This window comes from Zingiber officinale, chromosome 1A, assembly GCF_018446385.1.
Source record: "Zingiber officinale cultivar Zhangliang chromosome 1A, Zo_v1.1, whole genome shotgun sequence".
NCBI lineage: Eukaryota > Viridiplantae > Streptophyta > Magnoliopsida > Zingiberales > Zingiberaceae > Zingiber > Zingiber officinale.
This window is the reverse complement of record NC_055987.1, coordinates 14323588-14395676: the sequence shown is the minus strand read 5'-3', so window position 1 is coordinate 14395676 and position 72089 is coordinate 14323588. Positions and strand designations below refer to the sequence as shown.

At 40.3% G+C, this 72089-nt stretch overlaps 1 protein-coding gene and 1 long non-coding RNA gene across 2 annotated transcripts in view; one reads left to right on the top strand and one right to left on the bottom strand.

The window, feature by feature from the left end:
• LOC122000280 overlaps positions 1-25 on the top strand; it is a 444-nt gene extending 419 nt beyond the window's left edge. Inside the window, exon 3 of the long non-coding RNA XR_006117058.1 lies at positions 1-25. This exon is cut by the window's left edge and continues 37 nt beyond it. This is a non-coding gene — a long non-coding RNA (uncharacterized LOC122000280).
• A 16164-nt stretch (positions 26-16189) lies between these two features.
• On the bottom strand, positions 16190-64507 carry LOC121996647 (uncharacterized mitochondrial protein AtMg00860-like). The gene is made up of 2 exons (XM_042550680.1): positions 63915-64507; positions 16190-16232 (listed from the first exon to the last, which is right to left on the bottom strand). The coding sequence occupies exons 1-2, from the start codon at positions 64505-64507 to the stop codon at positions 16190-16192; spliced, it is 636 nt and encodes a 211-aa protein (XP_042406614.1).
• Between the last annotated feature and the right edge of the window lie 7582 nt (positions 64508-72089).

Sequence of the window (72089 nt, the reverse complement as noted above, 5' to 3'; positions counted from 1 at the left end):
TGCAAACAATGACTTCACAGGCTATAGTTATTGGTGTTAGCTACCGACTGGTATGTAGTCTCCACATCTCTCACTTTTCTTTACATTCATATTCATGTCAATATACACTAGCCCATCCACATTTTTTAATCTCTTTTAAAAAAGACAAGTAAAAGGAAAAAATAAGGAACCATTAAAGTTAAGAAAGTGGAAGGAAACTAAACAATTATTTTTATGTATATTATTATTCTTATTATTCCACTTTTTGACTCCTTAATTTTTCTTCCAAACATTACTGGTTATACTTGATAAAGCCTCATGTCTTTCAGGATGCAGACTAACTTCTTGAAAAAAGAGTTCAGTGTAGGTTTTGTCACAATCTCAAGCCGACAATCCTTTTTGATCAGTATATCTAGTAGAAGTAAGCATGCAGATCGTTGTCTTCGAGGCCGGCTAGCTATTTTGTGCTTTTTTTGTTTTAAATTCGAATGTCACTATCTACTTTGAAACAGAACTATTTAGTCTTTGTGTATAGTTGAATTCTCCTGTAAATAATAATACTTTGAAATTTAATTCTATTGTTTTGGTACGAGTTTGAAATCATTAGCCGAGCTAATTAATGTTACTTTATATGTCCAATTCGAATCTAGACATGATAAAAGAAAATTAATAGTTTTGTAAATATAAAAAAATAATTTTGTAAATAGATTTTTTTTATTTTAAAAAGACAACGCTTTTAAAGCGTTGCACAAGTGTTGTCTTTGCCAAAAACAACAACGCTTTTAAAGTGTTGCAAAAGCGTTGTCTTTGCTACAAACGACAACGCTTTTAAAGCGTTGTCTTTGAGCAGACTTTTAACAACGATGCTTTTAACAACGCTTTTTCAGCCACATAGACAATGCTTTTAAAGCGTTGTCTATTAGCTTTTTTCTTGTAGTGCCGGTATCTGCTAAATATCATGGATAACAACGAGAGACTGTATAGATATAGAAATGAGTAGCTCAAAGATTGAGTGGAAGTATCAAACGTAGGAAAAATAAGAGTGGAGTCAAAGTAAAAACAGTTTCTATCTAAAGATAGCTCATTCACTAAGATCAACATATACTAAAGAGTTAAAGCAAGAAGTTCCCGCCTTAATCAGTAATTCATATCGAAACAAATCCCATGTCAAGATGCTCTACTCAAATCAGCATCCCCAGATTTAGCAACAAGGTAGCACTGGAAGTGGCTTACAGCCAACAACGATGATCTACATATATCCTCTACTTCTCCTGTAATCCCAAATTTGAAGCCCCATCCGGTGATCCACAGCCGGTGACAACTTGATGCCAGTAAACCTCAAGATATGGCAGTAAGCTACATCAGTGATCGGTAGAGAGATTGAGTGGTGATCGGCGGCGGTGATGATGCATCAGAACTGAGGGGAGCCTAGCGGCTCCACCCTCGCAGCGAAAACAGCCACAACATTGCTGACCTAGCCTCATATGAAAGAGGTGACACCAACAGGTGAGAAGAAGAGGATCGACCACGAACTAGACTCCTCCCCTGTCGCGATCACATCTGGCATGGGTGGCTGTGGCGGTCGGCGGTGACAGAGGAAAGGCGGCGTTGACTGGCTCTCTGAAATGAGCATGAGCACAACACAGAGAGGCAGCGATGAGAGTGGATCAGGTGATCGATCGATGGAAAGGGGGCTCGACTTGGTGGCAGTCGCGGCTGGATCAGGCGATGGAAGGCTCAGCTGTGGGGAGATCAGGAGAGGAGATGGCGGTGACCTGCCCCCCCCCCCCCCCCCCCCCGATTGACGGTTGATCCTGGCTGGGAAGCTGAACAAGACGGAGATCCACAAGAAAGAAACCCACCGCGCTGATGAAGAATAATGTCCGCAGAATACCAATCAGAGAAACCCAAAGCGGATCGGGAAAAAATAGAGTCACCGAAGGTTTTCCTCGCACGAAGACCCGATGACGAAGAAGAAATCAAAATCTGAAGAGAAGAAACCTAGATCCGAAGCTTCCAAGACTTCCTACGCACAAGAGACCAACCAACACTATCGTCAGTGACCTAAGACCGGGGTGGGAATCCCTGGCTAGGCCCTCCGACGCTCAAGTCAGTTATTTCTCTCGGTGTGGAAGAAGGAAGAAGAAGATGAACAGTAGTCGGAAAAATAGGGTTATGAATGTGCACAATGATGTGAACTTACCTTGCCAATGGAGAGGATTCCCCCTTTTATACCACTTCATATAACCTCCGTAGTCATGAAGTGGACCCCGGTTTATTTAGAGTTTGTTATGAGATGACGTCAGCTGCGTACTTGTAGTAAATGACTTTTAAGGAATCTTTCTTGTATCCCAGATGTACCTCCTTTGCCGTTTAGCACCTGTAAAATAATCTAAAAGCACGTTTCCCGCTGAAATATATAACACCTGTCATGTGATTACATATTGCAGATATCATCATTAATTATCCTATTTGAAATATTTATCTCTATTCTTCCTCATGAGGCTTTTGTCAGCGCCCTTCTATGTTATTTATCCTACCTAGCAATAGGCCATATTTTATCAGGTATTTTTCCAAGGTGTTGGTCGACCTGGCTGATATTAACCTTCCTTCTTCAGGGCATGTCGCGATCGATACTATTCTACATGCTTCAGAAGTATCTCCCGGCCGATATTAGCCTACTTCCTTTGAGGTATATAGATCTTCCTCTTGGGAAGCATATTTTGGTCGATATAAACTTATCTCTTATTGAGGTATGTCCCGACCGATATTAGCCTACCTCCTTTGAGGTTTACGCCAAGTGATATGGATCTTTCCCCCTTGAAGGCATATCCCGGCCGATATTAGCCTACCTCCTTTGAGGTATATAGATCTTCCTCATGGGAAGCATATTTTGGTCGATATAGACTTACCTCTTATTGAGGTATGTCCCGGCCGATATTAGCCTACCTCCTTTGAGGTATATAGATCTTCCTCCTGGAAAGCATATTTTGGTCGATATAGACTTACTTCTTATTGAGGTATGTCCCGGCCGATATTAGCCTACTTCCTTTGAGGTATATAGATCTTCCTTCTGGGAAGCATATTTTGGTCAATATAGACTTACTTCTTATTGAAGTATATCTCGGCCGATATTACCCTACCTCCTTTGAGGTATATAGATTTTCCTCCTGGGAAGCATATTTCAGTCGATATAAACTTACCTCCCTTGGAGGTATATCCCGGCCGATATTAGCCTATCTCCTTTAGGGCATATTCCGGCCGAGATTAGCATACCTCCTTCGAGGTATATCCCGGCCGATATCAGCCTATCTCCTTGGTTTTATTACCTCCTTTCCTTTCCTTATCGGGGACCCATAAAACCTAACCCATATCACTAGCCTTCCCTTCAAGTCTAGCCGAAGGAGGTGTAGACGACTGACTATACACAAGTCTGATTTTGTCTTTTCCTACCCGTGACTCTGCTCCAGATATTGAAATGACCTCACAGATTTTGCGTATAATTATCTGATGCAACCAATGTACAGTGATTCCTTAAGTCCCTTGATCCTTTAAATAGGGTTACAACCTTCTCTTTGTTCACCACCCACCTTAGTTCTTTTCCTTCCTTGTTAATTTTCATTTCTCTTTTTTCTGGCTAAGAGTATGGCTTCGGTTCCCCCTCTTCGGGGGCGACTTTTGTTGGACAAGGCGAGATCTATATGTGAGTTTATTCAAATCTTTGCTTCGGCTAACTCTAGGATTCAAGGGATTGTCTTAAGAGATGAAGCTTCGCAGTCCAAACTTTTCATCCAAAGGTGCCCAGTTTCTGAAGGCTCGAGGGACTTCAGATGGATTTTCACTACTTATGGAGAGCCGACTCAATGGCCCATGGATGCTGTGAGAAGGGCACAACACATGTTACCCCTGGGCTGAGCTTGGTTGCTCCACTTGCAGAGCTCTAGGTCTTGAGAGGGGAAGTGACTTTTGCATTTACTTTTCCATTATGGTCTGTATGGGCCTTTCTCCTTCCCCTTGCCCTTAAGTTTTTCTACTTTGTTGCTTTCTTTGTCCCAGGCAAAATATTGCCACTTATGCACCTTGACAAGCCTGGGCGAAGTAAAATGTTTCCATCTCTGCTCTATGGTAAGTTTGAATCCAGTGGGATTGAAATTTTCTAAGCGTTTCAAGAGCTTGTGTTTGTAAACTTTGTTATCTATCTGAGGCTTACTGTTCTGAGGGAAAATGTAATGTTATGTACTTGAGCAGATTCTAAGTGTAAAAACAAACTCTTGTATTGAATTAAGTGATTCTATTGAGTCCTTCTGTAATTTACAAGAATAAATATGATGTTGTATTCATTACCCCTCTGTATATCCTACGTGTTATTTATCATGGCTGAGGCTATCTTAACTGTTGGAATACTTCTATATTATAGCTAATATTATGCCAGCCAATATTGTTTCATTAATTGAAATCAATGTTATACTTACCTAGCATACCCAAAGTTATATCGGCTAATATAAAATTATTTTGATCAATATTAGTTTGCATTTCATAAGGACGTTAATTCAAAATCTGTTATTCTCCTAAATCTCCATCCTTAAATGTTTTTGTCCTTAGCTTGGACTTAGTCAAGAAAATCAGTCCTTTTCACTTTATCATGTCCAGTTAATTACGTCTTCTTTCGAAGCTTCCTAGCTGGTGATTGACTCTTCTTTGGGTGAGAGAATCTTAGAAGCGTACCCCGAGACGTTACCAACCCCAGCGTGATCCAATCCATCACATCCAATATAAATGTTTTTATGATGGTATGACACATACTTTTTCTGACTGCCACGTCACGTGGGCCTCTCGCCTTTCTCTTGTGATTCTCAGCGTCTGCTGAGATAAAAATATTTTGATCTAATGATGGTTGTGTGCTCTTCAAACCCTAAACCCTTCGTCTCCTTTTAAACTTTGTTCCTTCTTTTCTCTTCTCTAGAATTCTTTTCTTGTCGTAGTCTTCAACCAAACCCCGTGCTCACCGTTTCTCGGCGATCTCCTTTCTTGCCTTCAGTAAGTAATCTATTGTTTCACTAGCCTATACTTTTGTCTATGGCTGAGGAAGCAATTGCTCCTTGGTATGTCCATATGTCTTCTTCCTTTGATAAAAATGCGAGGCTAGCTATCCGTCGTCAGTATGAAATTCCTCGGGAATATGGCATCATAATCCCAAAATCAACTGATCATCCTCATCGTCCCCCTGACAATTGCGTAACCTTTTTTAAGGAACAGTTGATAGGAGGTTTAAGGTTTCCTATTCCTCCTTTCTTGATTGAAATAAGCCAGTATTTTGATATTCCTTTGCAACAGTTTACCCCCAACACATTTCGTTACCTATGCGGTACTTACATGCTGTTTCGTTTGCGAGATATTCCTCCTACTCCTCAAAATTTCTTCATGTTTTCTTATCCCAAATGTTCAGAACCGGGTGTTTTCTTGTTTCATTCACGGACTAAAATGGTTCTTTTTGAGGATATGCCCTCATCTCTCAAAGCCTGGAAATCCCATTTTTTCTTCTTAAAGTTTTCAGGACTCATTCCTTGGTCTCATGCTTGGAAATCTTTCTTGCCCCCCTTGCCCGACATCAAAGAGTTTCATCTTTATCCTTCCTTCCCTATTTATTGTGAGAAATTGTTAAGTCATCGACTTTCTATCCTTAAGTGGCTACGGGTTAATCTCCTATACCTGTTTGGCTTAAGCCCCGTCAAACCTGATACTCGAGTTCCTTTAGGTAACGCCTTATTTCTTTCTTCTTATTTTTAACTAACTAAACTATTTTTCTTTTCTATGTAGTGGATAGCTTCTATGATGCTTTGATTGACGAAGAACTACGTCTGGAAGAGGATGCCATTCATGCAAAAGAAGTCGAACTTCTGGCTGCTATTATTCCTCCTCCTTCAATCGAGGAGCCGGCTCCTTTAGCGGAGGCACCCAGTTCTTTAGGGGTTCTTGAAGCTCTTGAGGCTTCTGAAGGTCCTTCTACGGAGATCCTTGCCAGTTCTTTACCCGCTGTTACTTCACCAGCGGCTGCTGCTGTCTCCTCATCTGCCCCTCTTCCCCTCATTGAGCACACGTCTCCCGATAGTTCCGGTAAATCGATAACTGAACTTTCTAAGGGTAAACGCCCAGGGCGCAAACTTACCAGAGCTCCTCCGTCAAAAAGGAGGCTCATCCTCCATGCTGAAGAGCTAGTTTCAGAAGGTTTTGCTTCGGCTGACCTTCCTTCTGATGAGCCGACGTTGGCGGAACTCTATCCTTCCCTTAGTTTTCCTGCCTCACCCTTCTCTAATGCCAGTGCTTCTGGTGATGTATCTTTCACTTTTCCCCTATCTATTCCGACTTCTAGGTCTTTACCTTCCTCATCTTCTTCTTATTTAGTCTTTGCTCCTCCATCTATTCCTACTTCCTCCTTTTCTACTGGTTCTTCTACTATTCCTGTTCTCCCCATACTTCTAGGAGGTTCCTTTGCTGGCGCTTGGGATGAAGTTCATCCCCTTTTTGAAGAGCTCTCTATTCCTAAGGCAGTTGATCGCTTCTCTCATAAGGAGAATCAGGTGTGCTTACTAACGCCTGCTTTCTATTTCTCAACTATTATCTTATGGATTTTTATTATACTTCCAGCGATGGATAGAAAATATGGGTTTTTCTCGACTGCTGCACAACTTATACACTGAGAACAAGAGGTTGAGATCTGAAAATGATAAGCTAAGACAAGAGGTTGCTGAGTTATCTTCTGCTGCATTTTTTGCTGGTGCCAAGAAACAACTCAAAACACAAATTGAAAGTCTTCAAGCACAATTTAAATCGGTTACAAACCTCAACCAAGAATTAACTTCCAAACTTGACGAACTAAAGGATAATTATGAGGGAGAATTGGCTAAAAAACTCAAAGCCCTGCAACTGAAGGAAGATGAAATAACTTCCTTGAACACCTCCCTTAACTCAGTTAAGATCGAGGTTTCTGCCAAAGAAGCTGAATTGAAGACTTCCCAAATGGCTTTAGTGGTTTACAAGGATAACGAAGATACTCGTTACAGGGAGCGGCCCACTGCCATGATTGAATCTCCCGAATTCAACAGGTTGATCGTGAAGTCCATCTTGTCAGCCTTTACTGCGGGAGCGAAAGAGGCGATTCACCAATTACAAGAGGAGAGCTATTTATCTCGTGTCCCTCCTCCTAATTTCCTAAACCGTCGCAGACTTATTGAGAACAAACCTCCTAATCTATACCCTAAGCTAACGTTGACTTAAATTCACATTCTTGTAAAGAGGGGGACCGAAACTCTGTAATGATAATCCGATGAACTCATGTGACGCTGATTATTCCCTTTTTGTCTGTAAATTCCACTCTTTTTATGACAGTCATATGTTTTTGTTTAAATATGTCAAATGTTGTTTGGTAGGTCGTCATACAACCTCATCTAACAGATTATTATGTTTTAGATTGTTTCCTTATGACCGGGTGGTATATATCAAGGTTGATAAGTACCGCCCGATATTTTATAGATTAATTATGTCTCGTCCGATCTGGTGTAGTTTTACAATGATATTCTCAATATCGGTCGAGTTATTTTATTTGATTGATTTACACCTATATCTTCATATGTTATTTTATGCATTAATCAAGTCTCTTATGATTTTATCACAGTGTATATCATCTAACTTATTATGACGAGCTTTCAGTCGACATATTTGGGTGGTCTTTGTCTCGACCGATCTATCAGAACCTCCCGATTCATCTCTTGGGCCTCAAGTCCTATCTGCTAACTAATATCTTGCGCTCAACTTTTGCCTTATTTTATAACACCAATAACCTGAACTTATACTTGTTGGATTAATTTTTCTTTATATCCGTCAAGCTTCCTTAAAAATTGTTTCTAAGGAAACTTTGCACATTTTTCGAGGAAGATTACTTAACCTTACCTCTTTCTTTTGATTTTATCACTCATTTATGACGGTTGGAATTTCTAAACATCTTTTCTTTTCTTCTTCTCTCCTGTTGTTTCTATTTGGGGGTTTTAGCGCAGGGTCGAAGGAAAAACAAGGGTTTACGAAGTTTTCTTCCGCTTTCCTCCATCTCTTTTCTTCTCCCTTGATTCCTCTTTCTTTTATAGTCTCTCTATGGCAGCTTCTCCTCCTGCATGGTTTCTCTCGTGTGTTTCCAACCTTATAGATACAGAAGAAGTGGACTTACAGGCGACCTATGGTTTTCCTTCTTATATAATCCGTCCCGCTCCTCATGAGGGTCCGCATCTTCCTCCTTTAGAGTGTATATCTATCTTTCGAGACCAAGTCCTACAAGGTTTTCGCTTTCCTCTTCACCCTTTTTTCTGTAATGTCAGCCGTTATTTTAATATCCCACTCAACCAGTTTGTCCCTCAATCCTTTTCCATTCTTATGAGTTTTATTAGGGTATCTAAACTGTTAGATTTTCCCTTGTCTCCTCGTCTTTTTCATCACTTCTTCATTCCTCGTCGAGTAGATGTTGGTGTTTTTAAATTCCAATCTCGTCCCAAGGCTATTTTGTTCAACCGAATTCCTCCTCAGGGGGAATGACGTCACAAATTTTTCTATATGCGTCTCCCTTCTCCCCCTCCGTTTCCTATCCAATAGATACATGATTTACCTCCACTTCCTAGCACCCATGACCTTCTTAACGATCCCTCTATTGCTTCTGCCCTACCTAAACTGAGAGGAGGAAAATTTAGCTTGCCGCATCTAATTGTGGAGGGTTTAATGTTTCCTTTCAGAATAAGCAAGATTGACACCCCTTTAGATGGATCCTTTGATATGTATATGTTGGTGCGGGAAGCATCCGACGATCGAACTCGTGTTTTGATAACGGCAAAGAATTCAAAGTTAAGATGTTTTTTAGTCTAACAAGTCTACTTGAGGATTTCAGGAAAGTCCTAGCTGCAGTTAGGCAAAGGGAAAACCCTAGGGGGCGGTAACCCTAGGTCATAGGGGGTGGTAACCCTATGCGGAAAGTCTTGGCAGGTCGATGGCTTCAGGCAAAAGTCCTAGGGGGTGGTAACCCTAGGTGAAAAGTCCTGGTGTCGCGAACCAGGTGAAAGACTGGACTAGCCGGGGAAGCGGATGTCCAGCAGAAAGTCCGGAAGCATCGAGTGCTGAGCAAAAGTCCAGTCGATCTGGAGGATCGACTGGCAACAGGTAAATCTCCTGAGTGGAGTAGGTGAGGACGCGTTCCCCGCAGAGGGAACAGTAGGCGTCGGGTCGACCTAGGGCTTCCGGCGGGAAATCCAAAGTCAGACTCGGACAGTCCGAAGACTGTCAATTATTATTTACTATGTTTTATCAGATTCTAACACTGTCTTGCAGGGTATTTTGCTCGGACTAACCTTTGTTTGCAGGTGAGGAGCCTGCTGGAAAAAGGCTGTCCGGGCGCCCGGGACCAAACTTTATCCCTGCCGCGACTTCGCCACGTGGAGCATCCCGGTTGGTTGGCCACGTCACACTCCAGGCGCCCGGAAGGGATCCAGGCGCCCGGAACCGCATATAAAAGGAGGGTTGAGGTGCAACTTAAAAATACAACAATTATCTAAGCAATCTCCTTGCGACAAGCTGCTAACGACTCAATCCAGAAGTGCTGCAACGACACCCCGACAACCCGGAGCTTCGGATTTAATCTTTTTGTTGTCGGTATAATCTTTTTACAGCTTTGAATTGTAATTAGTTTGTAATACTCTTAACGAACTTATAGTTGTTGCCCACTGAAAGCGATCAAGGATCGCGGGCCTTCGAGTAGGAGTCGTCACAGACTCCAAACGAAGGAAATCCACTGTGTTCATTTGCTTGTATTTCTTTCATTTCCGCTGCGTTTTTACTCGAGTGTTTTACGATTTCGATAATCGAACGAAATAGCCACGAGCGCTATTCACCCCCCCCTCTAGCGCTTCTCGATCCAACAATTGGTATCAGAGCAGGGTAGTCTTGAATCAGTGCAACCACTATTCGAGACAAGTTTTTCGTGGTTTTGTTCGGAATCGATTAGAATTTAGCCTCATAGCTATATTCTAATCTCTTTTTACGAATCGATTTTCTGCTCAAAGCTGGTCAATACCACTTGAGCCTGTTATTTTTTCCTTCCTCCCGCACTACTAATCCAAGATTTAGTCTTGGAATAGATCTTGTTGTTTCTATTTTTTTTAGATCTAAATGGCCCAACAAGAAGGATTCAGCACCGTTCGTCCCCCATTATTTTCCGAAGAAGACTTCGGATATTGGAAGGGGCGAATCGAAATTTATCTAAAGATCCAGTTCGACACCTAGATGATCGTAAAAACAGGATTGCAACTACCAACTGGTACAGACGGTAAGCCTACATCCTGTGAAAACTGGGAGCCAGCATTTATCAAAAAGGTGGAAGCCGACGCCAAAGCCACCTGCACAATCCAGTGCGGCCTTACCAAAGAAGAGCTCAACAGAGTCGGTCCATTCTCCTCCGCAAAGGAACTATGGGAGAAACTGATCGAACTACACGAGGGCACCTCAGAAACCAAGGTGAGTAAACGTGATTTGTTACTAAATAAACTATATAATTTGAAAATGCAGGAAGGCGAGATGGCAAGTTCTTTGCACGCCCGAATTCAAGATATCCTGAATTCTCTACATGGAATCGGACAGAAGGTAGAAAACAGAGATATAATAAGGTATGCCCTTAACTCATTCCCTAGGAGTACACTATGGGCATCAATGGTAGATGCCTATAAAGTCTCTAAGGATTTGTCCTCCTTGAAATTAGACGAATTATTTAGTGAATTCGAACTCCATGAACAAACTAATGCACAGCCATCTGAGAAAGGGATTGCTTTGGTTGCAGGAACGAACCGAAAACGGGAATCAAGAGGACGGCGAAAAATTGAATGAGAATCAGAAGATGAACTTGACTCAGAAGATTCAGAAGATGAACTGACCAGCGAACTTGTGAATCTTGTAAAGAAGTTCTACAAGAAGAAGAAGGTGTCACGCCCCAAAAGGAATCCCTGTCAGACAAAAATCCGACAGCATCTCCCCTGTACCGGTGACAATATGAAGCATCACTACAAACAAATATACATCAGCCACAAACGGCTGGAATATTTACACAACCACGCAGTATATATCATCAGCCTACTCGGCTGGAATAAAAGAGACAACAACCACGCAGTTATATAAATATTTAACAGCCCACTCGGCCGTACAAAAAAACCAACACAGTGGAAAAAAAACAATACAGGAAAGCCCACACAAACCAAATAAATACAATGCATGCCGGCACGGCTTAAACACAAATACAACACCAAAACCTGAAGATAGCCACATGGCTAAACACAAATACAATGCCAGAAATAATAAAAATATATACAAAAGAAAACAAGTACGGTCTTCGGATGTGACGTAGAACCCGGCAGACAGGATACTCCGAGCGACACCAACCATCTACAGGCTACCTGAAAACATAAATGTATACATGCGGTGGTGAGTATAGGTAACTCAGCGGGTAATAGAAAAGATAATGCATAGTCCATAAACAACATGGAGATCACAAGTATACAGTCTCAGTAGGGGATAAAGAACATGATCATACTATCATAATCAATGCACCTAAACATATCTGACATAATAACCTGACATATAAACTGTACAAACCACAACGTACTAACATAATGACAGATACATACCCAATCTAAAATCGACACATGGTACAATGATCAGTAAACTCACCGGATCTGCAACAGATATACCCGTGATACCTGTGCAATATAAGTACGACTGCATATACATGTAAAATAAATGACATGTATGCAGCATGGCAACCAAATGCAACAATCATATCTCAATCAAGTGCAACAACGACAATCACATGCAACTAGTATCTACTAGGCATGTATGCAAATATAACCCCCAGATGCACTGCGTATCATATGCAAAAGTGCATGCATGCTCCATGGTCACCCCGCCACCTCTCCAGATACCACGACCCCTGTATGGCCGAAGGCTTGGGTCTGTGACGACTATACTACCCTCCAGCCCACTATATAGTGGTCGAGGCGGACAGTCCGCTAATAGCTATCTAGCTACATAGCATCAGGGTCCCTAACTGCTCACAACGCCGGATCTCACAAAAACCTCGTGACCGGGTGGCACGACAGGACTAGCAGCAACTGCTCCAGCTACCACTACCCATGAGTGGCCGAGTGTGCGGTGCTATTCCCAAACCAACTGATGACTCTCAACCACAAGGGAGATAATGGCCATCAGATGCAATTAATGATGAACATGATATATATATATATAATCACCATCCATGCAACAACCTCAAACCTCATAAATACCTCCAACAAGAGTATAATCGTCATGATACCTCCACGTATCCCACCAAACATATGTACACACTACACATGTATAATCAACCAAAAATCTCCAATAATCCCACCAGACACATGTACACAAAATATAAATACAATCAACATGTATCCACCAGTAAAAACACAACCGACATGTGTATATACCCCAAACATACAATCAACACAACTCCTCCAAAAGTACATGACAAATACGTATGTACACACCTCATGTAAAAGCACGGTCAACAAGATGACTCCTATAACACATACCCACCTATGTACAGTCCACATCATATACCCAATCATCATGGTAATACCAACAACCCGACAAACCCTACAAGACATACTCTACACGTGTAATCACAACAGAGTAGATATCAAAAGTGGAGACTGTATATGAATTAAATAGATCATAACAAGGGTCAAGCATAAGTATCATGCAGGAAAAACAGCAACCGATCATGATATAAGATAAAGCAGCCTAATTCATCCAATAATAACCATGCACTAAGTATAAGAAAATCTACATAGAGGTCAAGGAAGAAATACCCGCCTTTATCTGTCGACCGTATCAAATAACCCAATCCACGTTGAGACGCTCGCCTCGAATCAAAGTCCTGCGATCACATAATATTTTTAGCTAATTACATACGAAGTAAATAACTAAGCAACTTCCCCCACCTAATTAGAATAACCCTAATCAAACATGATTAAGGATTAATCCTCCAACTAACCTTAATCATAATACAACCTAATTAAATTAGGTTATACATGATACATCTCCAAAACTCCCCCAAAACAACACATTTAATCCAATAATAAATCTATTCTCTTAATTACCAACCCACCACATAATGATATCAACCATAAAACCTATCATAAGCTCAAATCTTCATCATAAATCCACATCAACCAAACAACCAAATCATCAACCTACCTCATCTGATAATCCAATCAACAACCAATCCAATGAACCTAAAAATGATTGCATAATAATCTATATCAACCAAAACAATACTTACCACTAGTGGCAAAACCCTAATCCTTAATCCACAATAATTCATCCAATTCGCATCACACCACTCATAAATCTAAGCAATACAAAACCCCACACAATCCATAGAAAACCTAATTATGTAACACACTACTAATACCAATATTGAAACACCATACTGGAAGAACATCTCTTACCTTAATATATGGCAGCCAATCCAAACTCACAGCTCCGCAAGAGCCCCTGCCAACAGCCACCAAGAGCCTCCCCTACACCAATTCTTTCCAATATTAACCCAGAACCTAAATGTAGAGTATCTATTTTGCTGCAACTCCAACAAATATAGACCTTACTCACCTCCATTGATCCCTAATCCTCCCACCGAGACCTCAACATCTACCAGAAGTGAAGGGGCAGTGATATGCTCACGAAGAATGCACCAAGAAGCTGATCTAATGCCTCCTACAAGTCCAGCATCATGAAGAACATCACAAACAAACCCAATTACATAAGAATCCTTGAATTCACAGCACTTCCCGACACTTCCTTACCTTAACCAATCGCCTCTAGTTGGCGTCGTGTGATCCACTTCCACTGATGATGATCCAGTTCACCCCCAGCAAGTAGATCGAAGAGCAGAGGCAAAAGAAGCTCGATCGGCTGGAAAAGACACGAATAAACCTCTCCCCGCCATGCCCTAGCTCCGCCGAGTCATTGCCTCGTGTGCCAGCACAGCCAAAGAGGAGATCGCTGCGTCGGAGATGGTCAGAGCCATCAAGATCGGGTGACGCTTTCCCCCTGGTGACGCGACGATGTCGAGATCGCTGGGGAACCCGTCGGCGTCGAGTCGTCCGCGGGCGAGAGAGGAAGAGGAGAAACACTCCACGCATCGAGAGGGAGAAGGAGGAAGAAAGGAGACTCGGCCGGCGTTGGGCTGAGATGCGTCACGCGATCGGAATGCCCACTGTGCGGTGGCTCGACGTCGCCGGGAGAGGAATCGCCGGAGAGGGCAGTGCGTGAGGGAGAAGGGAGAAGAATCGGGAATAGGGGAGAGGAAATCGGGAATTTAGGGGTTAGGTTTTTAATTAAATACTTAGGTTAGATTTAATTAAGCCCTAAGTTAGTTTCTCAATCAACTCCCTACTTTATTGGGTACCCAAAATAGGCTTCATCTGTACTCCGAATCCATCCCCTCAAAACGGGTCATACGGATTCCGTTTAAATCCCGAAAAATTTCTAAAAAATTCGGAAAAATCCAATAAGATTTTTCTTCCAATAATATTTACTTTTTAATTTTTTGCGATATCTTACATTCTCCCCTACTAATAAAAATTTGGTCCCCAAATTTACTGGTCAACTCAGGGATCCTCATGTAAGGGTAACATCCAAACAATATCCTCATCCACTACCTCGTCATAACATCATAAACATATCTCCAAGCATGACAATCCACCTCCAAGTGAATAGTGATGACTCTGTGAGCTATGAGCTCACTCTGCTCCTGTTACTCCCACTCTGCAATCTAGCCAACTGTGAATAAATCAACTACCAAACCAAAATCCACTACCAACAAATCATCCATCATCTATATAGGACACTCAAACTATCCATCAGCCTGAGGATGAAAATCTATACTAAAGTCAGACTCCTAACCCAAAATCTGTAATCTCGGTCAGAACCAAAATGTGAAATCACGGATCTCCATCCGATACAATACTCAGAGATATACTATAAGGTCTGGTAATCTCTCTACAATATAATCCTGCTACTCCAACCAATGAGTACATCCTGCAAATCAATAGCTAGGAAGTTAAGTCATCATCCAACAATGATTACCCAAACTATTATATCCTCTCTATGTCCTCGATAATCCCACAACAAAATCCATCATAATATGCTCCCAACTCTACTCTAGTATCCAAATCAATGGAGACAATCCCATAACATAATAATCCTGAAAATAATCCTGATGGTCTCCGATGTTCAGCCTCGCTGATACACTAGACATCAAGCTACAAATCCGTGATGTCTTTCTTCATATCATCCCATCCATAAGAATACTCCAAGTCTCTATACATCGGGTGTCGCCCGAATGTATCGCAAATCTAGATCAATGTGTTTCCTGCAGTAACTCCTCCCGGATAAGAAGTGGCTCGGGAACACACATAATCTCCCACGAAAATCAATGAATCTCATTCTCATTACACGAGAATTCTACTACTGGCACGAGACTACTCTGCTCATGCTATATCGAAACTACGCTAAACCCCAGATATGATACCTCTGTGTAGAGTGCAAATCCGTCTACACTAGAAAGTACTACTAAGATAGGTGCAGCTAACACTTCTCATTTCAACTCTTGAAACTGATCTCGTAAGCGTCTATCCAGGAAAATTCCATACTCATTCTGAACAGTCCCGTCAACGGCATAAATACTGGAGAAAACCCTCAACTAATCTCCGATAACATCCAGCCAGACCACGAAAGGAACAACGAACCTCTAGTATAGACTGCGCCTACTCCCAACTGATAACAGTCTCTATCTCCTGTGGATCCACCGATATCCTCTACTAAACACAACGTGTCCCAAAAACTCGTAAAAGACAATCACCATAGGTACTACTAACTTCACATATAGATGTTCCCATCGAAACATCTCTAGAACTATGTAAAGATAGTGTACGTAATCCACCTCGGATCGAAAATAGATCACAACATCGTCAATGAAGACAATGAAAACTGATCCAAACCCTAAGAATACCAAGTACACTGAGTCCATGAAAACATCTAGGCACGGTATGCCTTAATGGTAACACCAAGGACTCATAATGTACGTACCACAGACTTACTCAACCATAAGATCATCAAAATCCAACATATCACCACACCTGATCACACAATATCCATCAATCAAAATCATCCTCAACATCAATCAATCATACCAGAGTCTACTAAATATAGATAGAGTAAAAGGAAATCATCCAACCTTCAACACTCACTACCAACAAACTAAATGTATCCAAAAAGTCTGCTAAATCTCCTCATCTCATCCTTTCCGATAATCAAATATCCACAGTAAAAGAATGTCAACCCAAAGTCACAGGGTCATACAACCTTCTGACTAAGAGTCTATCCATCTAGAAAGTATCTCCGCAACTCTTATAATCATCCTATATATGTCCCTCGACAAATACCGATATAAGGTCAAACCCTCTAATACGAGGTATAGACTACAAGATCTGGTAACATGATCACGTGGTCAAGGTCTTAAGCCACCTGATAGAGACAATATTAGCTGAGTCGTCTAACCATTGTCTTGTACCCCATCATACTGTGATTGCTCCACCCTGAGGTTCAGCAACCTCCAGTATTGTAACGACCCGACCCTCTTGACCCATTTGGCGGCCCTTATGTCGTCGGCCCATTTGACGACCTCTAATGTCGTCGACCGACGACCCTTGGCCGTGCCGTTACTCACTAGGACTTTCCACCCCTGGTCAGTGGATTTTTGCCTCCCCCAGGATTCGAACTCTAAACCTCCAGGCTTAAGTATTAGAGTTTATGAATCCTGGTAATGTGAAGTCGCTGGTTTGCGAGGAGATCAACGATGGAACGCCAGGGTTCTGGGAGGCAAAATCCACGAGCTGTGCCTTCCAGTCGTCTCCATAGAACTTGTGGAGCACACAATCGTAGGGGCCCTGGTCGGCGACGCCACAAGGGCCGCCCAAGAGGCCAAAGGGCCGGGTCGTTACAATAAAAAGGCGCCTTTTATTGTAACGACCCAGCCCTTTGGCCTCTTGGGCGGCCCTTGTGGCGGCCCAACTGGCGGCCCTTATGTCGTCGACCGACGACCCTTTGGCCGTGCCGTTACTCACTAGGACTTTCCACCCCTGGCAGTGGATTTTTTGCCTCCCCCGGGATTTGAACTCTAGACCTCCAGGCTTAAATACTAGAGTTTATGAATCCTGGTAACCAAGTGAGCTCGCAACCCCAACCTATTAGGGAACGCGCATGAGTTGGTACTAGGCCTGGGCCCAAGAAAAGAAAACCCAAGAAAAGAAAAGTTAAGTAAGAAGGAAGAAAGAAAAGAAAAGTTAAGTAAGAAGGAAGAAAGAAAAGAAAAGTTAAGTAAAAGATAGAAATTAAAAGATTAATTTCTAACACAAGGATACAAGAAATGAAATAAGTTCCAAGCTTAGAATAAATAAGAATGGTTAGTTTCTTTGATTCTAAGTTTACATTGTTAGTTTCTTGTTATCCTGCACAAGACAGTAGGACTGTAACAACCACCCTCCTTACTACTACTCTCTAAGGGCGACCGTTACCTAACTCCTACTCTACTTACTAGTGTCACTTATGCTATTATTAGCGACACTTAGATTCATCACGGTTCAGAGAAATTCCTACCGAAAAATTTCGGCAGAGTCTCCCCTGTACCGGTGACCAAAACTATAATACACAAGATATATACACAGCCACATGCGGCTGGATCATAATTTATTCACTACCACGCAGTAATAAATCATATCATAATCAAAAACTAATCTAGCAACATGAACTAAACTCAAGCTCCCAGAATGAAGCATAATAAGCTACAATGCACATCAAACTCAATCATAAACTCATAATTTCATAACAGAAATAAGGAAAATGAACTAGACATAAACTCTAAATAAATAAGTCTTGCTAGTCCCCTCTGGACCTCTCCATAGTTCAGTCACCACACACATCCATCATCACCACCACCCTGTCGCCTCCCTTCATATCTTAGCTTTTCCTTTATCTACAGTAGGAGGAAAGAAAACAAGATCTATAAGCGAAAACGCTTAGTAAGTACTAATCTATCTCACAAAACTCGAAATGCATAAATGAAATGCATAAGTGCTGAAACTGAAATAATAAAGCTATCTGCATGTGCTCATGGTATACAGAAAATGAACGGAATACAAATCATACTCAATATCAAGCAGGATAACAAGAAACTAACAATGTAAACTTAGAATCAAAGAAACTAACCATTCTTATTTATTCTAAGCTTGGAACTTATTTCATTTCTTGTATCCTTGTGTTAGAAATTAATCTTTTAATTTCTATCTTTTACTTAACTTTTCTTTTCTTTCTTCCTTCTTACTTAACTTTTCTTTTCTTTCTTCCTTCTTACTTAACTTTTCTTTTCTTAGGTTTTCTTTTCTTGGGCCCAGGCCTAGTACCAACTCATGCGCGTTCCCTAATAGGTTGGGGTTGCGAGCCACCAATCCTAAAAGAGCAGACCTCGGTCTACCAGGGCCAAAACCTCGGAAATGGTCACCTGGATTTGTTTAACGACAAGCTCTTGGATGTCGGGTACTAGCCTCTTGCTTGACTTACTTGTTATCTTTCTTATTCTTTTATCTTCCTTATTATCTTTTATTAAAGATTGTGGGAGTCCTTTAAATATACTTAACAAGTATGGGTGTATAATCAACTAACCATGCTATATAACAGAATAAAACAAGGAACTTAAAGCTTACTGATCATACTATAAGCTAAACTAAAGAAAGCAATTTAAAGCCTTTGAATCATACGGTGAAAACATGGCAAAGGATGCTATTTTAGTGCTTCTAAACATGCTGTAAAATCAAGTATGGAATGATTCTAATCATGCTATAAATAAAGCAAAAGAATACAACTTCAGGCTTCTTTAACGTGCTATAAAATAAGCAAAAAGATAACTAACTCGGACTTACTAAACATGCTATAAAATAGGGCAAAAGAAAACTAACTACCAGCCCCATTAATCCGAGATAATGCAAACCGCATAAGTTAAACCAAGTCTGCAATACTTCTTCTACTTATATAGGCTACTCCTGCCACTATTCAGCACCCTGGTAACAAGCAAAAGAGACCAAAAATGCTACCCATGACTATCCATCCCAGTGACCACAACCTGTCCCTTCTTCTCCTTCCTTCAAAGCCCACGACAACAAGCACAGAAGCACAAAACATCAATGTTTCAAGCATTAAACACTAATGGTCATGGCTAAATAATGGAGGAGGCATAACTCACAGCTATCTAAAAACCAAACAACCGAATTTTGAAACTGCACTTCCAAATCACTAACTGTACAACAACTCAAAACCGAGCTATTCGTGCCAATTTAACAGCACAATCCGACACTACATGCTAAAAAGGAAATCTATACCATCTCATGTATATTGCCTACTAGCAAGAATAACCATACTTCATGCTACGCAAGCTATTTAAATCAAAGTGCTACACGAAATTCCCAACTGAAACCTGTCCACACCCAATCTGATAAATTCAGATTATGGCAGCAACCTTCACAAACCTACCAAACTCACAACAAAAATTTGGAAACAAGGAATCTCATGGCATAATTTGGAACAAGGAATCTCAACAAAGCAAGGAAGAAAAACCCTAGCTTATAAATCCACTCGGCACAGCAAAATCCGCAACAAAAGGAAACGGAAACCCTAAATTCGGAGCAAGGAAGAAAATCGAAGCTCGGAGCAACTCCTACCGCAGGTGAGTAGTACTTACCGAGGGTTCTTGGACTTACAACCGAAGGGGAGAGGCGGCTAGGGTTCCGGGTGGAGCTTGAAACTCGGCGGCTCCTTGGTGCTTCCGAGATCCCCTCGTCGGGATGACCACCCACGGTCAAAGGCCGGCCAGAAAAAGGGCTTCGCCGGCGCCGGAGACCAAAACCTAGCTCGCTGCGTTTCCGCCCGAGCCCAAAAGCGCCTACGCACGCATGAGGAGAAGAGGAAGAGAGGTTAGGGTTCGGGTTAAATTTCCTCTCCTTAACTTATCCTTTAATACCTAGGCTTATCTCTGTCCCTTACTATATCTTAATTACATTTCGGTTCCCATCTTTTCACGAAATAACCGCAGCCCAGTTGGTTGGCTTGGTCCGGCTGAGGTTCGGCTCGGGTCGAGGTCATGGGTTCAAACCTTGGCTTGCACATTTTTTTGAGCTAAACTTCTTTCGTTTAATAAAAATATCAAACGACTTCCAAAAATTGCGCAAAAATACTCTAAAAATTTCTAAAAATCTCTAGAATATTTTAAAAGCATTTCCAAATATTTTTATGGACATTTGGAACTCGAAATAAGGAAAATTGGGTTGTTACAATCCCCCATACCTTATAAAAAGTTTGTCCTCGAACTTAGAATAGCTCTGGATACTTCTGTCTCATACTGTCCTCACGCTCCCAAGTGACTTCCTCGTGCTTCTGGTTCTACCAGATGACCTTCACTAGTGGTACTTCTTTGTTTCTCAATCTCTTGACTGCTCTGTCCACTATCTGTGTAGGTCTGCTCTCATAACTAAGATCCTCTTGGATCTGCATTGACTGAGGCTGAATCACTTGGCTCGGGTCATGGAGACACTTCCTTAGCATGGAGACATGAAATACATTGTGTATTGCTGACATGTCTTGTGGTAAGTCCAGCCTGTAAGCTACCTTCCCAATCCTCTCTATGATTAGGTAAGGTCCTACATAGCGAGGACTTAATTTGCCCTTCTTGCCAAATCTCATCACTCCCTTCATGGGAGCGACCTTGAGGAAAACTGAATCTCCTACTTGGAATTCCAGTGGCCTACGGCGTGTGTCAGCATAACTCTTCTGTCTGCTCTGGGCAGTCTCGATTCTCTGTCTGATTTTCTGGATCGCCTGAGCTCTGTCTGAATACCCAGCTCTACTTTCATTTCTTTTCTCTCTCCTGCTTCTTGCCAGCATACGGGTGATCTGCATTTCCTGCCATATAGTGCTTCATAAGGTGCCATCTTAATGGTGGCTTGATAGCTATTGTTGTAAGCGAATTCAGCTAAGCACAAATACTTGCACCAACTTCCTTTGAAATCTAGCGCACAAGCTCTGAGCATATCTTCTAAAATCTGATTCACTCGCTCTGTCTGTCCATCAGTCTGTGGATGGAAAGCTGTGCTGAACTTGAGTTTGGTGCCTAGTGCATTCTGAACGCACTCCCAAAAGTGTGAGGTGAAACGCCCATCTCTATCAGAAATGATGGATTTAGGAACCCCATGAAGTCTGACTACCTCTTTAACATATAGCTGGGCCAACTGCTCTATGGAGTGGGACACCTTGATGGCTAGGAAATGAGCAGACTTGGTCAATCGGTCTACTATTACCCATATCGCATCATATCCATTGGTGGTTCTTGGAAGACCTGTTATGAAGTCCATGGATATATCTTCACATTTCCATTCTGGTATTGGAAGAGGCTGAAGAACTCCTCCTGGTCTCTGGTGTTCTGCTTTGACTCTCTGGCATGTCAGGCAGGTACTGACATATTTAGCTACATCTCTTTGAGTCCAGACCACCAGAATCTCTGTTTCACGTCTTGATGCATCTTGGTAGAACCAGGATGCATGGAATAAGGTGTACTATGAACTTCTTCTAAAATTTTCTTCCTCAGCTCTTCGTCATTGGGGACACACAGGCGGCTCCCCTGATAAAGAATTCCACTGTCTGATACTCGAAACTCTGAGTTGTCTTCTTTCTGTATCCCCTGCTTGATCTTCTAGACGTCCGAATCTTCACTTTGCTTTCTCTGCATCTCCACAAGCAATGTAGACTCTAAGGTCAATGCAGAGAGTTGCCCTTCAATAATTTCAGGTCCAAAATCCGACAACTCCTTCTGCAGTGGCAGAGTTAATGATGACAAAGACATCAGGGATGCACTGGATTTTCTGCTGAGTGCATCTGCCACTTTGTTAGCTTTGCTTGGGTGGTAGAGGATTTCACAGTCGTAATCTTTGACCAACTCCAGCCACCTGCGCTGTCTCATGTTTAAGTCCTTCTGAGTGAAGAAGTACTTAAGACTCTGATAATATGTGAAGATTCTACACTGAACTCCATACAAATAATGTCGCCAGAGTTTAAGTGCAAAAACCACAGCTGCCAGCTCAAGATCATAAGTAGGGTAGTTCTTCTCATAATCTTTGAGTTGTCTGGAAGCATAAGCTATGACTTTTCCTTCTTGCATGAGTACAGCTCCTAAGCCCATCTTGGAAGCATCACTGTAGATGTCGAAACTCTTGTCGCTCTGTGGAACGGTCAGAATGGGAGCGCTGATTAATCTCTTCTTTAGCTCTTGGAAACTCTGCTCACATTTATCTGACCATTCGAACCTCTTGTTCTTTCTGGTGAGGGCTGTTAGTAGAGAAGTTATCCTGGAAAAGTCCTCCACGAACTTCCTATAGTACCTAGCTAAACCAAGGAAGCTTCTGATCTCTCTGACGTTCTTGGGTCTACTCCAGTTGTTGACCGCTTCCACTTTGGCTGGATACACTTGGATACCTTCTTTAGAAATTATGTGACCTAAAAACGCCACCTTTAACCAGAACTCGCACTTTGAGAATTTAGCATAAAGCTGCTTTTGCTGCAGAGTCTGCAGTACCATCTTCAAGTGCGTGTCATGCTCCTCTGGGGTCCTTGAATAGACCAGAATGTCGTCGATGAATACGATGACAAATTTGTCAAGGTATTCTCTGAACACTCTATTCATTAAGTCCCTGAGGACTGCAGGTGCATTAGTCACTCCAAAAGGCATGACTACAAATTTGTAGTGTCCGTATGTGATCCTGAACGTCGTTTTGGGTATATCTCTTTCTTTCACCTTCAGCTGATGGTACCCAGAGCGTAGGTCTATCTTTGAGAGCACTGTTGCTCCTCTTTACTGATCAAATAAATCATCGATCCTAGAAAGGGGGTACTTGTCCTTAACAACTACTTTGCTCAGCGTTCTGAAATCTATGCACATTAGCACAGATCCGTCTTTCTTCTTAACGAACAACTCTGGAGCTCCCCGGGGTGAATGACTAGGGCAAATGAAGCCTTTGTCAAGTAACTCCTGTAGTTGTTCTTGTGACTCCTTCAGCTCTGCTGGGAATACTTCGGGATATTCACAGACCACCCGAACCCCCTCTTTCTTATCTTCTTTCTGTTCTTCTGCACTTACTTGACTGGGGCTCCAAGCTCCCTACTGTCTTGTCTTCTACCTTGGCTGGCTTGAACTCTATAAACCCCTCATAGTGCTTGTTGGTGATAGAACTCTTCATAGAACTCTAACTGAAAATCTGCTCAGCTCATCTGATCGGCTGCTCTCTTGGTCTTTATCCTCTCCCATTACATACGAGCATCTCCAGACAGGCAGAGAGAGGCGCACTTGACCTTCTCGACTTCTGGCCAGTCAAGAAGCTCTATAGTGCTCTCCAGTGTTTTAAACCAAGCCTGGGCATCCCAGGGCTCAGTCGTGCCTGAAAAGCTTTCTGGTTTCAGCTTCAGCCACTGGATGAGGTATGCTTCTTGTCTTCTAGGTGTTGTGGCGACTTCCAGGGCAACTGATAGGACTTCAGTCACTACTGGGGTCTCCACATTAATGGTTGGGGAAGTGGGAGGAGCTGGTTTCTGATTGGCCATTAGATTGGCAATCACTTGCTGCAGTGCTCGCTACTTGTCTCTGAAGTTGAGTAACAATGTCAGAGAGAATAGGCCCAGGGGTTCTGGGCTCTTCGTTCTCCTGATCTTGATTCTCAGTACGAACGGTACGAGAACATCCTTTTTCTTAACATCCAATTATGCAAGGTAAAGGCTTGATATCTTACTTTAACCCTTCTAATCATACATAAATACGAATAGAGACAAGGGAAACTAAATCTTCTATCTTACTTTAGTACTCAAAAAAAAAAAAAAGTACTCTATATTGCAGTTAATAATAAGAAAAGCAGAATAAAGAAATGATTTAAATACTTTCTTACTTGGAGACGGCGAGGATGATGCTGATGTGTGTGTGATGCTGGAGAATGGAACACTGCTCTGATACCAACTGTAACAACCACCCTCCTTACTACTACTCTCTAAGGGCGACCGTTACCTAACTCCTACTCTACTTACTAGTGTCACTTATGCATTTCATTTATGCATTTCGAGTTTTGTGAGATAGATTAGTACTTACTAAGCGTTTTCGCTTATAGATCTTGTTTTCTTTCCTCCTACTGCAGATAAAGGAAAAGCTAAGATATGAAGGGAGGCGACAGGGTGGTGGTGATGATGGATGTGTGTGGTGACTGAACTATGGAGAGGTCCAGAGGGGACTAGCAAGACTTATTTATTTAGAGTTTATGTCTAGTTCATTTTCCTTATTTCTGTTATGAAATTATGAGTTTATGATTGAGTTTGATGTGCATTGTAGCTTATTATGCTTCATTCTGGGAGCTTGAGTTTAGTTCATGTTGCTAGATTAGTTTTTGATTATGATATGATTTATTACTGCGTGGTAGTGAATAAATTGTGATCCAGCCGCATGTGGCTGTGTATATATCTTGTGTATTATAGTTTTGGTCACCGGTACAGGGGAGACTCTGCCGAAATTTTTCGGTAGGAATTTCTCTGAACCGTGATGAATCTAAGTGTCGCTAACAATAGCATAAGTGACACTAGTAAGTAGAGTAGGAGTTAGGTAACGGTCGCCCTTAGAGAGTAGTAGTAAGGAGGGTGGTTGTTACAAGTATCGAGCAATGAACACAAAGATAGAGGAATGCCACAACTAAATAGCTGATCAAACTATCTGTCAATCGACGTTCTACCCTTCAAAGATCATCATATGAAATTGTACCTAGTTATGATCAGAACTCCTAGGTATTACTCAACTAATACCCCTACCTCCGTATCATCCCAGGTCGTAAATCACTAGGTACATCAAGGATATCTAACTACATCCAACAGCTCTATGAGTCAGGATCTCCAATGGAGCAACGCTAGACGAGTCTACTAGTCATCCCTTAAAATCCATCGTGCTGACGAAAGAAGTAGAGAACTACTCTCTCTCCAAACACCTCAAGGAAATCACTAAGTGATGACCTAATCTCCAAAAAGCATTCCCTGCTTCTTCCTTCACGTGGTACCGGGTCACGTAAAGGTTAAGTAGCTAACTTCAACTCTCTCATGTCAGTACAAATCATATATCCAAATGTCTTCTCCAACTCATACACCCTAGTAATGGATCCATCTCATAAGTATTAAGCATGTAGCCTTACACCTTTCCCACTTCAACAGAGGTATCCTATCCGCATGTACCTTCTAAGTCAACCTATCAGGTACAAACAGTCCATGGTCAAAGTCCCCATGGAATAGGATACATCAATCCTCTATAGACTGACTAAGCCTATAATAGTATATAGCCAACTCAGTCCTCCCTATGACGGTACAAGTCACGTACTTAAGTGAGTCTACCAAATATCTAACCCAACACAAGTAACCCCAAAGATCAAAATCTCTAAAAATACAGTATGACGATACACTAATGATCGAATTGCTAAATAAATCGGTCGTCAACTAACAGATCTAATAAGGATAAATCAATCCTCGTCCAAAGCAACTAAGGTAAAACAATCGATCCACCACTACCCAAGTCAACGAGGGTAATCTACAAACCTAACCAACAGGAGTAAATCAATACTCTACTAATCAAAATAACAAGAGTACGAAACCAACTAAGATAAATCAATCCACAACTGCACAAGTCGATCAGATAAATCAATCCTAAACTGATCTAACCAACCGGAGTAATACAAACTGAGTCAACATATGCATACAGATACCATCCACTATCCAGCTAATAATAATAGAGACTGGTATGTGACTCTAACCCTCAATCAACTAATAATAACAGACACCAAAACTACTAGTAGTATGATATGAAGAATCCCATGAGACTGTAATCTTTGATCTCCAGTAGGTCAACCGTGATCAGTGATTGACCCAACACATGCAATGCATGCTACAAACAAATAGGCAGATACTAACAAGAGTACTAACACATGTCATAACTATCATGGATAACTATGCATGTACTAACAGAAAGGTAAGAACAATATGCAAGCATACCTCCTAAAGCTTGGAGATGTCCTGCTGCTGCCTGGTCCCAAAACACGAAAAGTCACATCAAGAAAATCGAATCACGAAATCCAAAATACGAATAACAGGTATCGTACCTGCTCTGATACCAAAAATTGTCACGCCCCAAAAGGAATCCTTGTCAGACAAAAATCCGACAGCATCTCCCCTGTACCGGTGACAATATGAAGCATCACTACAAACAAATATACATCAGCCACAAACGGCTAGAATATTTACACAACCACGCAGTATATATCATCAGCCTACTCGGATGGAATAAAAGAGACAACAACCACGCAGTTATATAAATATTTAACAGCCCACTCGGCCGTACAAAAAAACCAACACAGCGGAAAAAAAACAATACAGGAAAGCCCACACAAACCAAATAAATACAATGCATTCCGGCACGGCTTAAACACAAATACAACACCAAAACCTGAAGATAGCCACATGGCTAAACACAAATACAATGCCAGAAATAATAAAAATATATACAAAAGAAAACAAGTACGGTCTTCGGATGTGACGTAGAACCCGGCAGACAGGATACTCCGAGCGACACCAACCATCTACAGGCTACCTGAAAACATAAATGTATACATGCGGTGGTGAGTATAGGTAACTCAGCGGGTAATAGAAAAGATAGTGCATAGTCCATAAACAATATGGAGATCACAAGTATACAGTCTCAGTAGGGGATAAAGAACATGATCATACTATCATAATCAATGCACCTAAACATATCTGACATAATAACCTGACATATAAACTGTACAAACCACAACTAACATAATGACAGATACATACACAATCTAAAATCGACACATGGTACAATGATCAGTAAACTCACCGGATCTGCAACAGATATACCCGTGACACCTGTGCAATATAAGTACGACTGCATATACATGCAAAATAAATGACATGTATGCAGCATGGCAACCAAATGCAACAATCATATCTCAATCAAGTGCAACAACGACAATCACATGCAACTAGTATCTACTAGGCATGTATGCTAATATAACCCCCAGATGCACCGCGCATCATATGCAAAAGTGCATGCATGCTCCATGGTCACCCCCGCCACCTCTCCAGATACCACGACCCCTGTATGGCCGAGAGGCTTGGGTCTGTGATGACTGTACTACCCTCCAGCCCGCTATATAGTGGTCGAGGCGGACAGTCCGCTAATAGCTATCTAGCTACATAGCATCAGGGTCCCTGACTGCTCACAACGCCGGATCTCACAAAAACCTCGTGACCGGGTGGCACGACAGGACTAGCAGCAACTGCTCCAGTTACCACTACCCATGAGTGGCCGAGTGTGCGGTGCTATTCCCAAACCAACTGATGACTCTCAACCACAAGGGAGATAATGGTCATCAGATGCAATGAATGATGAACATGATATATATATATATATATAATCACCATCCATGCAACAACCTCAAACCTCATAAATACCTCCAACAAGAGTATAATCGTCATGATACCTCCACGTATCCCACCAAACATATGTACACACTACACATGTATAATCAACCAAAAATCTCCAATAATCCCACCAGACACATGTACACAAAATATAAATACAATCAACATGTATCCTCCAGTAAAAACACAACCGACATGTGTATATACCCCAAATATACAATCAACACAACTCCTCCAAAAGTACATGACAAATACGTATGTACACACCTCATGTAAATGCACGGTCAACAAGATGACTCCTATAACACATACCCACCTATGTACAGTCCACATCATATACTCAATCATCATGGTAATACCAACAACCCGACAAACCCTACAAGACATACTCTACACGTGTAATCACAACAGAGTAGATATCAAGAGTGGAGACTGTATATGAATTAAATAGATCATCACAAGGGTCAAGCATAAGTATCATGCAGGAAAAACAGCAACCGATCATGATATAAGATAAAACAGCCTAATTCATCCAATAATAACCATGCACTAAGTATAAGAAAATCTACATAAAGGTCAAGGAAGAAATACCCACCTTTATCTGTCGACCGTATCAAATAACCCAATCCACATTGAGACGCTCGCCTCGAATCAAAGTCCTGCGATCACATAATATTTTTAGCTAATTACATACGAAGTAAATAACTAAGCAACTTCCCCCACCTAATTAGAATAACCCTAATCAAACATGATTAAGGATTAATCCTCCAACTAACCTTAATCATAATACAACCTAATTAAATTAGGTTATACATGATACATCTCCAAAACTCCCCCAAAACAACACATTTAATCCAATAATAAATCTATTCTCTTAATTACCAACCCACCACATAATGATATCAACCATAAAACCTATCATAAGCTCAAATCTTCATCATAAATCCACATCAACCAAACAACCAAATCATCAACCTACCTCATCTGATAATCTAATCAACAACCAATCCAATGATCCTAAAAATGATCACATAATAATCTATATCAACCAAAACAATACTTACCACTAGAGGCAAAACCCTAATCCTTAATCCACAATAATTCATCCAATCTGCATCCCACCACTCATAAATCTAAGCAATACAAAACCCCACACAATCCATAGAAAACCTAATTATGTAACACACTACTAATACCAATATTGAAACACCATACTGGAAGAACATCTCTTACCTTAATATATGGCAGCCAATCCAAACTCACAGCTCCGCAAGAGCCCCTGCCAACATCCACCAAGAGCCTCCCCTACACCAATTCTTTCCAAGATTAACCCAGAACCTAAATGTAGAGTATCTATTTTGCTGCAACTCCAACAAATATAGACCTTACTCACCTCCATTGATCCCTAATCCTCCCACCGAGACCTCAACAGCTACCAGAAGTGAAGGGGCAGTGATATGCTCACGAAGAATCCACCAAGAAGCTGATCTAATGCCTCCTACAAGTCCAGCATCATGAAGAACATCACAAACAAACCCAATTACATAAGAATCCTTGAATTCACAACACTTCCCGACACCTCCTTACCTTAACCAATCGCCTCTAGTTGGCGTCGTGTGATCCACTTCCACTGATGATGATCCAGTTCACCCCCAGCAAGTAGATCGAAGAGGAGAGGCAAAAGAAGCTCGATCGGCTGGAAAAGACACGAATCAACCTCTCCCCGCCATGCCCTAGCTCCGCCGAGTCATTGCCTCGTGTGCCAGCACAGCCAAAGAGGAGATCGCTGCGTCGGAGATGGTCGGAGCCATCAAGATCGGGTGACGCTTTCCCCCTGGTGACGCGACGAAGTCGAGATCGCTGGGGAAGCCGTCGGCGTCGAGTCGTCTGCGGGCTAGAGAGGAAGAGGAGAAACACTCCACGCATCGAGAGGGAGAAGGAGGAAGAAAGGAGACTCGGCCGGCGTTGGGCTGAGATGCCTAACGCGATCGGAATGCCCACTGTACGGTGGCTCGACGTCGCCGGGAGAGGAATCGCCGGAGAGGGCAGTGCGTGAGGGAGAAGGGAGAAGAATCGGGAATAGGGGAGAGGAAATCGAGAATTTAGGGGTTAGGTTTTTAATTAAATACTTAGGTTAGATTTAATTAAGCCCTAAGTTAGTTTCTCAATCAACTCCCTACTTTATTGGGTACCCAAAATAGGCTTCATCTGTACTCCGAATCCATCCCCTCAAAACGGGTCATACGGATTCCGTTTAAATCCCGAAAAATTTCTAAAAAATCCAGAAAAATCCAATAAGATTTTTCTTCCAATAATATTTACTTTTTGATTTTTTGCGGTATCTTACAGAAGGGCTTCAACAAGAAAGATCTAAAGAAGGCAGTCCAATCCAGGGAGGCCCAACAAAACTCCAAGGTGAAGTTCGAAGTCACATGTTACGGGTGTAACCAGAAAGGGCATATCAAGGCCAACTGTCCCAACCAAAAGGAGGCCAAAAAGCAAAGAAGAAAGAAGGCCCTAAAGGCAACCTGGGACGAATCTTCTTCGGAGGACGAAGACGACGAACTCGACCAAACGAGTTTACTCGCATTGATGGCCCGGGACCAGATCATCGAATCCGAAAGCGAGTCAGAAGCCACGGATCCGCATCCGTTTCCGAAGGGCCAGACTCCACTGTAAGTATTCCTAGGCTTAATAATTTAGTCAATTATTTACTTCGCAAATTAGCCAAGTCAAATTTGAAAATTAAGTCACTTTTAAAAGAAGTAACCATTCTTAAAGGAGTAACTAACTCAAAATCTTTAACTGAAGACTCAAATTAAGTACAACAACTTGAGAAAGAAAATTCAAATCTGAAAAATCAGTTAAATGATTTAAAAATTACTTTAGAAAAGTTCTCTCTGAGCTCCAAGAATTTGGATCTAATTCTTGGGACACAAAGAGCCATCTACAATAAGACTGGGCTAGGATATAAAAGTAAAAAGAAATATAAATCGTATTTATCCTTAATAAACAAACAAAGTAGTAAATCAGTCCAAGCATGGGTCCCCAAGTCCAAATTGATAAATCAAAGTGGACTTGGCTAATACTGGGTTCCGAAAGATCAAATATACTTCCTCGACAGACCATATCGAGGCCGTGATCCAGGGAAAGCTAAAATGAAAACGATCAAAATTCAAAATTCGAAATTAAATTAAAAATCTAAGATCAAAATTCAAAATTCAAAATTAAATTAAATATCTAAGATCAAAATTCAAAATTCGAAATCAAATTAAAAATCTAAAATCAAATTCAAAATTTGAAATTAAATTTAAAATCAAATTCTAAATTCAAAATTCGAAATTAAAAATCAAAATTATAAATGAAAAATAGAAGGAGGGTCAAAACTAGCTGGCACCTCCAACTGAACTACCCGACAGGGTAACTGAACCTAATTTACCCGGAATGGGTAAGACAAGAATGGATTACCCGGCAGAGTATTTAAGGTTAGATTAAAACGGGATAAGTTTAACTTGAACCACAGTACTGGTGAAGTTTTTGGATGATAGTACGTTAGGGAAACTTGGGCATCGCATGGCTAGGAAGATATGGCTTCGACCTGGTGCATTTGACCAAGTGGAACTGACCGAAGCTACCCTTAAATGGATCCTAACTAGTTAGACCAAGTTTTAGTATTAAGTTCAATGGGTAGGACTATTTGGAAAACCTCAAAGGCATGGTTACTTTAATGAGCTCCTTGTGACTCACCATAGCCCAGAAGTTTATCCAAAGAATGCTTACTTGTTGAATCCAAAGCTAAACCTGAATCTAACACAAGACTAAACAAAACCCTTAAATTGAACCTCAATTCATCTCACAAAAATTATAGGATTCCCTGATTGAGAAATTAGATCGGGTGAGATGACTAAGTAATTTCAAAATTATTTTAATAAAAACTTAAATTTCAAAATTATTTTAATAAAAACTTAAATTTCAAAATTATTTTAAAAACTTAAATTTCAAAATTATTTTATTAAAAACTTAAATTTCAAAATTATTTTAAAAACTTAAATTTCAAAATTATTTTAAAAACTTAAATTTCAAAATTATTTTAAAAACTTAAATTTCAAAATTATTTTAAAAACTTAAATTTCAAAATTATTTTAAAAACTTAAATTTCAAAATTATTTTAAAAACTTAAATTTTAAAAATATTTTAAAAACTTAAATTTCAAAATTATTTTAAAAACTTAAATTTCAAAATTATTTTAAACTTAAATTATTTCAAAATTGTTTTAAATTATTTCAAAATTTAAAATTCGAAATTAAATTAAAAATTGAAAATTAAAACATTAATAAAAATAATAATATATATATACCAAGGTCAAAAACCGGGGGCAGGCGCCCCCGGTATTCAGACCCCGGGCGCCCGCAGTGATCCCGGGCGCCCCGCCTCACACGACCCCGGGCGCCCGGAACACACCCGGGCGCCCGGACTCCCTTATATATAGGGGGCAGGAGGCGCCCCCTACACTTGCACCTAAGTCTTCCTTAAGCTTCTTCTTAGCTTCTCTGCGAAGACTGTCAAAATTAAAATTTTTCTTCCGTGGTTGATACGAAGTCGTGACTCAACCGAGGTCGTCAGTTCTAAAATTTCTAACAATGGCTCCTCGGTAAAATTTCTATCCCCTCCTAAAATTCATTTTTAATTTTTTTTTCTTCCTCCTTAGTATAATATTAGTTTCAAATTTAGGAAGCGTACTAAATTTGGTGCTGGGCCCTCTACCCCTAGCATTGGCCCTAGGTTTCCCACCGACGAACTTAGGATTAAGTTTATGCCAACAAATTACATGGCCATTAGAACCAAATGTATAGACAGATCGTTCTTTTTACGCTCTTGTATTCCAGTCTCCGAGACTATAAACCACTATAGGTTGCGAAACCTAGTTGAGTGCACCAGCGCAGTAAACATAAGTTTATGTGCCGAATTTTACAACAACCTAGTGAAAGTAGACGACTACTCCTACACCACTAGGGCAGCTGGCACGGATATCACATTATCTCCCACCACCATTCGTGAGTTTCTAGGATTACGAGAGTCACCGTGCACCTTTCTATGCTATCCTCCTAGGGAGCTACCTTTTGGAGATCCCTACTCACATATTACCCTCGATACGATCTATTCGTTCTTCTTTGAAGACCAGCGTGATCCCACTGAGACCCAGTTTAGGTCACTTAACCTTAGAATTCAGGACTACACCCTTTATAGGGTTCTAGTACTTTGTATTCTACCGCTAACCACTCATGACATTGCGGTGATGCGTCCATTCCACTCGTTCCTGCTCTATGCCCTGTGTCAGAGGTTAGATATAGACATCAGTCTTCACATCTTTTCCACTATTATTTATGCAGCTGGATACGTGACCAGCAGACGAGTACATATGCCTTATTGTCATATTCTGACAGCATACATGTCCTCATTACACATTGATGTCACCAGAGGTGACATCCGCTACATGACCGAGTTTGACATCATAGGAGCTAGGAACTTTTCCCTAGCAAATATCCATATAGACGATGAGGGTACCATGTCCTGGCGTAGGGGGGCACAGCACCAGCAGGCAGAGGAGGCAGAGCATGATGAGTTCATGTTGGCACTATTTCCTGAGGAGGCTGCTCCCGCCCCACCACCACCTCGAGCACCACATCCAGCTCCCCGCACTCTCGTTGATCGAGTTTCCGGACTAGAGAGGGCTATGTCGAGTCTCCAGCACGAGAACTCCGAGTTTCATCAGTCCATGCGACGAGAGGTCTCCGATCTTCGACGAGAGGTTCGACAGGAGGTCTCCGACTTACGACGAGACGTACGACAGGAGCTCTCCAACTTGCGCCGAGATCTACGAGAGGACGATCGGGCTCGTCACACTGAGATCCTGACACTACTCCGGTCGCTGGGTTCCGGACCTCCTCCCTCATCATCTCAATAGCTCCTACAGTTGCTCTATCATGACTCTAGTACAGCTTGTAGCAGCTCTATTATGACTCTTTTATCTATGTAGACTTTTTAGTCTAATGGACAGTTTCACTTCAGGCTTGATTGACTATACCTTAATCTAATTAATCTTTTGGTCACATTTTTTTAAACTTCTAGGCAAAATAGTTTTTCAAAACTCCAATTTTACTAGACTTTCAAAAGTTGGGTTTAGTCTAGGATTTCCCCCTAGATATCATGTTCCCCTAGAATTAAGCCAGAGCATCTCACAAAACACCTAGGTTTACCTTGATTATGGTTGAAAAACATAGAATGGCGTGAGATGCATAGGGTATAGCCTGGACTCAAGAATGCTTATATCTGTGCATCAATATGAGTCTGGGCGTTAAATATGCAATAAACATTAATCAAGTTAAAGTTCTCCAGCTCTAGTCAAGTCTATCTGGACCTAAATAACTTAACTTGACTAACCTGGTAAAAGCTATTGTCCTATAGACAATCAGCAAGTAGCTAAAGGTTAGACAGTTGGCAAAGGATACTCAATTTCTTTTTTTAAAGAATGTTTTGTTCTCTATGGCTCTGATACCTAATATATAAACATGACTTGTGCTTGGACTTAAGGACCAACTGAACTTAAAAAAAATAATCTTGTTCTAAAAACTTAAATTCCAATTAACCTTGAACTTCCAAACTCTGTTGAATATTGCTAACTTTAATCATGTACAAATCTTTACACATTGCCCATTTTTTTAATTATGGCAAAGGGGGAGAGTAGCAAAAAAGTAAACATACATAAAAATTTCAAATTAAGGGGGAGCAAAAATTAAGGGGGAGCCAAAGTTAAGGGGGAGTATATAGGGTAAAATTTACTTTAGTTACCTTGTTCATCTATACTTAGCAAATTTTGCCTGTGTTTAAAATGACTATCTATTCGCTTGTTTACTTAACTTCGAATTCGTGTTGCCATAATCAAAAAGGGGGAGATTGTTGGTGCGAGAAGCATCCGATGATCGAACTCGTGTTTTGATAACGGCAAAGAATTCAAAGTTAAGATGTTTTTTAGTCTAACAAGTCTACTTGAGGATTTCAGGAAAGTCCTAGCTGCAGTTAGGCAAAGGGAAAACCCTAGGGGGCGGTAACCCTAGGTCATAGGGGGTGGTAACCCTATGCGGAAAGTCTTGGCAGGTCGATGGCTTCAGGCAAAAGTCCTAGGGGGTGGTAACCCTAGGTGAAAAGTCCTGGTGTCGCGAACCAGGTGAAAGACTGGACTAGCCGGGGAAGCGGATGTCCAGCAGAAAGTCCGGAAGCATCGAGTGCTGAGCAAAAGTCCAGTCGATCTGGAGGATCGACTGGCAACAGGTAAATCTCCTGAGTGGAGTAGGTGAGGACGCGTTCCCCGCAGAGGGAACAGTAGGCGTCGGGTCGACCTAGGGCTTCCGGTGGGAAATCCAAAGTCAGACTCGGACAGTCCGAAGACTGTCAATTATTATTTACTATGTTTTATCAGATTCTAACACTGTCTTGCAGGGTATTTTGCTCGGACTAACCTTTGTTTGCAGGTGAGGAGCCTGCTGGAAAAAGGCTGTCCGGGCGCCCGGGATGGATCCGGGCGCCCGGAGGTCCGGGCGCCCGGGACCAAACTTTATCCCTGCCGCGACTTCGCCACGTGGAGCATCCCGGTTGGTTGGCCACGTCACACTCCAGGCGCCCGGAAGGGATCCAGGCGCCCGGAACCGCATATAAAAGGAGGGTTGAGGTGCAGCTTCAAAATACAACAATTATCTAAGCAATCTCCTTGCGACAAGCTGCTAACGACTCAATCCAGAAGTGCTGCAACGACACCCCGACAACCCGGAGCTTCGGATTTAATCTTTTTGTTGTCGGTATAATCTTTTTACAGCTTTGAATTGTTGTTAGTTTGTAATACTCTTAACGAACTTATAGTTGTTGCCCACTGAAAGCGATCAAGGATCGCGGGCCTTCGAGTAGGAGTCGTCACAGGCTCCGAACGAAGTAAATCCACTGTGTTCATCTGCTTGTATTTCTTTCATTTCCGCTGCGTTTTTACTCGAGTGTTTTACGATTTCGATAATCGAACGAAATAGCCACGAGCGCTATTCACCCCCCCCCCCTCTAGCGCTTCTCGATCCAACAGTATAAACATCTCGATCCATATTTACTGATTAATACATCTCTTTTATAACGGTGTTCAATTCCTGTGTTTTAGCTGATGTTCTTCTTCCAGCCTTTATGTACAAGAATCCTGCCATGACTAAGTCTTTTGTAAATAATCTTGGAGAAGAATGGTTATGCAACCGCCAATCGGATCCTAATTTTTCCACCTTGGGTTTACTATCTGAAGAAGAACGACGGGCAGAGGTTGTTGCAGCCATGGAAGAGGAAGAAGAAGAGCCTTTTGTTGCTTTAGTTAAAAAGCCAAATCTTACCGAGGCTTCTCCTTTTAGTGATTTCTTTGGCACCTTTGTGCAAGCTCCTCTTGTCCCGGCGCCCATTTCTCTTGAGAGAGATAAGGCACTGATAACTCCTACCCATATTATTTCTAATCCTTCTCTTAGGATGATGAGACCCGGTCTACTTATCCCTTCTTCTTCTATTATTTCATCTTCCTCTGCTTCTGCTTCTAAGATGGTCATTATCCCTTCTGTGTCCTCTTCACCTCTTGCGTTGGCCTTGCCTCCCTTGTCTTCTGGGCCTCGAGCAAAACGGACACCTTGCCAGAGATCTTCTCCCAGTGCCATTCCCTCGACTGTTAGTGTTCCCACAACTACATCAACCTCTCCTGCACTGTCACCTTCTATTCCATCTAGTTCTTCCTCTGCTTCTCTTGTTTCTACTATTCCTTTTCCTTCTATTGCATCTTCTTCTTCTCTACCTCCTTCTTCCTCCATTCCTCGTCCTTTATTTAAACAGGCTGCGGATTTATCTTCTCAATTGGGGCAATCCTCTGATCCACCTAGCTATGGTTCTTTGCAACTACAAGGTCTATTATCCGAATCTTGGCTACAAGGTTACGAACAACTAAGAGGCCTTAGCCTTCCACATCGGGCTGATCGCCATAGTCGTCAGGCAGTGGCTGTAAGTACTTCTAGTTATATGTTGTCACCTTAGTATCCTCATTTTTAACTATATCATCCTTTTGTTTAGTTTCTTGCCTCAAGTTTGCATATCGACCAGCTACTTGTGGCTAAGGACCAGGAGAACAACAAATTGAAAACCCAACTGGAGACGTTGAAGGCTACCTTCTCCTGATGACGACTTGGCCCAGTTGCAAGAGAAAGTGGCCTCACAAAATCATCAGTTGGGGACCTTGAAACAAGAATTGGAGGAGTGTTAGCAATTATTGAAAGATAAAGAGCTCGCCAGAAGAACTTTAGAATTACAAGTGGATCGGCTATATTCTGATCTTCGACTAGAGATTGCTTTAAAAGAGAAAGCTCTCTCAGATGCTTCTCATAAAAGTCTCCTTTTAGAGAAAGTAGAGAAGCTTCATAATGCCTGTCTTTATGACCAAGCTCAAGGCCTAGCCTCTCATGATTTCACTATCCTACAGGAACAAGAACAAAGGAAAGCTCAAGATGTTGAATTGTCACTGCTCCAGAAGGAATTGGAACAGCTTAAATCAGAGAAGGATGCTTTGAAAGATCAAAACACAAAGCTGCAGGCTGATTTCCAAAGGTATAAGGAGCAAGAGAAGAGTCGATGGGAGGAGGGGCGACTGGCTTACTTAAAGTCTCCATCGTTTGCCCGAGAATTCGTTCGTAGGATAGTAGGTGCTCTAAATCATTCTGTATCGGGAGTTCTTCAACAGTTACGAGAGGGTGGCTATTTACCCAAGGAACCCCCCCTTTCTTTCATAAATCGTCGTAGGCTTAACGAAAAAATACCTGTAGATATAAAAGGTCCTTTTCTAGATGTTTAAAGAGATTATTCAAAAAAGGCTTGTAAATGTAGAACTAGTAAAGAAGTATAACCAAAGTTTGGCAATTAAGTGATCGTGATGTATAGGAAATTTTTAATACTTACCTGTTTTTCTATTGTGCTGATTTGAGAATGTCTCTCTTGAATTGCTCCTGAACATTAAATATAAGCTTTATTCTAGAACTCCTTGCTCATCTTTTGAAGTTAAGCCTTGTCTTGATGAATCCTTCCGCAGATAACATCCAGTGTGCTCCATATCCCCAAAAGAATAAATAATCCCAAGTGATCTTAGATAAGGAATCTGTATAAAACTCCTGAGTTCGAAGCTGAGTATACTACTCCAGGCGATTTTTAAGTAAAGACTTCCAGATGGATGGGCTTCCAAATGAATAATGTATCATATGCATAGAATCCCCTTTTGAATCCTGGCTTCATGTCCGTATAACCCCGGTCGATTAGGCTTTGAAATTATGAGATTTCTTGATCAATTGTGTTCTGTGATGGTTTAGAGTCTCCGGTTCCTCCCATGAAGACCCGCCTGAGTTACTTCATGGGATTTCCCGATCGACTTATGTTTTGTGATGGTTTAGAGTCTCCGGTTCCTCCCATGAAGACTCGTCCGAGTTACTTCATAGGATTTCTCGATCGACTTATGTTCTATGATGGTTTAGAGTCTCCGGTTCCTCCCATGAAGACCCGTCCGAGTTACTTCATGGGATTTCCCGATCGACTTATGTTCTGTGATGGTTTAGAGTCTCCGGTTCCTCCCATGAAGACCCGTCCGAGTTACTTCATGGGATTTCCTGATCAACTTATGTTCTGTGATGGTTTAGAGTCTCCGGTTCCTCCCATGAACACCCGTCCGAGTTACTTCATGAGATTTCCTGATCGACTAATATTTTGTGATGGTTCAGAGTCTCCGGTTCCTCCCATGAAGACCCGTCCGAGTTACTTCATGGGATTTCCCGATCGACTTATGTTCTGTGATGGTTTAGAGTCTCTGGTTCCTCCCATGAAGCCCGTCCGAGTTACTTCATGGGATTTCTCGATCGACTAATGTTCTGTGATGGTTTAGAGTCTCCGGTTCCTCCCATGAAGACCCATCCGAGTTACTTCATGGGATTTCCTGATCGACTTATGTTCTGTGATGGTTTAGAGTCTCCGGTTCCTCCCATGAACACCCGTCCGAGTTACTTCATGGGATTTCCTGATCGACTAATGTTTTGTGATGGTTCAGAGTCTCCGGTTCCTCCCATGAAGATCTGTCCGAGTTACTTCATGGGATTTCCCGATCGACTTATGTTCTGTGATGGTTTAAAGTCTCCGGTTTCTCCCATGAAGACCCGTCCGAGTTACTTCATGGGATTTCCCGATCGATTGATGTTTTGTGATGGTTTAGAGCCTCCGGTTCCTCCCATGAAGACCCGTCCGAGTTACTTCATGGGATTTCCCTATCGACTTATGTTCTGTGATGGTTTAGAGTCTCCGGTTCCTCCCATGAAGACCCGTCCGAGTTACTTCATGGGATTTCCCGATCGACTGATGTTTTGTGATGGTTTAGAGTCTCCGGTTCCTCCCATGAAGACCCGTCCGAGTTACGTCATGGGATTTCCCGATCGACTTATGTTCTGTGATGGTTTAGACTCTCCGGTTCCTCCCATGAAGACCCGTCCGAGTTACTTCATGGGATTTCCCGATCGACTGATGTTTTGTGATGGTTTAGAGTCTCTGGTTCCTCCCATGAAGACCCGTCTGAGTTACTTCATGGGATTTCCCGATTGACTTATGTTCTGTGATGGTTTAGAGTCTCCGGTTCCTCCCATGAAGACCCGTCCGAGTTACTTCATGGGATTTCCCGATCGACTGATGTTCTGTGATGGTTTAGAGTCTCCGGTTCCTCCCATGAAGACTCGTCCGAGTTACTTCACGGGATTTCCCGATCGACTGCATTCTATGTAAAAAAAATATGAGGTTTGTACTAACCTTGTGACAATTTTTAAAGTTTCTAGGTTCTTGAGGAGAGATGAATAGCCATTTAGGGTTCTCCCCTGTAGATTGCTCGAAATAGATAATGAAAGTCCTCTTGATATTTATAAATCTGTATAAGCCCTACTTATTTCCATTGCGATATTTGTCTCGCTTGGCTTTTATTAAAAGAAATAGAGTACATAAGTGTTGGTTGCTACTCAGAACACCTAATGGTTCCACTGTACAAAAATTTTATACAAAGGTCTAAACCTTTTCCTAGCTACCATGTGTTCTTTTAAATTAAACTTGGATCGCCTGCGGAACTTAACACGTTTGATCCAAAGTTTAATCTATTTGTTCTTTTAGGTTTAGACTCGGATCTCCTACGGAACTTAACACGTTCGATCCAAATCACCAAGGTTATTAATTTCATTAAATATTAGTTTCCAGAATTGGCTCCCAGTACTGACGTGGTGAGGCACATGACCTTCTTGGATATGTGAACAACCACCACCGACTAGACAAAGCCTTTTAAGGAAAGTTAATATTTAATTTCCTTAAATAACTTTAGGTCAACCGAAAAGAACAATCAAATCAAAAGGAAAAGAAAAAAAATAAAAGAACACAACATCGAAAACAAATTCGAAATAGTAGAATCGCATGCCTCTTGTATTTGGTATTTATTTCCAAAAATAACTAGTATGATGCGGAAAGGAAAAATACTAGTTATACCTTTTAGAAAAATCTCTTGATCTTCTACCGTATTCCTCTTCTAACCTCGGACGTTGTGTGGGCAATGATCTTCCGAGATGAGAAACCACCAATGCACCTTCTTCTCCTCCTTGCAAGGTTCGGCCAAGTCAATAGCTCCTCCAAGGAAGAAGAGAAAACACCACCAATGCTCCAAGGGATAAAGCTTTCTCTCCTTCTTCTACAAGCTTGAATCCGGCCACCACTTAATCTCCTAGAGGAAGAGAAGGTTCGGCCACAACAAGGGGAAGAGAGAAATTGAAGGGGCTGGCCACACCAAGGAAGAAGAGAGGGAGAAGAATAATAAAAGTTGTGTGTCATAAAGGCACCCCAACCCCTTCTTTTATATTCCTTGGCTTTGGTAAATAAGAAAATTTAATTACAATAAAATTTCCTTAACTTTCCTTGATAACAATTAATTAAGAAAAATTAAATAAAATTTCCTAATCAATTGTATATGGTCGGCCACCTCATGGAGAGCAAATAAGATAATTTTCCATCAACAATTAAAAATTCCTTATTTGTCTTTGGAAATTTAAAAAAATAAAATTTCCCTTTAAAATCCCTTCATGGTTAATAAAAAGAAATTTTAATAATTTTAATTTTTCTACATGTGAATAATTTACAAAGAGAAAAAATAAAATATCTTTCCTATCTACAAAAAAGGAAAGAGATCTAATCTCTTTTCTTAATCTTTTGTAGAAGAGATATTTTAATTTTAATTCTCTCTAATAAATTATATCTTCCACATAAGAAAAATTTAAAATTAAAATTCTTTTTAATTTAATGGGGGCCGGCCACCTAAGCTTAGATTCAAGCTAGGGCCGGCCACCAATTAATCAAGGCTTGGCCGGCCCTAGCTTGATCCACAAGCTAGCTTGGCCGGCCCCCTTCTCATGGGTATGAAGGTGGGTATAGGTGGGTATAATACTCTATAAATAAGAGGCTACGATAGGGACCGAGAGGAAGAATTGGTTTTGGTCTCCCGATAAAATTAAGCATCCCGTGTTCGCCCCGAACACACAACTTAATTTTATCAATAATAATTCATTCCACTAGAGAACTATTATTGAACTACCGCACCAATCCCAAATTACATTTTTGGGCTCCTTCTTATTATGAGTGTGTTAGTCTCCCTGTGTTTAAGATGTCGAATGTCCATTAATTAAGTGAGTTACTGACAACTCATTTAATTAATATCTTAATCCAAGAATAGTACCACTCAACCTTATCGTCATGTCGAACTAAGTCCACCTACAGGGTTTAACACGACAATCCTTCTGAGCTCATCTTGGGGACATTATCAACCTAAATTACTAGGACACAGTTTCCTTCTATAATCAACAACACACACTATAAGTGATGTCATTTTCCAATTTATCGGGCTTATTGATTCATCGAACTAAATCTCACCCATTGATAAATTAAAGAAATAAATATCAAATATATATGCTTGTTATTATATTATGATTAAGAGCACACACTTCCATAATAACTGAGGTCTTTGTTTCTTTATAAAGTCAGTATAAAAGAAACGACCCCAAATGGTCCTACTCAATACACTCTAAGTGTACTAGTGTAATTATATAGTTAAGATAAACTAATTCCTAATTACACTACGACCTTCCAATGGTTTGTTCCTTTCCATTTTGGTCGTGAGCTACTGTTTATAATTTATAAGGTACTGATAACATCATCTTCTGTATGTGGCACCACATACTATGTTATCTACAATATAAATTAATTGAACAACTACAACTAAATGTAGACAATTTGACTAAATATAATTCTTTATTCAAAATAAATGTTTACAAAAGCTTAGGCTTTCAATATACACTCTAACAATCTCCCACTTATACTAATGACTAAGCTGCCATATCTTCTGCCATACATATGATTCCCATTCCCTCCACATGCCGATCGAAAGCTTTTGCCGGAAGGGCCTTAGTGAAAGGACTGCCAGGTTATCTGCTGATGTAATCTTGGCGATGACAACTTCTCCTCGCTTCACGATATCTCGTATTAGGTGGTACTTGTGCTCTATATGTTTACTTGCCTTATGAGCTCGTGGTTCTTTCGAGTTTGCAACTGCACCGCTATTATCACAATAAATTGTGATGATTTTGGGCAAACCAGGAATCACATCTAAGTCCATTAAAAAGTTCCTGAGCCATACTGCTTCTTTAGCCGCCTCAGAGGCTGCTACATACTCTGCTTCCATGGTTGAGTCTGAAACGCATTTCCGCTTAACACTCCTCCATGCTATGGCTCCACCTCCTAAAGTAAACACATAGCTTGATGTAGACTTACTGTTGTCTCTATCTGATTGGAAATCTGAATCCGTGTAACCCACAGGGAGCAAATCGTCTGCTTGGTAAATTAGCATATAATCTCTAGTCCTTCTCAGGTACTTTAATATATGCTTTACCGCAGTCCAATGTCCTTGTCCAAGGTTACTCTGATATCTGCTAACCATGCCCACGGCAAAACAGATATCAGGTCTCGTACATAGCATTGCATACATTAGACTTCCTACAGCCGAAGCATAAGGAACTGTTTTCATATCCTCTATCTCCTTTGATGTCTTCGGAGACACCTCTTTAGATAGAGCTACTCCATGCCTAAAAGGTAAGAAACCTTTCTTGGAATCCTGCATGCTAAAACGAGCAAGGATTGTATCTATATATGAAGCTTGGGACAGACACAACATTCTTTTCTTGCGATCCCTTATAACTTTGATCCCAAGAATGTGTGCACAATCTCCTAAGTCCTTCATATCAAATTGTTTGGACAACCATACCCTTACGTCCGATAATACCTTGACATTGTTGCCAATTAACAAAATATCATCTACGTATAGTACAAGAAATACCACCACGTTTCTGTTACACTTCTTGTATACACAAGACTCATCCGGACACTGAATAAATCCATATGACTGAATTACTTCATTAAACCGGATGTTCCAAGACCTTGAAGCTTGCTTCAGTCCATAAATGGACCGATTGAGCTTGCACACCAGATGCTCTTTGTCTTTTTCAATAAACCCTTCTGGTTGTTTCATATAGATGTTCTCTTCAAGACTTCCATTAAGAAAAGTTGTCTTGACATCCATTTGCCAAATCTCATAATCCATATGAGCAGCAATGGATAAGAGTATCCGGATAGACTTAAGCATGGCTACCGGTGAAAAGGTCTCCTCATAATCGATTCCCTCTTTCTGAGTGTACCCTTTCGTAACAAGCCTAGCTTTGAAGGTTTCTACCTTCCCATCTGTCCCTCTTTTCCTTTTGTAGATCCACTTGCATCCAACGGCTTTTACACCATCAGGTGGTTCTACGAGCTCCCAGACCTTATTAGAGTACATAGACTCTATTTCAGAATTCATTGCCTTTTGCCAAGATGCTGCATCTATATCTTGGAGTGCTTCGTCATATGTTCGGGGATCAGGTTCATGTTTACCTGGGATCAAGTCCGAAGACTCTCCCAAAAACATGAATCTATCAGGCTGCCTAACAACCCTCCCACTACGACGAGGCACAGTCTGTGGTTGTGTATCATGTGTGACACGTGTTGCAGTCTCTTGTGGTACTTCATCTTGTACTGCTGGTACTAAGGTAGACGTGTCCTCTCTAATTTCTTCTAAAACAACTTTGCTACTGGGCTTGTGATCCATTATATAGTCTTCTTCTAAAAACTGGGCATTGGTGCTAACAATGACCTTCTGATCTTTAGGACTATAAAATAAACCACCTTTCATTCCTCTGGGATACCCTACAAACACGCGAACTTCTATACGAGATTCTAACTTATCAGTATCTGGTTTCAGCACATGTGCTGGACTACCCTAAATCCGAATATGTCTTAGACTGGGCTTTCGCCCATTCCATAATTCTGTGGGAGTAGAAGAAACTGATTTAGAAGGTACTAAGTTCAGAATGTACACTGCTGTTTCCAGAGCGTATCCCCAAAATGAATTTGGTAATTCTGAATAACTCATCATCGATCTAACCATCTCCATAAGAGTCCTATTCCTTCATTCTGCCACACCATTTTGTTGGGGTGTACTAGGTGCGGACAGTTGGGATTGAATCCCGACCTCTGATAAGTAATTCCTAAACTCTCCTAAGAGGTATTCGCCACCACGATCAGACCGTAGTGTCTTGATACTTTTACCTAGTCGTTTCTCCACATCAGCCTTGTATTCTTTGAACTTATCAAAGCACTCGGACTTGCGGCGCATTAGGTAAATGTATCCGTATCTTGAATAATCGTCTATGAAAGAGACAAAATATTCAAAACCTCCTCTTGCCTGGACAGACATAGGACCACACAAATCAGAATGAACCAATTCTAACACTTCTTTGGCTCTATACCCCTTAGCCTTAAAAGGCCTCTTGGTCATTTTACCTTCTAAGCAAGATTCACAAGTTGGAAAATTTTTCAACTCTAATGAACCCAAAAGTCCATCGGCCATAAGCCTTTGAATCCTACTTAAGTTAATATGACCAAGCTTTAGATGCCAAAGATATGCTTGGTTCATTTCCGAAGGTTCTTTTCTTTTATTTGAGTTAGAAGATGAGTTATAAATTTTCATGTTTTGCTTTGTGGGAGAAATTGGATTTAAAGTATACAAATTGCCAACTAATGCACCAGAACAGATAATCACTTTATTTCTCTTAATAATTACATCATTACTAAAAGAAACTGAATATCCATCCAAAAACAGTTTAGAAACTGAAATTAAATTCTTTCTAAAACTGGGTACATAAAGATAATTTCTTAAAACCAAATTCCTATTTCTATTAAAAGATAAGTAGACGTCTCCCAGTGCAACAGCCGCCACTTTAGTAGCATTGCCCATGTAGACGGTAATCTCTCCTTCAGTTAGTCGTCGGGTTTCCTGGAACCCCTGCAAGGAATTGCAGACATGATCAGTGGCTCCCGTATCTACACACCAGGTGCTGGTAGATAACACCGCTAAACATGTTTCAACAACTAGAGCATGAGATATACCTTTGTTGTTCTGATTCCTACGAGGACAGTCCGCCTTCCAATGCCCTGACTGCTTGCAGATGAAGCACTTGCCCTTCGGCTTCTTCATTCCAGCTTTAGGTCCTGTACTCTGAGATTTATTCACTTTCTTTGCTGAACCAACTTGTTTCTTCTTCTTCTTTCCTTTCGGTTTAGAAGTAGAACCATTTTCAGTATAGTGAATATGAGAATTGTGACAAAACAATCCTTTTGCTGCCTGAAGTTCTGTCAGTAGTTCCGCCAATGAATATATCCTTTTGTTCATATTGTAATTCAGGCGGAATTGCTCAAAACTTCTAGGTAGTGTTTAGCGGATCATATCGATCTGGGTTTCCCCATCAATTTCTCCTCCAAGGATCTGTATTTCGTTCAGATAAGCCATCATCTTTAGGATATGATCCCTCACAGGAGTACCCTCTTGCATGGTGGCTGTCATTATCTTTCTCATGGCTTCTTGTCTAGAAGCCCGATCCTGATGACCAAAGAGTTCCTTGAGATTGTTCATAATATCATAAGCTGTTGCTAAATCTTGATGCTGATGTTGCAATACATTTAACATTGAAGCCAAAATGTAACACTGCGCCATCTCATCCGCCTTTACCTATTTCTTATGATATTCAATCTCCTCTTGGGTAGATTCACCAGTGGGTGCATCAGGACAAGGTTTAGTCAGTACAAATTTATAGCTTTCAGTAGTAAGAACAATGTCCAGGTTTCTTTTCCAATCTATGTAGTTAGGACCAGTAAGTCTATTCTGTTGTAGTATAATGGACAGTGGGTTGAAAGTCATCCTAAGAATTACAAATAACTTTTGGTCAGAACTCTAAATTTAGAATAATTGATTCCTCAAACAATACTATTTTAAATTAACCAACACCTCAAAACACCGCGAATATTGTATGCCACGATAGTGTGGACGCATACAAATTCAGCATTTGTAAAAGGAGGGTTTAACCCATTAATTTTATTATCTTGTCAACCTAACTTTTTGACAAATAAAATTAATAATTGGTATCCTTTGGTCACACGAATAATAGCAGTGACTCCGATGGGGAGGATACTTTTAGACGTGCCTAAGTGTGCACCATTACTTGACACTAAGTCCATTAATAAGATTGTGCCCCTTCCGATGGGGAAGATCACACGCTTATTAACTTCCTATAGTCATCCAAAATGGAAGTTTGTTCTAGTGATCCACAAACAAGCTCATCCGATATGGAGGAAGGCACTCAGAGCCAACGCACAAGCTTGTTTGCATCACTTACAAACCAGTAATGGAGACCGTGGAATTTATTTAAAATCCCTCTCCCACTTAGTTATTTATAAATGAGGAATTTTAACTATGCTAGCCTACTAAACATGTATACTAACATACACACACAGTGCAATATAAAAGCAATAAATAGAAAATCTAATTTTCAACTATTATGACTTTTATCTTTGGTTGTCCTCCGTGTGTTGTCATCCCAAGCTGCTGCCATATTTGGCCACCGCTACCGGGTCTAGCTGTCGCATCCATCTTGCTTCTTGTTCCACTGCGCCTCTGGTCCTTAAAAAGTTCCACGCCTTGCAAGATTTGATCCGGGACATAAATAGAATTTTACATTTTTCGATCCTATATTCCTCGAAGGAATGTACATGTAAACTAGATCGAACATAAAATAAACATTTACATCCATCGATCCTATATTCCATAAAAGGAATGTACATGTAACAAGATCAAAAATAAAATCCTAACAAAAACTAAATACAGCTCCTGATATATTTTATAATACAATCATGCACACACATATAATTGCCCTTGACATGTCCAAGGGTCCAATCACACACATAAAAACTATAAGCCATAATAGTTGGATCCTGCATCCACAAAGTTAGCACATCCTACTATTAACCTGCCTAAATTATGTATGACATGTGCATAATTAAACTAATACCAAATACACAGAGGCAAAACCCTAGCTCTGATACCAATTGTTGTTGCTACTCGGAAAACCTAATGGTTCCAATGTACAAAAATTTTGTACAAAGGTCTGAACCTTTTCCTAGCTACCATGTGTTCTTTTAAATTAAACTTGGATCGCCTGCGGAACTTAACACGTTTGATCCAAAGTTTAATCTATTTGTTCTTTTAGGTTTAGACTCGGATCTCCTACGGAACTTAACACGTTCGATCCAAATCACCTAGGTTATTAATTTCATTAAATATTAGTTTCCAGAATTGGCTCCCAGTACTGACGTGGCGAGGCACATGACCTTCTTGGATATGGGAACAACCACCACTGACTAGACAAAGCCTTTTAAGGAAAGTTAATATTTAATTTCCTTAAATAACTTTAGGTCAACCGAAAAGAATAATCAAATCACAAGGAAAATAAAAAAAAAATAAAAGAACACAACATCGAAAACAAATTCGAAATACTAGAATCGCATGCCTCTTGTATTTGGTATTTATTTCCAAAAATAACTAGTATGATGCGGAAAGGAAAAATACTAGTTATACCTTTTAGAAAAACCTCTTGATCTTCTACCGTATTCCTCTTCTAACCTCGGACGTTGTGTGGGCAACGATCTTCCGAGATGAGAAACCACCAATGCACCCTCTTCTCCTCCTTGCAAGGTTCGGCCAAGTCAATAGCTCCACCAAGGATGAAGAGAAAACACCACCAATGCTCCAAGGGATAAAGCTTTCTCTCTTTCTTCTCCAAGCTTGAATTCGGCCACCACTTAATCTCCTAGAGGAAGAGAAGGTTCTGGCACAACAAGGGGAAGAGAGAACTTGAAGGGGCCGGCCACACCAAGGAAGAAGAGAGGGAGAAGAATAATAAAAGTTGTGTGTCATGAAGGCACCCCAACCCCTTCTTTTATATTCCTTGGCTTTGGCAAATAAGGAAATTTAATTATAATAAAATTTCCTTAACTTTCCTTGATAACAATTAATTAAGAAAAAGTAATAAAATTTCCTAATCAATTGTATATGGTCGACCACCTCATGTAGAGCAAATAAGATAATTTTCAATCAACAATTAAAAATTCCTTATTTATCTTTGGAAATTTTAAAAATAAAATTTCCCTTTAAAATCCCTTCATGGTTAATAAAAAGAAATTTTAATAATTTTAATTTTTCTACATGTGAATAATTTACAAAGAGAAAAAATAAAATATCTTTCCTATCTACAAATAAGGAAAGAGATCTAATCTCTTTTCTTAATCTTTTGTAGAAGAGATATTTTAATTTTAATTCTCTCCAATAAATTATATCTTCCACATAAGAAAATTTTAAAATTAAAATTATTTTTAATTTAATAGGGGCTGGACACCTAAGCTTGGATTCAAGCTAGGGCCGGCCACCCATGAATCAAGGCTTGGCCGGCTCTAGCTTGATCCACAAGCTAGCTTGGCCGGCCCCCTTCTCATGGGTATGAAGGTGGGTATAGGTGGGTATAGTACTTTATAAATAAGAGGCTACGATAAGGACCGAGAGGAGGAATTTGTTTTGGTCTCCCGATAAAATTAAGCATCCCGTGTTCGCCCCGAACACACAACGTAATTTTATCAATAATAATTCATTCCACTAGAGAACTATTATTGAGCTACTGCACCAATCCCAAATTACATTTTTGGGCTCCTTCTTATTATGAGTGTGTTAGTCTCCCTGTGTTTAAGATGTCGAATGTCCACTAATTAAGTGAGTTACTGACAACTCATTTAATTAATATCTTAATCCAAGAATAGTACCACTCAAACTTATCATCATGTCGGACTAAGTCCACCTGCAGGGTTTAACACGACAATCCTTATGAGCTCATCTTGGGGACATTATCAACCTAGATTACTATGACACAGTTTCCTTCTATAATCAACAACACATACTATAAGTGATATCATTTCCCAATTTATCGGGCTTATTGATTCATCGAACTAAATCTCACCCATTGATAAATTAAAGAAATAAATATCAAATATATATGCTTGTTATTATATTAGGATTCAGAGAATACACTTCCATAATAACTGAGGTCTTTGTTCCTTTATAAAGTCAGTATAAAAGAAACGACCCCAAATGGTCCTACTCAATACACTCTAAGTGTACTAGTGTAATTATATAGTTAAGATAAACTAATTCCTAATTACACTACGACCTTCCAATGGTTTGTTCCTTTCCATTTTGGTCGTGAGCTACTGTTTATAATTTATAAGGTACTGATAACATCATCTTCGGTATGTGGCACCACATACTATGTTATCTACAATATAAATTAATTGAACAACTACAACTAAATGTAGACAATTTGACCAAATATGATTCTTTATTCAAAATAAATGTTTACAAAAGCTTAGGCTTTCAGTATACACTCTAACAATAAGTTGTAGGTGTACTTGTCCTCAGTCACCGAGGACCTCAAATAATTGTGATTTGTTTCTCCAGACACATTCTTGAGTAGTATGATGTAGTTAGGTTCGATAAGGCTGTAAGTGATTTGCACTCCCGGGACGCTCTAAAATTCTTCTTTCAGTATCTTGGAGATAATATGAACCTGATGTGAGTTTTTCTATCACTTTGTAAGGTCCTCCCCATTGTGGTGCCAACTTACTGACATCTCCGATAGGTTTAATTCGCTTCCATACCAAATCTCCTACTTGGAAAAATCTATGGATGACTCTTTTGTTATAGTTTTGTCTCATCCGTTGTCGATATGATGCCAAACGAGTAGCAACTTTATCTCTAATCTCCTCTATCAAGTCTAGCTCCATGAGTCGTCGACCTTCATTGTCCCCATCATATAATTGTCTTTTGTTAGATTGTACTCCCACCTCGATGGGAATTATTGCTTCTCCTCCATAAACTAATTGAAAGGGAGTAATTCCTGTAGCCTCTCGAGGCGTAGTACGATATGCCCAAAGAACGTTGGGTAATTCATCTACCCAGCTACCTCCGACATGATCCAGTTTGGTCTTTAAACCTCTTATGATTTCCCTATTGGTTACTTTTGCTTGACCATTACTTTGCGGATAAGCTACAGAGGTGAAGGCCTGAGTAATGCCGTAATTGTTGCACCAGTCTAAGATCCTATCCCCTTGGAATTGTCTTCCATTATCAGAGACTAATTTATGAGGAATGCCAAATCTGCAGATTATATTTTTCCATAAAAATTTAATAACTGCATCTTCAGTAATTCGAGCAAGTGGTTCTGCCTCCACCCATTTAGAAAAATAATCCACCGCTACCAATAAGAACCTTCTCTGTGCAGCTGCTATAGGGAATGAACCTACTATGTCCATGCCCCATTGATCAGAGGGACATGCAACTATAGAGGTTCTCAATAACTGTGTAGGATGATGTAAGATATTTTGATGTTTTTGATAAGAAATACAAGTTCTTACCAACTTGTTGGCATCTTCATGTAGAGTAGGCCAGAAATATCCTGCTAGCAGAATTTTGCGAGCCAAAGATCTCCCCCATATATGACTACCACATGAAACTTGATGGACTTCTCGTAAAATAAACTGTATATCTTCTGTGCCAATACACTTGAGCAAAGGTATGGAAAAAGCTCTTTTATATAACTGTTCTCCTACCATAGTGTATTGAGCAACTCTCTTCTTAAATACCCTTGCCTGTTCTGTATTACTGGGAAGAATACCTTGCTGCAAATACAATATGATTTGAGCCCTCCAATCACCTTGAATTTTTGCTTCAGCCTGTCTTTCAATACAAGATATTAACAGAGTTTGTTCTACGGGCCGATCTAGACTCCATGACACTATAGCAGAGGCCAACTTAGCCAATTCATCTGCTACCTGATTTTCAGATCGAGGAATTTTTTGTATATTCACTTCTTGAAACTGGGACTTCAACTTATCGAATGCTTCAGCATATAACTTAAGCCTGTCATTATTGATTTCAAAATTACCTAATAGTTGTTGAGCTGTTAATTGATAATCAGAATAGATAAGGACTCGAGCCGCCCCTATATGCCGAGCGGCTTGCAATCCTGTTATCAGGGCTTCATATTCTGCTTCATTGTTGGTAGCTCTGTAATTCAGTCTGATGGAGAGTTGAAGTCTGTCTTCCCTTGGAGATATAAGAAGAACACCAATTCTACTGCCTTGTCTAGTTGAAGAGCCATCTACATAAACTTTCCAAATGTTTTCTTCCTCAGGGCCTTGAACTTCTATGATGAAGTCCGCTAGAGCTTGTGCCTTGATAGCCGAGCGAGGTTGATATTAAATGTCATATTCCCCAAGTTCAGGTGTCCTTTGATCAGTTGACATGATGTCTCTGGGTTAAGTAACACCCGTCCAAGAGTACTGTTGGTTAATACAATGATCTCATGTGCTAAGAAATATGGGCGCAACCTCCGAGCAGTCAATACTAGGGCATAAGCTAATTTTTCTAGTGTAGTGTATCTACACTTAGCTCCTTTTAATAAATGGCTAGAAAAATATACAGGTTGTTGTTCCTTTCCTTCTTGTCTGACTAATACAGAACCTACAGCATTTTCATTAGCCGACAAATATACCCAAAGAGTCTCTCCTACTATCAGTTTAGCCAATACAAGGAGAGTAGACAAATAATCTTTCAATTCTTGGAAAGCCTTATCACATTCTTCATTCCACTGAAATTTATTGTCCTTTCTAAGTATTTTAAAGAAATGGAAGCTACGATCGGCCGACCTAGAAATGAATCTAGACAAGGCTGTAATTCGGCCTGTCAGTCTCTGAGCTTCTCTCATGTTGCGCGGTGGCTCCATGTTGTGCAGTGCCTTGACCTTGCTTGGGTTGGCCTCTATCCCTCGTTCGAACACCATATATCCCAGGAACTTTCCCCCTTTCGCGCCGAATAAACATTTGCTTGGATTTAATTTGAGCCCATATTGCCTCAATGTCTTGCAGGTCTCCTCTACGTCCCTGCATAGATCAGCAGCTTGAAGAGACTTAATTAAGATGTCATCAACATATACTTCCATATTTCTACCAATCTTCTTCTGGAAGACCTTATTCATAAGCCTTTGATAGGTTGCTCCTGCATTTTTTAGTCCGAAAGGCATAACATTATAACAATAAGTACCTTCAGATGTTATAAAACTGACCTTTTCTTGATCTTCTTTAGCTAAGGGAACCTTATGATAGCCCTGATAAGCGTCTAGCATAGAGATGTATTTGCATCCCGCAGTGGAGTCTACCAATTGATCGATCCTAGGTAATGGATAATAGTCTTTTGGGCAAGTTCTGTTGAGATCCCGGAAATCAATGCAGACTCGCCATTTGTTTCCAGGCTTAGCGACTAACACTACATTAGCTAGCCAGTTTGGAAATTGTACTTCCCTGATGTAACCAGCTTCCATAAGTTTAGTTATTTCTTCTTTGATGATCTGGTTTTGTTCCGCGCTAAAACTCCTTTTTCTTTGCATGACCGGGCGGGCATCTGGGAAGACATGCAAAGAATTCTCCATGACTGTAGGAGAAACGCCCGAGACTTCTTTGGGCGTCCAGGCAAATACATCATTATTCTACTTCAGGCATTGCACCAATTCGGCTTTCAAAGCAGGATCAAGATCAGCCGCAATATATGTAGTGGCTTCAGGCCGACCAGCCTGGATCTGAACTTCTTCCTTCTCTTCATAAACCAGGATGGGCTGCTTCTCCCGAATGGCATTAACTTCCATTCTTTGAATCTTTTGGGCGGTGTTAGCTTTATTCCGAATTATTTCCACATAACATTTTCAGACTGTCTTCTGATCACCTCGCACCTCCCCGACTCGGTCATCCACAGGAAATTTAATCTTCTGACAAAAAGTAGAAACGACCGCCCTAAACTCGTTTAAGGTGGGCTGACCCAATATCATGTTATAAGAGGATGGAGCATCTACTACCATGAAATAAGATCTTCTTGTTCTCATCAGAGGCTCTTCTCCCAAAGATATGGCCAACTTTATTTGGCCTAACGGTTGTACTTTATTGCCTGTGAATCCGTATAGAGGAGTAACGATCTGTTAAAGTTCACTCAGATCAATTTGCAGTTGATTGAAAGCCTTCTTGAATATAATATTAACAGAACTGCCTGTGTCTATGAAGGTACGAGAAATGGTGTAGTTGGCTATCACGGCCTTGATAATTAGGGCATCATCATGGGGTATTTCCACCCCCTCAAGATCTCTAGGTCTCGGGACCGGCCGCTCATTCCATGCTACACCCCATGGCATGAATTTCCGGTCTTCGAGCGTGCGCCTTTCGGGCCCTATTAGAATCCCCATCAGTGGGTCCACCTGCAATCATATTGATATTTCCCCGAGCGGCATTACTCCTGTTTTCTTCCTACCGAGTTGTTATAGCTTCAGAAGGTGCTTTCTCTGACACTTGGCTTGTACCGTCCGGGACTGGCAATGCATCCTGCCGAGGCTCGACCAGGCGATATTCTAATTTAAGTGGGCTTTGCTGCCTGGGGTATTGCTGCCGATAATAATTTTGCCTTTGATATCGCTCCCTATTAGCTCGTTTATTTCTTAACACAAAACAATCTTCAGTATGATGACTACTAGTTTTATGATAAGTGCACCATCTCCTTGGTGCCTCGGGCTGTATTTCCACGTGTTGTACAGCTTGTGGGCGATAGTCTGGTTGACGGTGAAGCGGATGAGCTGCTCTAGGCCCTCTTGGTGGAGGAATAGGGGCCGGAGCTTTCTCCTTAACGTGGACAGGAGAAGAGGTAGCACCCTCCTTCCTACGAGCGGCTTGAGCCTCCTCCACATTAATGAATTCAGTAGCGCGCTCGATTAAGGAATCAAAATTAACAGGAGGATTTCTTACTAAATCTTTAAAGAAATCATTATCATTTAGACCTTGAGAAAAAGCACTCACTAAGATTTCTGTGGTAGCATTAGGTACATCGATGGCTACCTGATTGAATCTTTTGATGTACGCTCGGATGGATTCTTTGGAAGCTTGTTCAATTGAAAATAGACTCCAAGGGGTTTTATGATATCTTTTGTTGCTGGAGAAATGGTGTAGAAAAACTTTCTTGAAGTCTTTAAATTTACGAATAGACTTCTCTGGCAATCTTTTGAACTAGCGCTGTGCGGCTCCTCCTAGGGTAGTAAGAAATATTCGACACTTTACCCCGTCAGAGAATTGTTGTAATAATGTTACGTTCTCAAATTTCAACAGATGATCCTCTGGATCTGTTGTTCCAGTGTACTCGCCAATCTGAAGATTTTGATACCGCTTAGGAAGCGGATCATCCAATACACTCTGAGAGAATGGGGAAATGACCTTCTCTGGTGGGCTATTGCTGGTTATCATTTTGATCTTACGCTTTTCTTTGTCTGGTACTTCACCAGAGGATTCTTGAAACACGGGCCTCCTACCCCCTTGCTCCATGGGAGTGCGAAGAAAGGCTCGTGGGCTTCTTATAGGAGAAACAGCAGCTGGAGGAAAATACGCCTGTTCCTCTTCTTCCAGTTCCTTTCCTTTTCGATGCTCAGTAGTTGAAATCGTCGGATTATGAGCCGTTGGCAGAGTAGCTCCTGTGTGAGCCTGAAGTTGTTGTTGTTGTTGTTGTAAGGCTTTTTGTATATGAGAATTGATGAGGATGTCCAGATCCTCATGACTAATAGTGAGTAGGTTTGATTTTCCGGCCTCTTCCATCTTGTAGTCTCAGATTTAGGTGAAGTTCCCACAAACGACGCCAAATTTGATCCTGTCTGGGAAGCTGAACAAGATGGAGATCCGGAAGAAAGAAACCCACCGCGCTGATGAAGAATACTGTCCGCAGAATACCGATCCGAGAAACCCAAAGCGGATCGGGAAAAAATAAAGTCACCGAAGGTTTTCCTCGCACGAAGACCCGATGACGAAGAAGAAATCCAAATCTGAAGAGAAGAAACTCAGATCCGAAGCTTCCAAGACTTCCTGCGCACAAGAGACCAACCAACACTATCGTCAGTGACCTAAGACCGGGGTGGGAATCCCTGGCTAGGCCCTCCGACGCTCAAGTCAGTGATTTCTCTCGGTGTGGAAGAAGGAAGAAGAAGATGAACAATAGTCGGAAAAATAGGGTTATGAATGTGCACAATGATGTGAACTTACCTTGCCAACAGAGAGGATTCCCCCTTTTATACCACTTCATATAACCTCCGTAGCCATGAAGTGGACCCCGGTTTGTTTAGAGTTTGTTATGAGATGATGTCAGCTGCGTACTTGTAATAAATGACTTTTAAGGAATCTTTCTTGTACCCCAGATGTACCTCCTTTTTCGTTTAGCACCTGCAAAATAATCTAAAAACACATTTCCCGACGAAATATATAACACTTGTCATGTGATTACATATTGCAGATATCATCATTAATTATCCTATTTGAAAAATTTATCTCTATTCTTCCTCATGAGGCTTCTGTCTGCGCCCTTCTATGTTATTTATCCTACCTAGCAATAGGCCATATTTTATCAGGTATTTTTCCATGGTGTTGGTCGACCTGGCTGATATTAACCTTCCTTCTTTAGGGCATGTCGCGATCGATACTATTCTACATGCTTCAGAAGTATCTCCCGGCCGATATTAGCCTATTTCCTTTGAGGTATATAGATCTTCCTCTTGGGAAGCATATTTTGGTCGATATAAACTTATCTCTTATTGAGGTATGTCCCGACCGATATTAGCCTACCTCCTTTGAGGTTTACGCCAAGTGATATGGATCTTTCTCCCTTGAAGGCATATCCCGGCCGATATTAGCCTACCTCCTTTGAGGTATATAGATCTTCCTCCTGGGAAGCATATTTTAGTCGATATAGACTTACCTCTTATTGAGGCATGTCCCGGCCGATATTAACCTACCTCCTTTGAGGTATATAGATCTTCCTCCTAGGAAGCATATTTCGGTTGATATAGACTTACTTCTTATTGAGGTATGTCCCAGCCGATATTAGCCTACTTCCTTTGAGGTATATAGATCTTCCTTCTGGGAAGCATATTTTGGTCGATATAAACTTACTTCTTATTGAGGTATGTCCCGGCCGATATTAGCCTACCTCCTTTGAGGTATATAGATTTTCCTCCTGGGAAGCATATTTCGGTCGATATAAACTTATCTCCCTTGGAGGTATATCCCGGCCGATATTAGCCTATCTCCTTTAGGGCATATTCCGGCCGAGATTAGCATACCTCCTTCGAGGTATATCCCGGCCGATATCAGCCTATCTCCTTGGTTTTATTACCTCCTTTCCCTTCCTTATCGGGGACCCACAAAACCTAACCCATATTAACGGTGATTGATCGACGCCAGTCCTTAGCCAGATTGTGGAGCACTAGCGGCGCGAGTAGGCAGCAGAAGGCTGGCTGTCGTGCCCGTCGTGACTGCGACCTACGCCGATAGCCATGAGAGTTGCGTCGTGGGTACCCAACCCTCGTAGTCGTAGGTGCCAGCGCTCGTCGACTGGCGGTCGGCTCAGGGAGGAAGAGGCGACGAATTGGGAGGAGAGAAAAGGGATCGGGATCGGGGAAGAGATGAAGCAAATAACAAAAATTAGGGATAGGTAAAACTATATAACCATAGGTTAAATCAATTAAACCTAAAATTAATCCCTCAATCAACTCCCAACTTAAATGGTGTTCCAAACAGGCCTCCACTTTACCCCGAATCTATCCCCTTAAAACACATCATACAAGCTCCAATTAAATCCCATAAAATTTTTAAAAATTCCCAAAAAATCCAATAAAATTATTTATCAAATAACCTTATTATTTAATTATTATTTGGGATACCATATTTTATATTCTTCCCCCATAACAAAAATTTGGTCCCCAAATTTACTGTTCAATTCAGGGACCCTCATTCAAGAGTAACAACCAAACAACATACTCATATATCACTCCATCTAAGTATCATAACAAATCTCCTACTGTAAAAGATGACTCTGTGGATTATGAGCTCATCATACTTCCGTTACTCAACCACTGCTGTCTAACCAGCTATAGATAAATCAACTACTTTCTAAAATCCATAATGCACTATCAACACATCCTCCAACATCTATATAGGGCGCTCAAACTATCCATCTGTTTGATGGTGAAAATTTATACTAAAGTAAAGCTCCTAACCCAAAGTCTATTGTAAAATCTGCCACTATCGTGATGTGAATCACGGATCTCCATCCGATACAATACTCAGAGATATACCATGAGATCCGGTAATCTCTCTAAAGTAAAACCCTACTAAATGATACAAAGGGGTCCACCCTATAGTGTTGGTGCGGGAAGCATCCGACGATCGAACCTGAGTTTTGATAATGGCAAAGGATTCAAAGTTAAGGTTTGTGGTGATCTAACATGTTGAATAAGTGTTTCAGGAAAGTCCTAGCTGCGGTTAGGCAAAGGGAAAATCCTAAGGGGTGGTAACCTTAGGTCCTAGGGGCGGTAACCCTAGGTGAGGGAAAATCCTAAGGGGTGGTAACCTTAGGTCCTAGGGGGCGGTTGTTGGTTGCTACTCGGAAAACCTAATGGTTCCACTGTACAAAAATTTTGTACTAAGGTCTGAACCTTTTCCTAGCTACCATGTGTTCTTTTAAATTAAACTTGGATCGCCTGTGGAACTTAACACGTTTGATCCAAAGTTTAATCTATTTGTTCTTTTAGGTTTTGACTTGGATCTCCTGCGGAACTTAACACGTTCGATCCAAATCACCTAAGTTATTAATTTCATTAAATATTAATTTCCATAATTGGTTCCTTCACCTAAGTTATTAATTTCATTAAATATTAATTTCCATAATTGGTTCCTAGTACTGACGTGGCGAGGCACATGGCCTTCTTGGATATGGGAGCAACCACCACCGACTAGACAAAACCTTTTAAGGAAAACTAATATTTAATTTCCTAAAATAACTTTAGGTTAACCGAAAGGAACAATCAAATCACAAGGAAAAGAAAAAAAAAACAAAGAACACAACATCGAAAACAAATTCGAAATACTAGAATCGCATGCCTCTTGTATTTGGTATTATTTCCAAAAATAACTAGTATGATGCGGAAAGGAAAAATACTAGTTATACCTTTTAGAAAGACCTCTTGATCTTCTACCGTATTCCTCTTCTAACCTCGGACGTTGTGTGGGCAACGATCTTCCGAGATGAGAACCACCAAGCACCTTCTTCTTCCTTACAAGTTTCGGTCATCAAAACTTTTCCTAGGATGAAGAGGTTCGGCCACCACCACCATGCTCCAAGGGATGCTAGAAAAGAGGCTTCTTTTCTCTCCTTCTTCTCCTTCTTAGATCCGGCCACCAAAGCTATCTCCACCATGAGAAGGTTTCGGCCACACAAAGGAGTGGAGAGGAAAGAAAGGGCCGGCCACACCCAAGGAAGAAAAGAGGGAGAAAATAATAGAGTTGTTCCTCATGAAGCCTCCTCTACCCCCTCTTTTATAATCCTTGGTCTTTGGCAAATAAGGAAAATTTAATAAAAACTTCCTTAATTCTTTTGCCATTGAAAAGGAAAATTTATTTAATTAAAAATAATTTTCTTTTCATCATGATAATGGCCGGCCACCTTTAATCCCTTAATCAAGGAAATTTTAATTCACACAAGAATTAAAACTTCCTAATTTGCTTCCGGAAATTTATAAAAATTTCTCAAATAATTTTTCCCTTCATGGTGGTTAATAAAAAAGAAATTTTATAAATTAAAATCTTTCTTTTAAACATGTGGATAAAAAGAAAGTTATCTCTAAAAATTAAAATCTCTTTCAATCTACAAATAAGGAAAGATATCAAATCTTTTCTTAATCTTTTGTAGAAACTTATAAAAGAGAATATTTAATTTTTAAACTCTCTTTTAAATAATGAACATGTTTAAAAAGGAAAGTTTTCATAAAATTTAAAATCCACCTTTTAATCAACAAATAAGGAAAGATTTCAAAATTTTAAACTCTCTTTTAAACATGTGGAAGATTTACAAATAAGAAAAGTTTTTAATAAAAATTAAAACCATCCTTTTAATCTACAAATAAGGAAAGAGATTAATCTCTTCTCTTAATCTTTTGTAGAAAGCTATAAAAGGAAATTTTAATTTTTAAACTCTCTTTTAAATCATGATATCCACATAAGAAATAATTTTAATAAAAAAACCCTTTTAATATTCTAGTGGCCGGCCACCTAAGCTTGGGACCCAAGCTTTGGCCGGCCACCAACTTGGCTCAACCATTTGGTCTTGGCCGACCCTAGCTTGGGTTCCAAACTAGCTTGGCCGGCCCCATTGGATGGGTAAGAAGGTGGATATGTGGTGGGTATAAATCTCTATATACAAGAGGCTACGATAGGGACCGAGAGGAGCAATTGGTTTTGGTCTCCCGATGAAATTAAGCATCCCGTGTTCTGTAACGCCCGCCCTTCCCGGTAGCACTAAGGCCACCCCGGAGGGACAGACATCACTGAAACATAGACATCAATTATACTAATGCATATGGATTCATGGCAGCGGAAGACTTATTTAAATTTTTTTTTTCTTTTATCATATGCATTTAGTTTACTTATCATGGCATGTGAATCAAAGCATACTGAACATTATCATCATATCATCATTATTCTAACATGAGTAAAATATCATAAGTGTATGAAATACTAGCTGAAATCATCATCATAAGCATAGGTCCAACATTGCTCACATGCATAACTTAGATAATTCAAAGAAACTTAAATAGATCTATCCACCAGCACTTCCACACACATTTTCCTTGCCTTTCCTGCTCTGCTCCCCTTAAACAATCCATTCCTTGCCTTTATCTGCAGTACAAGGAAAACAGTGTAGCTATAAGCCAAAGGCTTAGTGAGATCCTTGCCTACCCATAAATCCGAAAAACACATAACATAACATAACATGTAGAAAACATAGCATAGCATAACATAGCATGGAGAGTCATAACATAGAACATATTTTATCATGTAAGAACCATAACAACTCATAGCATAACATGAGAGAAAGCAGAACATAATATATTATATCACATAAGGAGCATAACATATCAAAGTATATCATGTGAGTGCATATCATGATTCATATCACATTCTGTAAACACATATCATGAAGCCTATCATATCATGTAAACATGTATCATAACTCATACCTGTTCATAAGGGTGCATCAACATAATTTCATAAATATGTGCATGTAGATGCAATATGTATATTTTTAAAACATGTATCATGGAATGCACATATGCATCATGCTTCTTTCAAAACATATAGTATACATACTTGAATATCATATCATCATCATGAGAAGGGCCCTGGCTTGTACCACATGTAAACATAAATGCGCGCAATCCCTAGGACAGGGTAGCTAGCCCCGAACCTACTAGGGATCTAGGTCCGTTCATAGTCCGTCGACCTAGGGGCGTACGAGGAGCCATCCCTTAACGAGGTCCGTTCATAGTCCGTCGACCCCGGGGCGCTTATGGAGCCCACCCTTGGTACAAGTCATACAAAGTAAAATATCATGCATATCATATCTCGTCATGTCATACATGTCATAATTCTTGTCATATCATTAAGAGAGCTCTTGATCCCAACTTAAGGGAAGCATCTCTTTACCATAGCATGAAGAGTGCTCTTGATCCCAACTTAAGGGAAGCAACTCTTTTCCATAACATGAAGAGTGCTCTTGGTCCCAGCTTAAGGGAAGCAACTCTTTAGGCTTTTCTTCTTACATAAGTCATTCATACATGCATTATGAAACATAACATGTTCTTATCATAACATAAAGCATAACATGTCATTTTCATATCATCAAACATGGCATATCATCTCATGAACTTAGCATACATATCATGAACATGGCATATCATATCATGAGTCTAGCATATCATATCATTAACATGGCATATCATGTCATAAGTCTATCATGTCATATCATAAACATGGCACATCTTATCATAAGACATAGAAATGCAACATATCATAAAGCATGAAAGCTTACTCCACTTATATATCAAAGACTACATATCATGAAAATGCCTAAGCATGTTTGGTTAGGTTTAAACTCTTTCCTAACCCAATTTATCCATCTTGGCCGAACCATATCAGTAGGTTTCATCCTCATTTCATTCCATATTAAGCATAGAACTTACCCACATAACATGTAAAACTTAATCTAAGCACATACAAGGTAATATACTTCATGAATAAGCATGTTTGAGTTCAAAACTCTAACCTTAACCCATTTATCTCAATTTGGACAAAACATATCAGTAGGGTTCTTATATCATTTGGTTCCATATGAAGCATAAAACTTATCCACATAGCATGTAAACTTGATCTAAGCACATACAAGGCAATATACTTCATGAATAAGCATGTTTGAGTTCAAAACTCTAACCTTAACCCATTTATCTCAATTTGGACAAAACATATCAGTAGGGTTCTTATATCATTTGGTTCCATATGAAGCATAAAACTTATCCCCATAGCATGTAAACTTGATCTAAGCACATACAAGGCATTGTACTTCATGAATAAGCATGGTTTGAGTTCAAAACTCTAACTCTAACCCATTTATTTCAATTTGGCTGAAACATATCAGTAGGATTTCATATCATTCTACTCCATAAGAAGCATAAGTCTTAAACATGTAACATGCACATTTAATCTAAGTTCCTATAGAGCATAGTACAAGTACCTACAAGGAACCATACTTCATGAATAAGCCTATTTGAGTTCAAAACTCTAACCTAACCCTTTTATTTTCATTTGGCCGAAACATATCAGTAGGGTTTCATGTCTTTTTATCCCTTAGGAAGCATAAAACTTAAACATGTAGCATGCACATTTAATCTAAGTACCTATAGAATATTGTACAAGTACTTACAAGGAACCATACTTCATGAATAAGCCTATTTGAGTTCAAAACTCTAACCCTAACCCTTTTATTTTCATTTGGCCGAATCATATCAGTAGAGTTCCATATCATTTTATTCCATAAGAAGCATAAAACTTAAACTTATAACAAGCCCATTTAATCTAAGTGCCTACAAGGTATTGTACTTCATGTTCTAAGCATATTTGAGTTCAAAAACTTAAACTCTAACCCATTTATTCAATTTGGCCAACCATATCAGTAGGGTTTACTACCATTTCATTCCATATGAAGCATAAAAAACTTAGTTATAAACATGTAAAAATTCATACATCACAAAGAGGTACAACTAGTATGGTTTCTAACTAAAATTCTTGACCTAAGGCCTTATAATCAATTTGGCCGAACCATATAGATAGGTTTCTCTTTTTTTTTTTCTTCACAACATGAAGAATGAAGACTAAACTAACAACATATGAAATTCATATATCATAGAGTAGAAATTTAAGCATGTGATCAAAGAAAAACTTGTTCTAGATCCTTTCTTCCATCCTTGGCCGAATCATGCAACAAGTTCTAAATTTCTTTTTTTTTTTTTATAACATGAAGCATCTCTTATCACTTGTTAACCCTAAGTGACTACCTATTCTTTATCTTGACCATCTTCTTTCAAGAAAAGTTTTAGAGTTTCGAAAGAGAAAAACATTCTAAAAACCGAAGCTACTTGTACTGCAGTGAGGGGATACTCACATCCTTGCGCTTGTTTTCCTTAGAGATTTAACCTTTTGTTGTGGATCCTTTCTAGAGAGGGGAAGCTTCCTTGCTCCTTGGTCTCGGCAAGAAGAAGGAATGGGTGAAGAAGGGGGCACGGTGAAGGAGGAAGGAGTAAGAGAGTGAATGAGAAAAATGCCAACTCATTTTAATTTCTTCCTTTTATTCATCATGAGAGGAGGAAGGAAAAATATATTTTTATTCCTCCTTTCTTTTAGTCTCTTCATCATTAAGAAAAGTCTAGATACATCCCTTCTTGGTGAGTAAGAAAGGAATATTCTAGAGCATCTCTTCATTAGAGAGGGAGAAGACAACTCTCACTTCTCCTTCTAAGAGAAGAGCCTTTTCTTCTTACATTTAATTATGGTTTCCCTCTCTTTCCTTACAATAATTTCTCTTGGTCTAGTGGTTATCTTATTCAGGTATCTAATGAGAGATCTAGAGTTCAAGTCCTAGACCTTATGTATTTTTATTTCTATTTTATTTGTTTAAGTGTTCGGCTAGGAGCAAAAATTCAACTAAAGCATATATGTTTTTCTTTATTCATGATAGAATATTCTAGAATTTTGCTAAGGACCCTATGGGTGTTACAGTCTCCCATACCTCATAAAAGTTCGTCCTCGAACTTAAAATAAGAATTCCGGTAACTCAGAACTTCCTACCGAGCACATCTGCTACCTTGTTTGCTTTTCCCGGATGATAAAAGATCTCGCAGTCATAATCCTTGACTAGCTCGAGCCATCTCCGTTGTCGCATGTTTAGGTCTTTCTGTGTAAAGAAATATTTCAGACTCTGGTGATCTGTATAAATTTTACACTGGACCCCATATAGATAATGCCTCCATATCTTGAGAGAAAAGACTACAGCGGCTAGCTCTAAATCATGTGTGGGATAATTCTTTTCATGCTCCTTAAGTTGTCGAGAGGCATACGCAATGACTTTTCCATTCTGCATAAGTACAGCTCTGAGTCCCAACCTGGAAGCATCGCTGTACATATCGAATCCCTCGTTACTTTCTGGAAGAGTGAGAATTGGGGCACTAGTCAATTTTCTCTTCAACTCCGCGAAGCTTCTCTCACAATCCTCCGTCCATTCATACCTTTTGTTCTTCTTGGTGAGGGCCGTCATGGGAGCTGCAATTCTGGAAAAACCCTCTACGAATTTCCGATAATAGCCGGCTAGTCCGAGGAAACTTCGGATCTCACTGGCATTCTTTGGTCTGTTCCAGTTACTCACGGCTTCTATCTTGCTTGGGTCTACCATAATTCCGTCCTTAGAGATCACGTGACGCAAAAACGACACCTGGTCAAGCCAAAATTCGCACTTTGAGAATTTGGCATACAATTGTCTCTCCCGGAGAATTTGTAATGTTATGCTCAGGTGCTCAGCATGCTCTTCCTGGGTCTTCAAGTAGATAAGAATATCGTCGATGAAGACTATCACAAATTTATCGAGATATTCCGAGAACACTCGATTCATCAATTCCATAAATAGGGCAGGAGCATTTGTAACTCCGAAGGGCATTACTATGAATTCATAATGTCCGTATCTCGTTCGGAAGGCCGTCTTTGGTATATCATCTTGTTTCACTTTCACTTGATGATAGCCAGATCTCAGATCAATCTTGGAGAAGATGGTGGCACCTTTCAATTAATCAAATAAGTCATCAATCCGAGGTAAAGGGTACCTGTTCTTGATTGTTACTTTATTCAGCGCTCGGTAATCTATGCACATTCGCATAGATCCATCCCTTTTCTTCACAAATAGTACGGGAGCTCCCCATGGAGAGTGGCTAGGGCGAATAAGTCCCTTGTCAAGTAACTCCCGTAACTGTTCCTGTAGCTCTTTCAATTCAGCTGGCGCCATACGGTAGGGTGCCTTAGAGATCGGTTTAGTTCCAGGAATCAATTCGATCTCAAATTCAATTTCTCTGTCAGGTGCTAACCCTGGCAGTTCATCGGGGAAGACATCTGGAAAGTTGCATACAACTCTGACATTCTCTAGCTTCTGATCCTCTGCTCTACTTGCATCGACCACATGTGCTAGAAACCCCGTGCATCCATTGCTCAACAGCTTCCGTGCTTCCAGAGCTGATAGGAATTTCTCAGTCTCTCCCCTTGGCATTCCGCTAAATTCAAATATCAATTCTGCCTCGGGCCGGAAGACCACCTTTCTTTTACGGCACTCAATCGAAGCTCCGTATTTGCTCAAGAAATCCATGCCCAATATTATATCATAATCCTACATATCCAGCACTATCAGATCACAGTATAGTTCCCTGTCTGCAATTCGGATAGGTGCGGCTCGCAGCATATGAGTGGATGGCATTACTTCTCCTAAAGGCAGGGTCGTTAAAAATTTGCCATCTAAGGCTTGCGGTGGCATATCTATCTTACTTGTGAAGGGTGTAGAGATAAACGAGTGTGTTGCCCCAGTGTCAAATAATACTGTAGCATACGACTGAAAATGAGTATCTGACCTGTGACAACAGTCGAAGCATTCGCCACATCTTCTCTAGTGAGGGAGTGGATCCTGGCATTCGTCCTAGCTGGCGGGGCTTCCAGTCTCCCTTGGCCAATTTGAGGGCCTTCTAGTGCAGCTTGCATTAGATGTAGCTGTGAAGGGGCACCTCTGTTCTGGATACTCTGCTGCTGAGGTGTCTGCATCTGAGTAGGACAATTTCTGGCCAAGTGTCCTTCCAATCCGCAGCTGTAGCACTTATTCGTGCCCACACGGCATTTTCCCGGATGCTTCTTTCCGCAGGTGGTGCACTGAGGAAACATTGGTTGCTTGTTCGCTGAACCACCCTGAGAACTGCTCCATTGTTTTCTCTTACCGTTGGAGTTTCCCTTCCAGTTGGTTCTGATATGTTGAGGTTTCTGAACTTGACTCTTACCCTCATTCATCGCCTTCTGATAGTGTTCAATGATCAAAGCACTGCTAATTAATTCCTCGGTGGTCTGTGGTCTATTAACGCCGCCGGCCACATTTAGGGCTATCTCGGGTCTGAGCATCTTCAGCATTAGTCTGACCCTTTCTCTTTCAGTACTGACCAGCTCTAGACATAGGCGTGCTAATCGGTTAAATTTCTTCACGGCCTCATTCACTGATAGGTCACCTTGCCGAAACTCGGTGAACTCATCGTAGTGTTTATTGGTCACCCGCATATGGAAGAACTCTTCAAGGAATTCAGTCTCGAAGTCTGTCCATCTCATCTGATTCACCTGTCTCTTTGCTTTGACTCGGTCCCACCACATTCTGGCATCGCCTGTAAGGCAAAATGATACACACTTAACCTTCTCGTGTTCAGGCTAATCTAAAAGCTCCACGATGCTTTCCACAGTCTTAAGCCACGCCTGAACATCCCATGGCTCACAATTTCCGGAGAAGGCTTCTGGCTTCAACCTCTGCCACTGAATCAGGTATGCCTCTTGTCGGACCACTGGAATAGGAACTACCGGTGGTACCGGTGTCAGAGTTACTGGTACAGCCGTAGGTATAATAGGTATCGCATTTGGGTTCCCTGGTGGTGTAACAGGATTCCCTTGCTGATTCATCAATGCAGTGATCGTTTGTTGCTGTTCCGTGACCTGACGCTGGAGCTCGGTAATCACATGCATCAGATCGGGTGGAGGTACCGTCTCATTTGCTCGGGTAGTTCGTGTTCTAACCATGCTTTATCTTCAATAATCACAATAAGCTAATATAAGTTATCATTATTCATAACCAGACTACCCTAAGGTTGTTATTGTTCCTAATCTACCATCATATATATCTAAGCTAAAAATGTGATAACTAAATAAATAAGATAATAAGCATGCATATTATCAAACATCATAAAGAAATAGATCAAGCATAAATATCACATCAAAATAAAATTTAAGCATAAAATTCTTACTTGGAGCGGCAGGATAAAGGCTTGATGTGTGTGTAGTGGAAGGTAGACCTGCTCTGATACCATACTTGTAACGCCCGCCCTTCCAGGTAGCACTAAGGCCACCCCGGAGGGACGGACGTCACTGAAACATAGACATCAATTATACTAATGCATATGGATTCATGGCAGCGGAAGACTTATTTAAAATTTTTTTCTTTTATCATATGCATTTAGTTTACTTATCATGGCATGTGAATCAAAGCATACTGAACATTATCATCATATCATCATTATTCTAACATGAGTAAAATATCATAAGTGTATGAAATACTAGCTGAAATCATCATCATAAGCATAGGTCCAACATTGTTCACATGCATAACTTAGATAATTCAAAGAAACTTAAATAGATTTATCCACCAGCACTTCCACACACATCTTCCTTGCCTTTCCTGCTCTGCTCCCCTTAAACAATCCATTCCTTGCCTTTATCTACAGTACAAGGAAAACGTGTAGCTATAAGCCAAAGGCTTAGTGAGATCCTTGCCTACCCATAAATCCGAAAAACACGTAACATAACATAACATGTAGAAAACATAGCATAGCATAACATAGCATGGAGTCATAACATAGAACATATTTTATCATGTAAAAACCATAACAACTCATAGCATAACATGAGAGAAAGTAGAACATAATATATCATATCACATAAGGAGCATAACATATCAAAGTATATCATGTGAGTGCATATCATGATTCATATCACATTCTGTAAGCACATATCATGAAGCCTATCATATCATGTAAACATGTATCATAACTCATACCTGTTCATAAGGGTGCATCAACATAATTTCATAAATATGTGCATGTAGATGCAATATGTATATTTTTAAAACATGTATCATGGAATGCACATATGCATCATGCTTCTTTCAAAACATATAGTATACATACTTGAATATCATATCATCATCATGAGAAGGGCCCTGGCTTGTACCACATGTAAAAATAAATGCGCGCAATCCCTAGGACAGGGTAGCTAGCCCCGAACCTACTAGGGATCTAGGTCCGTTCATAGTCCGTCGACCTAGGGGCGTACTGAGGAGCCCATCCCTTAACGAGGTCCGTTCATAGTCCGTCGACCCCGGGGCGCTTTTGGAGCCCACCCTTGGTACAAGCCATACAAAGTAAAATATCATGCATATCATATCTCGTCATATCATACATGTCATAATTCTTGTCATATCATTAAGAGAGCTCTTGATCCCAACTTAAGGGAAGCATCTCTTTACCATAGCATGAAGAGTGCTCTTGATCCCAACTTAAGGGAAGCAACTCTTTTCCATAACATGAGGAGTGCTCTTGGTCCCAGCTTAAGGGAAGCAACTCTTTAGGCTTTTCTTCTTACATAAGTCATTCATACATGCATTATGAAACATAACATGTTCTTATCATAACATAAAGCATAACATGTCATTTTCATATCATCAAACATGGCATATCATCTCATGAACTTAGCATACATATCATGAACATGGCATATCATATCATGAGTCTAGCATATCATATCATTAACATGGCATATCATGTCATAAGTCTATCATGTCATATCATAAACATGGCACATCTTATCATAAGACATAGAAATGCAACATATCATAAAGCATGAAAGCTTACTCCACTTATATATCAAAGACTACATATCATGAAAATGCCTAAGCATGTTTGGTTAGGTTTAAACTCTTTCCTAACCCAATTTATCCATCTTGGCCGAACCATATCAGTAGGTTTCATCCTCATTTCATTCCATATTAAGCATAGAACTTACCCACATAACATGTAAAACTTAATCTAAGCACATACAAGGTAATATACTTCATGAATAAGCATGTTTGAGTTCAAAACTCTAACCTTAACCCATTTATCTCAATTTGGACAAAACATATCAGTAGGGTTCTTATATCATTTGGTTCCATATGAAGCATAAAACTTATCCACATAGCATGTAAACTTGATCTAAGCACATACAAGGCAATATACTTCATGAATAAGCATGTTTGAGTTCAAAACTCTAACCTTAACCCATTTATCTCAATTTGGACAAAACATATCAGTAGGGTTCTTATATCATTTGGTTCCATATGAAGCATAAAACTTATCCCCATAGCATGTAAACTTGATCTAAGCACATACAAGGCATTGTACTTCATGAATAAGCATGGTTTGAGTTCAAAACTCTAACTCTAACCCATTTATTTCAATTTGGCCGAAACATATCAGTAGGATTTCATATCATTCTACTCCATAAGAAGCATAAGTCTTAAACATGTAACATGCACATTTAATCTAAGTTCCTATAGAGCATAGTACAAGTACCTACAAGGAACCATACTTCATGAATAAGCCTATTTGAGTTCAAAACTCTAACCCTAACCCTTTTATTTTCATTTGGCCGAAACATATCAGTAGGGTTTCATGTCTTTTTATCCCTTAGGAAGCATAAAACTTAAACATGTAGCATGCACATTTAATCTAAGTACCTATAGAATATTGTACAAGTACTTACAAGGAACCATACTTCATGAATAAGCCTATTTGAGTTCAAAACTCTAACCCTAACCCTTTTATTTTCATTTGGCCGAAACATATCAGTAGAGTTCCATATCATTTTATTCCATAAGAAGCATAAAACTTAAACTTATAACAAGCCCATTTAATCTAAGTGCCTACAAGGTATTGTACTTCATGTTCTAAGCATATTTGAGTTCAAAAACTTAAACCCTAACCCATTTATTCAATTTGGCTAACCATATCAGTAGGGTTTACTACCATTTCATTCCATATGAAGCATAAAAACTTTAGTTATAAACATGTAAAAATTCAAACATCACAAAGAGGTACAACTAGTATGGTTTCTAACTAAAATTCTTGACCTAAGCCCTTATAATCAATTTGGCCGAACCATATAGATAGGGTTTTTTTTTTTTTCTTCACAACATGAAGAATGAAGACTAAACTAACAACATATGAAATTCATATATCATAGAGTAGAAATTTAAGCATGTGATCAAAGAAAAACTAGTCCTAGATCCTTTCTTCCATCCTTGGCCGAATCATGCAACAAGTTCTAAATTTTTTTTTTTTTTATAACATGAAGCATCTCTTATCACTTGTTAACCCTAAGTGACTACCTATTCTTTATCTTGACCATCTTCTTTCAAGAAAAGTTTTAGAGTTTCGAAAGAGAAAAACATTCTAAAAACCGAAGCTACTTGTACTGCAGTGAGGGGATACTCACATCCTTGCGCTTGTTTTCCTTAGAGATTTAACCTTTTGTTGTGGATCCTTTCTAGAGAGGGGAAGCTTCCTTGCTCCTTGGTCTCGGCAAGAAGAAGGAATGGGTGAAGAAGGGGGCACGGTGAAGGAGGAAGGAGTAAGAGAGTGAATGAGAAAAATGTCAACTCATTTTAATTTCTTCCTTTTATTCATCATGAGAGGAGGAAGGAAAAATATATTTTTCTTCCTCCTTTCTTTTACTCTCTTCATCATTAAGAAAAGTCTAGATACATCCCTTCTTGGTGAGTAAGAAAGGAATATTCTAGAGCATCTCTTCATTAGAGAGGGAGAAGACAACTCTCACTTCTCCTTCTAAGAGAAGAGCCTTTTCTTCTTACATTTAATTATGGTTTCCCTCTCTTTCCTTACAATAATTTCTCTTGGTCTAGTGGTTATCTTATTCAGGTATCTAATGAGAGATCTAGAGTTCAAGTCCTAGACCTTATGTATTTTTATTTCTATTTTATTTGTTTAAGTGTTCGGCTAGGAGCAAAAATTCAACTAAAGCATATATGTTTTTCTTTATTCATGATAGAATATTCTAGAATTTTGCTAAGGACCCTATGGGTGTTACATGTTCGCCCCGAACACACAACTTAATTTCATCAATAATAATTCATTCCACTAAAGAACTTTTATTGAACTACTGCACCAATTCCAAATTACATTTTGGGCTCCTTCTTATTATGAGTGTGTTAGTCTCCCTGTGTTTAAGATAACAAATGTCCACTAATTAAGTAAGTTACTGACAACTCACTTAATTAATATCTAGCTCCAAGAGTAGTACCACTCAACTTCATCGTCATGTCGGACTAAGTCCGCCTGCAGGGTTTAACATGACAATCCTTATGAGCTCCTCTTGGGGGCATTCTCAACCTAGATTACTAGGACACAGTTTCCTTCTATAATCAACAACACACACTATAAGTGATATCATTTCCCAACTTATCGGGCTTATTGATTTATAAAACTAAATCTCACCCATTGATAAATTAAAGAAATAAATATCAAATATATGTGCTTGTTATTATATTAGGATTAAGAGCACACACTTCCATAATAACTGAGGTCTTTGTTCCTTTATAAAGTCAGTATAAAAGAAACGACCTCAAATGGTCCTACTCAATACACTCTAAGTGTACTAGTATAATTATATAGTTAAGATAAACTAATACCTAATTACACTACGACCTTCCTATGGTTTGTTCCTTTCCATCTTGGTCGTGAGCTACTGTTTATAATTTATAAGGTACTGATAACATGATCCTCTGTGTGTGACACCACACTCCATGTTATCTACAATATAAATTAATTGAACTACATTTATCATAAATGTAGACATTTGACCAATGTGATTCTTATTTCTAGATAAATGTTTATACTAAAATCTAGGCTTTTAGTATACATCCAAACAGCGGTAACCCTAGGTGAGGGAAAACCCTAAGGGGCGGCAACCTTAGGTCCTAGGGGGTGGCAACCCTAGGTGGAGAAAAACCCTAGGGGGCGGTAACCCTAGGTCCTAGGGGGTAGTAACCCTAGGCGGAAAGTCCAGTCGGTCTGGAGGACCGGATTGGCATCAGGTAATCTCTCCTAAGGGGAGTAGGTGAGGACGCGTTCCCCGTAGAGGGAACAGTAGGCGTCGGGTCGACCTAGGGTTTCCGGTTGGAAATCCGAAGTCAGACTCGGACAGTCCGAAGACTGTCAGTTCTTCTTTACTATGATTTATTAAGTTCTAACACTGTCTTGCAGGGTATTTGCTCGGACTAACCTTGTTTTGCAGGAGAGGAACCTGCTAGAAAAAGGTGGTCCGGGCGCCCGGGATGGATCCGGGCGCCCGGAGGTCTTGGCGCCCGGAACAGGTCTGGGCGCCCGGGACCAAGTTTTATC

What these genes read in the sequence shown, in the direction of transcription:
- LOC121996647 (XM_042550680.1), bottom strand. Translation starts at nt 64,507, where the DNA reads ATGCCCTTCGGAGTTACAAATGCTCCTGCCCTATTTATGGAATTGATG. An exon ending in CAGAATGGAAAAGTCATTGC is followed by an intron (nt 16,233 to 63,914) that starts GTATGCCTCTCG and finishes TTGTGTGATCAG; the next exon opens with GTGTGGTGATATGTTGGATT.